This window comes from Caloenas nicobarica, chromosome 13 (genome assembly GCF_036013445.1).
Source record: "Caloenas nicobarica isolate bCalNic1 chromosome 13, bCalNic1.hap1, whole genome shotgun sequence".
Taxonomy (NCBI): domain Eukaryota; kingdom Metazoa; phylum Chordata; class Aves; order Columbiformes; family Columbidae; genus Caloenas; species Caloenas nicobarica.
Genome location: NC_088257.1, coordinates 467,684 through 527,976, shown reverse-complemented (window position 1 = coordinate 527,976; position 60,293 = coordinate 467,684). Strand labels below are relative to the sequence as shown.

General features: G+C 45.0%; 2 protein-coding genes across 4 annotated transcripts; one reads left to right on the top strand and one right to left on the bottom strand.

Annotated features, from left to right (window-relative positions):
• Nucleotides 1–5,589: 5,589 nt before the first annotated feature.
• LARS1 (leucyl-tRNA synthetase 1) lies at nucleotides 5,590–34,419 on the bottom strand. The gene is made up of 32 exons (XM_065644086.1): nucleotides 34,353–34,419; nucleotides 33,100–33,218; nucleotides 32,245–32,332; nucleotides 31,514–31,594; nucleotides 30,968–31,108; nucleotides 29,721–29,882; nucleotides 28,922–29,034; nucleotides 28,465–28,528; nucleotides 27,859–27,926; nucleotides 27,294–27,519; nucleotides 26,100–26,187; nucleotides 25,918–25,994; nucleotides 25,196–25,249; nucleotides 24,091–24,231; nucleotides 23,324–23,401; nucleotides 22,647–22,732; nucleotides 22,489–22,554; nucleotides 22,318–22,400; nucleotides 21,535–21,673; nucleotides 19,680–19,892; nucleotides 18,892–18,949; nucleotides 18,055–18,118; nucleotides 17,286–17,469; nucleotides 16,936–17,026; nucleotides 15,973–16,113; nucleotides 15,363–15,503; nucleotides 15,158–15,268; nucleotides 13,930–14,040; nucleotides 9,639–9,743; nucleotides 8,544–8,639; nucleotides 7,360–7,492; nucleotides 5,590–5,978 (listed from the first exon to the last, which is right to left on the bottom strand). Exons 1-32 carry the CDS (start codon nucleotides 34,356–34,358, stop codon nucleotides 5,773–5,775), a joined length of 3,534 nt encoding a protein of 1,177 aa, XP_065500158.1. The 5' UTR covers nucleotides 34,359–34,419; the 3' UTR covers nucleotides 5,590–5,772.
• Nucleotides 34,420–34,866: 447 nt separating this feature from the next.
• On the top strand, nucleotides 34,867–59,879 carry RBM27 (RNA binding motif protein 27). Of its 3 annotated transcripts, none has more exons than XM_065644187.1 (21): nucleotides 34,867–35,042; nucleotides 37,671–37,789; nucleotides 38,580–38,704; nucleotides 40,995–41,086; nucleotides 41,670–41,863; nucleotides 42,636–42,893; nucleotides 43,446–43,679; nucleotides 44,874–45,008; nucleotides 46,873–47,022; nucleotides 48,885–49,032; nucleotides 49,316–49,469; nucleotides 50,636–50,881; nucleotides 50,979–51,107; nucleotides 51,966–52,088; nucleotides 52,632–52,706; nucleotides 52,818–52,982; nucleotides 53,397–53,501; nucleotides 53,800–53,991; nucleotides 55,834–55,920; nucleotides 56,378–56,488; nucleotides 57,089–59,879. In XM_065644187.1, the coding sequence occupies exons 1-21, from the start codon at nucleotides 34,984–34,986 to the stop codon at nucleotides 57,173–57,175; spliced, it is 2,988 nt and encodes a 995-aa protein (XP_065500259.1). In that variant the 5' UTR covers nucleotides 34,867–34,983; the 3' UTR covers nucleotides 57,176–59,879. The 3 variants fall into 3 exon arrangements, with proteins under 3 accessions (XP_065500259.1, XP_065500258.1, XP_065500260.1); XM_065644186.1 differs by having other exon boundaries at nucleotides 40,980–41,086; XM_065644188.1 differs by lacking the exon at nucleotides 46,873–47,022 and having other exon boundaries at nucleotides 40,980–41,086.
• The last annotated feature ends 414 nt before the right edge of the window (nucleotides 59,880–60,293 follow it).

Below are 60,293 nucleotides of genomic sequence, written 5' to 3'. Positions count from 1 at the left end.
GCTGATTCACTTCACATCCTTCATGCAGAGGATGCCACCCTGCCCCAGCCAGAGCGACTCCTCTCAGGCACAGAGGAGGATGCAGAGGAGCCTCCCATCCCATCCCCATCCACATCCCCATCCCAACCCATCCTGTCCCATCCCCATCCCATCCCGGAGTTGGAGCCCTGGGCCCAAAGGGACCCTCCCAGCTCAGCCCCTGCAGAGCCCCCTGGCTGGGGGTCCCATGGCCCCGGTCCCACCCCAGGGCAGAGGATGCAAACACTGGCCCCAAAACACCTGAGTTGCACGGCCCAGGGCTCTGCAGGTCCACATGTACATTTATCAATATTTTAGGAAGTTTACTCATTGCCCAATAGATATCGCAGCTCATTTGTGCAACTACAAGTTTTAAGTGTATTATTACACTATTAGCTATAGACTAAGTTTTTCAGGTTTTTTGCCTTAACTCTCAGTATCTCCCCCATTTAAAAAGTAACATTTCAAAATACTCATAAAATCCGCGTGTAGAACCCACAGGTGTCCAGGTGAAGCGACGGGACTTACCGGGTCACTGGTGCCTGTTCCCGCACAGCCGCGGGGGGGCTGGTACCGCACACACCCGGGGGTCACACCTGGAACAACAGCACATCCATTGCTGCCAAATTCCAACGGATACACATTTAAAGAGCAGAGGGACCAAGGGGTGGCAGTTTACCTTGATCCCTTGCATAACAGACAAGGCAATTTTTTTTGTCTTCTTTCTGCACTGAGCCCAGGGAAATTATAATGAAATGTTACAGCCATGTTACTATACATGAGAAAACAGAAATGAATATTTTTACAGCTATATGTTTAGAAACAGTAGGATATATAATCTCTTATTTGGTGATGGGTAGGAGGAATAAATAAAACACATACATTTAGTTTATTGTTCAGAGATACTTGTACAAATTCATTGATGCTTAATATTTTTTCCATGATGTGAAGTTCATTTTTTAAAAAGAGTTTTTCAACTTAACATACTATTAGGGAGAAGAAAGAAGTCAATAAACAAAAAGATACGCATTTTCTGTTTCGTATTTGTCTTCCAGATATTTATTTTGTATTTCTGTAACTGAAAAAAAATCGTTTAAGAATATTTTAAGTTTTCAGGAGTTTATTATCTAAGTTTGTAGCACTAATGTTTATATCTGTAGATTAATTAAATTAATCGGAACCAAATGGTTGACAGCACCCGTACAGCGGGAGCGGCAGGACACGCACTGCAGAGCGGGGCTGGAGCTGGGGACACGGGGACATGGGGACACGGGGCTCAGCGCCACGGTGGCCACCAGGGAGCTGCTGTGGTACCATTAAAGCGTTCTGCACGAAAAAAAACAGGACTGTTCATTTGCACTTTCTTATTTGTGGTTCCGCCTCCCAGCGGGGACCCAGCGGAGGAGCAGGAGGGTCCCCGGCACTGGGACAGCGGCTTCGCCCCGGCGCGGCAGCCGCGTTCTGGCCTGAGCATGGCTTCAGCTGGGCTGAGCTCGAGCTCCTGCTTTCTATTCCTGACACTCTTTGCCCGCAGCAGGAACCTACAAGCAAATATAACGGTTATATTTAGCACTAAGCATTGCTTGAGTTTCGTTCTGAAGTGCTTTGGGACCTCTGGCGCAGAGGAGCGCGCGGGGCCCGACTGCACGGCCGCCAGCGCGGGGACAGCCGGGCAGGGACGGGCGCTGGTCCTGCTGCCAGCGCCAGCCCACCCAGCGGCCACCGCCGCCCTCCCAGGAACAGCCACAAACCTGCTCCGAGGTTTCAGATCACAAGTCCTGGCTCGGGTTCACACCCAAAGCCAGTGCTGGACCAGGAAACTGCTGGAACACGATGCTCTGGCAGAAGGAGTGGGTTATTGGGCATTATAAACAGGTTTAACATACCAAAGGGAGCGAAAGGCAGCAGAGAGAGACTGCTGTAAAATACTCATGCATTCTATTTTTAAAAACAAGGCGTTTTGCATGGTGGGTGGTAAGGGAGAAGAACCAGATGGACAGAAAGAATCACGACTCGGGCTCCCTGGCCGGGAGGTTCTGCGTTGTCAGAAACCTGCAGACTCCGGCTCCCCATCACACCAGGAGCACCACAGACACGCTATAAACCCCCATCAAACGCCAGCCCAGCGCTCAGCGTGGTGTCACAACAAACCCCAGAGAACTGTTTTCAGCAAGCAGTGCTCCGTGCCTTTGAATTTAACTCACGTCCTTAATGCAAATTAGTAGTGATGATTTTCTCCTCCTCACACATTATGAAAGATATAAAAGAAACCTGGAGGAAAGTAACGTGACCCCCACCCAAATGAAGAGGAAAAAGGACGCAAAAACCCAATCTGCTACTAAAGAAATAAAACACCAAAAGAAATTAAAATTCTTCCTATTAGACACATATCTCTGCTTAATGGATCAGAAATTACTCTGACAGTCACTGCTTAAAGATCAGAGGAGCAACAACCGACCCGCAGCCAGCCCAGCCAACGCGCAGGCTCACTGCGGGCAGCTCCAGCGCGGCCGGGGCCGCGACAGCCGGGCCGGGCTGCGGGGAGCGGCGCCGGTCCCGACACGCTCCTGCTGACAGGGCACGCGGCCGGACGGGCAACGGCAGCAGCGCTGGCAGCCGCAGGGGCAACTCAAGGGCTCCGCTGTGCACGGGAGAAAGGCAGAGGAACACGCAAAATTAAAGGATCCTGCATCTGCAGCTCTTGCGTGGCCGTTTCTGCTGCTCCCCACTTGACTGGAAGATAATTCACCAGAGGTCACCCAATCCTTCTGACACAATAAGGCGTTGCTGCTGCTTTAAACAAAATATAGATTCTGGATACTTTGCTGGTGCCACAGAGTCAATAATTTTCTCTTCTGTCAGCAAGGCCTGGTGGGATTAATAAACCACTTGGAACGGAATCCCCGAGTCCGAGGAGCCCCAGCCCAGGCTCCCTGCAGGGGATGCTGCACAGTGCAACACACACCAGCGCGCGTGCCTTTCTCATCGGCTATATGGCTCCCATGTAGGTTTATTTTTTATATATACCGATTACTTATACTGTTAACCAAGGATGGAGCTTGTAACTTTACTCCTTACTTGAGAACAAAAAGAAAAGGAACCGGTTTTCAACACCTTGGTCACCCGTTGCTGCTGCCTCCACCATGCGCAGGAGATAACGCGGGTCACCGGCCGCCGCTCCGGGCTGTGCCGGGCTGTGCCGTGCCAGGCCGGCCGCTGCTCCGGGCTGTGCCGGGCCGGGCCAGCCGCTGCTCCAGGCTGTGCCGGGCTGTGCCGCTGCTCCGGGCTGTGCCGCCGCTCCGGGCTGTGCCGGGCTGTGCCAGGCCGGCTGCTGCTCCGGGCTGGGCAGGGCTGTGCCAGGCTGGCCACTGCTCCGGGCTGTGCCAGGCTGTGCCAGGCCGGCCGCTGCTCCGGGCTGGGCAGGGCTGTGCCAGGCCGGCCGCTGCTCCGGGCTGTGCCGGGCTGTGCCAGGCCGGCCGCTGCTCCGGGCTGTGCCAGGCTGTGCCAGGCTGTGCTGCCGCTCCGGGCTGTGCCGCTGCTCCGGGCTGTGCCGCTGCTCCGGGCTGGGCAGGGCTGTGCTGCCGCTCCGGGCTGTGCCGGGCTGTGCCAGGCCGGCCGCTGCTCCGGGCTGTGCCGGGCCAGCGAAGGAGCGGCTCGGGAGACGCTCCTGTCCCACTGCAAAGCCCCGCGCAGGACGAACCTGCGTTCTGTCCCGAGCTGGTGACACCGCAGCGCCCGGCTTGGCGACGCAGCCGCGCTACACGCTGCTCCTCTTACCTCCAAATTATTGCAACTTCCTCCTTTGAGAAACATGAACTGTGCCTCACGACATTTCAGAAAAAAGCGTCCGCACGTTCTGCTGAAGACAGGCAGCCAAGGGACCATCCTGTGGTGCTACAGCGGGAACCGAAGAGCCAGGACACAACCACACTAACCCTGTTCTCTGGGGCTGTGAATTCACGGACTTCAAATCTCGCTCAGTTAAAATGAAGAAAAAAGGTTCCATTTCCGGATTTCTCTAACCAAAATCCTAAGAGGAAGACCACTAAGAAAGGCTAGAATTTTGTTAATAATGTGGGAAATCTAACATCAAGAAAGTCTCGTTATCCTGTTACTAGCTTCTATTGGGGAAAAAACACCCATAAGCCAGCGTAGCAGTGACATCTCCTGGAAGCCAAAAAACCACCAGACAAAAATTCCAGCTTTTTAGCTTTACCTGGCTCATTAACACTCAGTTTGGCTGATTCACTTGAACACCGAGCCTGTAAGGGATAACAGCACCGTTAACATGCCCCTCCTGGCAGAAAACCCGACCGGCTCACAACCCCGCTGCTCACGAAGCAGCTCCCCAAATCCACGGCAAAGGCTTTGCTCTCCGGACAGCTGCCCAAGCCGAGAACTCCACCCGTTACGAAAGAGTAAGGGAAGCAATATTGACTGTTCTAAAACTCTGAATTAAGTTTTACCTGCTCAGATCATCTGGCTGCTGCTTTGCCAATATATGAGCCGTAATCCCTGCTGCTTGGAACTAAAAAAGGTGCTTTTTTACAAGGAAATTACAGAAACATTTCCGATGGGCTCGCTTCACCCGATCCCGAGCTGCTCTTTGTGGAGCAGAGGTGATCGAAACGCACACGTGTGGGGAGCAAATCCACCGACAGGTTACACGGGGCAGCACAAGGGTTCCAGTTCCACCACGTGTTGACTCTGTCGTGTCTCCAGAGTCTGCCTCTGCGGCTGGAAACAACCCAGCAAATCCTGCATCTGCTTCGCCCTGCTTGGAAACCCCACATCCTTGTTCCTGTCTTCTGCAGGAGACTTCTGCTCCAGCCTCGCAGCCCACGTGCTCCAAGGGAGCAGCCGAACGAGCCTCATGTGTCCGCTCGCACGCAGCCCCACGCTGTCGCGCCGCCGTCCCCTCCCTGACGGGACGAGAGCAAGTTCCAGCGAGAGGCCGCACAGAGCGCTGAGCATCGTGAAACCACCGAGGAGCAACGGCGCAGAACGCAGCGCGCTGCTCGTCACCAGCCGCCTTCAGGAACTTGCAGAGGGAAGTCCTGAAGCTGCACGTGCAGGTTCATGACTCGAAAAAGGGAAAAAGCAGCCTGCGATAGGGCCGAAATTACCAAAAACCATCCGTTTAAAATCTATGGGAAGAACACTAAACTTTCCACTGAAAATAGATTTATGAATAGTTTTATGAAAGAATAAGAAAGGAAAAGCGTTTGTTACAGGCACCCCTGGTTTGGGAGCTGAGAACCTGGCAACGTTCACATTTCACTCTGCTGGAGAGTTCTTCTGTATCAAACGACTTCTGAACTGCTGGTCCATGTACGAGCGCCCTGACCCTGTTCCGTCACCCGGGTCGCCAACAAGTGAAACACAGACGCGCACAAGCAGCTTTTCCCTCTGCTCCAGCGGATCCACAGCGCAGCTCCCTGCCCAGCTCCCAGCCTGCTCAGGAGGGAGCGGGACTCAGAGCCTGGTGCTCTGGGTTGCTTCGGAAAGCACTGACCAGGGCTGGAAAGGAACATTCACCATGTTAGCATTGTTCAAGACGAGCCAAAGGGCCAGAGGAAAATAAGTTTATTATATCCACTTTTAAAAGAGATGGGGTGAACTTGCATGCAAAATTAGGTTGCTTTAGGTCAACTTCTTTATAGAACTAGTTCTTATCTTTGTTTACTACAGATGATTTCAAAGTCACTCTAGGAGGTTTCTCACTACTAGGGATCCAGCCACGTAGGCGCCAGTTTAATGAACAAGATAAACAAGTGTGTCACCGATGTCCTTTGTCAGGCCGTTCTCAGTAACGCGAACACGTTTCTCATCCAGATCGATGTGGAAGATGGCTTGCTCCAGAATTGGGGTCTTCTCCGCTTCTTCTTTGCCGAGCACTGGAACACGGCGGGGCCCAAGCACAGGATCATCAAACCTCATCAGCTTCACTTTAGAGAGATCTGCAGCAGAGAGACTGGCTGGTTACGCTCCAGGATCTACACACAACCTATAGCAGCCACTGAATTCATCAAAACAACGCTTAATACTTGGTACTTCAAAATATATGCTCCAAGAAAATACATTCTCTTGGGAATAACATCCACGTCCAGCTTTACACTCACTGCAAAGCAAGTTATCAACAGAACCAGGGATAAACCACACAGTAACATCAGCTCCTAATGGGCAAGTAAGCCCCAAATTTGCCTTGTCTGGTTTTGGGACAGCCAGGCGTAACTGAGCGGTTATGGGATCATTTGCTGAGCAATGAATTCCAGAGACTGGGAGAAAAGGCAGATGAGAGCTGTTTTATCACAATTCCCTGTTAAAACGCACACTAAGCAAAGAGCGCAGAGCAGAACAAGAACAAGCCCTGGGAAGCCGCGGATCCCTCAGCCCAGGCTTCCTGCAGTACAGCCTTGAACAGGGACACCAGAGCAGTGGCACCTTCTGGAACAGGCAAAGAGTGAGAACCAGGCACCGCTTCATCCACTTGTTCTCAATTATTTCAGAATATTCACCTAGCAGAAGGCTGGCAGACACAAATACACATCTACTATCTGTACAGTGCATTTCCCAGCCTGTATTTTGCTACACACTATCATATATTCCCCCCTGTGTGCACCAGCATCTGTAGGTAGTTGTCTTTGTTCCACGGACAAACTTTAATATAAACACAAGCTGTTGAAAGATACAGAGAGAAAAAAATGACTTTGCTGTCACAGCTTTTGAATGAGGTCCAGTTTTCCTTCTATACCCAGCTCACAGTGCCTCAGGTTTGTTTCATTCTTAATTCCCACATTCTTCAACAAAAACACACCTGCCGTTTCTTCAAGAACACTACTTTCTTTCATTACACTGGCCAGAAACTTAATGGTTGTTTCAACAATGTCTAACATGAAATTTTATCATGCTAGTCTGCGTTGTCTGAAAACATCTTTCCAAGCAGGTGTAGAAGTGAGGAATACTAAAATTACCAACAAGCAGGCTAGAAAAAAAGTTTGCTTCTTTCTAAGAAAAACTGAAGTGACAGAAGCTCCCTATAACCACTGATGGAGCTAACTCTTTTTCTTAGAAATTCAAAGCACAAATGGAAATATCACCCGTATTAACCTCTGGCTGAATCTAGGTTTCAGTGTACCAGCTGCGGAACAAAAGACTAGTGAGGGAAACCCACAGAAAAGCCTATTTGCAGATTCTCTTTTCTTGTTCACTCAAACACAAAATTCTTGCTCCTCTCCCAGCACCTATGACAGCAGCACAAACTTCGGCAGCTTTGTTTCCACTTCTCCCCTACAACAGCAACCCAACCGTGTGACGCTGTACACCTGTGCAGCATTTTACCTTTGATTCCTCTGTCCATCTTCATTAGGCGTCTGATCACTGTCTCTCTGTTGTCTCCTTGCCTGATTTCAATTTTTGTAGAGAAGTGGCCATTCGATGGCTGAGGGTTCACCAAAAACACAGACACACTGGGCTGTAAGAAAGGTAATACAAACATTAAAGGAGAACTTGTATTTGCGATCCAAGCCTCGGAGGAAACACGAAACTAAAACAAACCAACATCATCTGTCAACAAATAATGCGGATGGATAAACTTCATTTAGAAACACTGCTGGTGGTAGAACCCAAACACTCCCATAACTCTTCAAACACGAGCCACGGCACACACAGCCTTTTAGGACAGATGTAGGGCAGTCAATCAAATTTTTGCTGTTGAAAAGTATTAGAGCTAGAAATATTCACACATGGTACCGCTGCTGCAGCGTTTCTTACACGTCGATTAATTCTTCCAAGACTCCACAACACAGCTGTAGGAATATTATACTTTTGAAAGGTTTTATTTTTTACGCAACTGAATGCCATTTACTGGCCCGTTAAAAACCAACGGACAAACACAAAGTATTAAATAACACTAAGATTCAGCAAACAGGGAATATGAATTTCCATGTGAAACTCTGTAATACCTTCAAACAAGTATGATAAGCAACACAACAATTCCTAAATAATGGTGCAGTGAGATTCAGCTACACTTGCATAAGACCTTCTCAATTCTTTATATTTAGCCCATGTTTTAACTGAAATACAATCTACCTTATCTAGAACATGGTAGGTGAGGCATATGGTTGAAAGAAACAAATATAAGAACATGCTAATGCTGCGGTGACCTCTTTTTAAGAGTCTTCAGGTCAAATCACTACATTGTGCTGACTGGAGAGCCTTAAAGCTCAGGTACAATCACAGTCACATTTAGGGCGCTATACAGAGCAAGAAAATAAATCATAATTGCTTCAGGAGATGTTTCTTCTTTTGAAGGGGATCAAAGGCAAAAATCTCCAACGTTCGCGTCTGATTAAAGATTTTAAATGGCGCTTTTTTTGTTTGTTCCTTTGGGTTTTTCTGTTTGCTTGTTTGTTTGTTTGGGGGGGTTCTTGGTTTGGTTTGGTTTTGGTTTTTTTTGGTTGGTTGTTTGGTTGGTTTTTTTACTTAAGTTTTCAGACTTCCAATATCAGAATTTCTGCTTTTACCTCAGTTCTGAATACGGAAAATGGTTTCCCAGGACAGCAGTCTTCTTTTATTTTGTCTTCTGCTTCAGACGCAAACTTCACTTCAATGTGATCCAGCTGTTAAAAAAAAAAAAAAGAGGCAGGGTGGGAAGGGAAATAAACAGGAGCTTAATTGTTGTGGAGGGAGCAGGAGTTGCCAGGCACACCAGCCCACCGCTCGCAGCGGCCGCGGACCCGCGATTACTTCCCCCGGGTCCCGCGCGGCCGCGCAGCAACGCGGGCTCGATTCCCGGTAAACTGCGCGAGTCTCCACAGCCCAGTTCTCTTTCTCTAGATTCTCCCACAAAGACCTGCTGGTTTACAGATCCAATCTTTAACTGCTCCCTCCCCCAGTTCAGTGAGTTCTGCACATTTACAGATACTGTAAATAAAAGTTGTTGCACACTCTTGACTTTGCTCCGATATAGGACAAGTGCAATAAAATCACATTTTTCATAGTGTATAGGCTACAAAATGAAGTTTTTCAATATATATGTATTTTCTACTTCTTGCCTCAGCTGTCTCCTCATTAACATCTTGCCTAATGAACTAAATTCTGGTTATCATACAGAACAACATAACTGCTACTAGACTGACATCCCTTTTACCATATACCAGAGTTTTAAAAGCCCTGCCCAGAACCGGCTCCTTGAAGAGGGCAGGGGAACCTGCCACAGTTAACACGCCGTCCTAGGAGTCCAAGGATACAAGGCTAAGGACTCCTCCTCATTTCTTCAGCTGAAAAACAACATGAGATACTGGCTGGCTCCAAGAAAAATGCGTCAGAAGCGTCACTGGACTTCACTGTCACAGATACAAGCAGCACTGTGGCAAAAGCCACCCGTTTTGTGGGAACGTGTCTGTGTACCACGCACCTACCGCTCCCTCGTGCCTGTTATACACCTACATTGGACAAATTCAAGCAGCAAGACAGAAATCCAGGAAGTTGAGAGAACCTCTTATTCAAGCAATGTGTACCCAGAAGCGAATGTAAACAGGCTTAGAGCCTTAGGGCAGCCTGGGCCTCCAGCTGCCCTGGTAAAAACCAAATAATGAATATGCCAAGGGTATACCAACCTCCAGGGAGTTTGTCAAATAGACAATATTCTCCATGAGCACTGCACGTTCATCAAATTCCAGCTCCAGATCAAGAACACGTGAACCATTCTTCTCCAGATTTTCCTGTCAGAAAAAAAAAAAACCAAAGTATTAAAACCTTCTGAAGGCTACAAGTAAAATGATGCTTCAGAACAGCAAACTATCTACATTAGTCATGAAAAGAATAGGTTTTTAAATACGAGAGCTCTCTGCTGGCACAACATGCTAATGCAGCAGCAATAATTTTCTTGGAACAGAGTTTCTTCTACAGGGAGTTAGTGACACTGACGGGAGGAGTAAGAGCAATTAGAACACATCTTTAATATAGAACTGAATAGGTGCTTGACATTGACAGTTATTTATAATCCCTGTTTAATGCGCAGGTTGAGAATTCACAAAATAAGTCAGCATTTCAGTGGTATTTCACAGGAGGAAATTCAGTCTTCTGACCTAGTTTAAAAGGAGAGACGAGCACACAACAACCGGACACGTTCACAGCAGCTGTGAAACAAGTTTTCTGCAGGGAAATAACAACTGCTTTATATGGTAACATAAAAGTAACTTAATTAGTCCAGAGAGCCAACAGCAGCAGTCACAAGAGACAGAGTATTAAAGGCAATATAAAAACTGACTTTTTTTTTTCCTAAACCAGAGCTTTGTCCTCAGGGTTTCCCCGTCCCTGTCCTGCTCCCGCACGCTGAGCCCGCGGTCCCCGGGAGCTCCGCTCGTGCTTGTGCTTCCCTGCTCTGTCAGTTTAGCGTAAAACATCACAGAATCACAGAATCACAGAATCACAGAATGTTAGGGATTGGAAGGGACCTTGAAAGATCATCTAGTCCAATCCCCCTGCCAGAGCAGGAACCCCTAGGTGAGGTTACACAGGAAGGCGTCCAGGCGGGTTTTGAATGTCTCCAGAGAAGGAGAATCCACAACCTCCCTGGGCAGCCTGTTCCAGTGTTCTGTCACCCTCACTGAGAAGAAGTTTCTTCTCACATTTAAGTGGAACCTCTTGTGTTCCAGCTTGAACCCATTACCCCTTGTCTTACTGTTGGTTGTCACCGAGAAGAGCCTGGCTCCATCCTCGTGACACTCACCCTTTATATATTTATAAACATTGATGAGGTCACCCCTCAGTCTCCTCTTCTCCAAGCTAAAGAGACCCAGCTCCCTCAGCCTTTCCTCATAAGGGAGATGCTCCACTCCCTTCATCATCTTTGTGGCCCTGCGCTGGACTCTCTCCAGCAGTTCCCTGTCCTTCTTGAACTGAGGGGCCCAGAACTGGACACAATATTCCAGATGAGGTCTCACCAGGGCAGAGTAGAGGGGAAGGAGAACCTCTCTCGACCTACTAACCACCCCTCTTCTAATACAGCCCAGGATGCCATTGGCCTTCCTGGCCACAAGGGCACAGTGCTGGCTCATGGTCATCCTGCTGTCCACCAGGACCCCCAGGTCCCTTTCCCCTACACTGCTCTCTAATAGGTCATTCCCCAACCTGTACTGGAACCTGGGGTTGTTCCTGCCCAGATGCAAGACTCTACATTTCCCCTTGTTATATTTCATTAAATTTTTCCCCGCCCAGCTCTCCAGCCTGTCCAGATCTCGCTGGATGGCAGCACAGCCTCTGGCGTGTCAGCCACTCCTCCCAGCTTGGTGTCATCAGCAAACTTACTGATAGTACACTCAATTCCCTCATCCAAGTCATTGATGAATATATTGAACAGTATTGGTCCCAGAACTGACCCTTGAGGCACTCCACTAGATACAGGCCTCCAACCAGACTCCGCCCCATTGATCACAACTCTCTGGCTTCTCTCCTTCAGCCAGTTTGCAGTCCACCTCACTACCCGATCATCCAGTCCACACTTCCTCAGTTTTGCCGTGAGGATGCTGTGGGAGACGGTGTCAAATGCTTTGCTGAAGTCAAGGTAGACCACATCCACTGCTCCGCCATCGTCAATCCACCTTGTTACGTCTTCATAAAAGGCTATGAGGTTGGTCAAACACGACTTCCCCTTGGTGAAGCCATGTTGACTGTCCCTGATGACCCTCTTATCCTTGATATGTCTTAAGATGGCACCAAGGATAAGGTGTTCCATCACTTTCCCAGGGATGGAGGTGAGGCTGACCGGTCTATAGTTGCCCGGGTCCTCCTTCTTGCCCTTTTTGAAGACCGGAGTGACATTTGCTTTCCTCCAGTCCTCAGGCACCTCTCCCGTTTCCCAAGACTTGGCAAAGATGATGGAGAGCGGTCCAGCAATGACTTCAGCCAGCTCCCTCAGCACCCGTGGGTGCATCCCATCTGGACCCATGGATTTATGGATGTCCAGATTGCTTAATTGCTCCCTAACCCAGTCCTCATCAACTGAGGCAGACTCCTCCATTGCCCTGCCTTCCTCTGGGGCCTCAGGGGTACGGGGCTCCTCAGGACAGCCTCCGCCAGAGTAGACAGACACAAAGAAGGCATTCAGTAATTCTGCCTTCTCTGTATCTTCTGTCACCAGGGCACCCACCCCGTTCATCAGTGGGCCTACATTGCCTCTGGTGTTAGTTTTATCTGCCATGTATTTGAAGAACCTCTTCCTGTTGTCCTTGACCCCTCTCGCCAGGTTTAACTCTAAGGAGGCCTTCGCTTTCCTAGTTGCCTCCCTACATCCTCTGACAACAGCCTTATATTCTTCCCAAGTGGCCAGCCCCTCCTTCCATGATTTGTAAACCCTCCTCTTCCACTTGAGTTTACCCAGCAGTTCCCTGTTTAACCACGCAGGTCTCCTGGCTCCCTTCCTTGACTTCCTGCGCGTCGGGATGCACTGATCTTGAGCTTGGTAGAAGCAGTCCCTGAAAGTTAACCAACTATCTTGGGCGCCTTTACCTTCAAGCAGCCTTGCCCACGGGATTCCCTCCAGCAACTGTTTGAAAAGGCCAAAGTCGGCCCTGCTGAAGTCCAGGGTTGCAATTCTGCTCGGTATTCTGCTCCCACCACAGGAGATTCTGAACTCCACCATCTCATGGTCACTGCAACCAAGGCAGCCCCCCACCTTTACTGCTTCGACCAGACCCTCCTTGTTAGCGAGGACGAGATCCAGCAGCGCACCTCTTCTAGTCGGCTCCTCCACCATTTGCATGAGAAAGTTATCGTCAATGCACTGGAGGAACCTCCTAGACTGAGGCTGGCTGGCTGAGTAGTCCTTCCAGCAAACATCAGGGTAGTTAAAATCCCCCATAACAACCAGAGCCTGTGACTGTGAGGCCACGCTCAGCTGCCCGTAGAAGGCCTCATCAACTTCCTCACCCTGATCTGGTGGCCTGTAATAGACTCCCACAACAGTGTCACCCCTGCCAGCCTGCCCCTTAATTCTCACCCACAGACTCTCAACTCGCTCCTCAACCGCACCTGGACAGTACTCTATACATTGTAGTTGCTCTCTCACGTAAAGAGCAACTCCACCACCTCGCCTGGCTGGCCTGTCTTTCCTGAAAAGGGCATAGCCATCCATGACCACATTCCAGTCATGTGAGCTGTCCCACCATGTCTCTGTGATCGCCACCAGATCATAATCTCCTGACCGAACGCAGGTTTCTAACTCCTCCTGCTTATTCCCCATGCTGCGCGCATTGGTGTACAGGCACTTCAGGGAGCGAGCCGAGTAGACCGATTTCACCCTAGGGGCCTGGGGGGCCTCCCGGTCTTTATTGATTCCAGTGTGCTGCCCCACTGATGCAAGCCCAAACATTCCCCACATTAACACGGAATAAATCACAAACTTTCTTCTACGTTTAACCTCTCCTTTGACAAAGAGGAAGCACAGGTAGAAAAGCTCTTTGTACACTGAAATTGCTGAATAATTGGTTTCAGAGAAAAACCCACTGACCTGCAGAGTCTGAGCTCAGATGTTGCTACGTCTTTATGTGAAATTGGTTCCTGCTCTTTACAAGTCAAGGGCTGAATTATTGGGTAAGCCTCAGGATTTCAAATGTAGGAGAATCCACTTGTATGTGAAGCACAGATTGTACATTTTGCAGTTAGTACAAACTACCAGACCTCAACTAGACCATTAAATCACCTGGGCCAATTCACATAGAGACATTTTCATTGAAGATGCCACATAAGCAAGGGGCAGGACAGAGACTGAAGTCCAAAGTTAGCAGGAGACTCAGGAATGAAATGAAGGAAACACCACTCGTGCACGATGTTATTGTTATCGCTGCCTTTGACATGTTCCATTCCCAAAAGCTGTTTCTAGGCAAGAACTGTCCTTCTGACACGTACCTTGATCATGGCAACAAATGGCATAACCTTCTTCATGTACTTCTTCAGCTCTGGCAAGGTGTTGAGCTCACTGGCAATGACTTTATTATCTGGCAGTTGACCTCCACTGACCTGACAAATGATAATTAAAAAGTACGGGTATCATTAAAAAACACTTGCCCTTTAATATCATAAACCTTTTGTGTTTTCCCACAATACCAGCAAGGTTTGGCATTATCATGGATTCCACATATAATAATTTTCTCTTCCCTTTGAGGTATTTTAAAACTAAAATTTTAAAACTTTGACCAAAAAAACCCCAGCTAACTACTGCCATTCAGGCAAGCCAGTACTATTCTGCAATTTCTTTATTCTTTCTGGCGACTATGTGTTAATATATTTTCTACCAGAATGCATTTTAAATCCACATCTGAGTCTTATCACAAGCACATCTTTAAGCACTAACTTCCTGAATTGTTTGGGTTTTACATCCAAAATTTAGACATTTGCGACAATTCTATTTAGTGCATCAGACCAAACAGCAGATTTTGACACTGATGCAGAAAAAAGCCCATGGAATGCCCACAGTTTAATACCACAAAACCGAACTTCCCATGGGGAATATTGGTTTCTCTCAATCCCACAAGTTACATTAGAGTCCTGACTTCTCCACCAGCTCCAACGCTGATGTGTTCATGCTGAGAAGGACAGTTAATCAAGATGCCAAAAGCCATTCTCAGCAGTTTCCCCATGGCAGAGATTCTTCTGCTTTCACAAAAGCTCCTTTCTTCTACTTATGACTAATATGTTCCATTTCAACATAGTTCTTGTAACACCACTGAATAGAACACACCTATTCAGGGACCAAAACAGCACTTGTAAGCCCACTTGCATAGTACGGCAGCATTAATGTGTCAGTCAATGTTTCCCCAGCAATACAGTTGTGAAGAATATTTTTAAATGCTATCCACTTACAAATGAAAAAAAATAACAGAATATGGGCTGCTTTTTACTCAGATTGCCAAAAACCAATGAAATCATACTGTCAAATCGATGACATTCCTTGGGAGACTTCATTAAGCACCAAAATTTATTGCACAGCTGTAGAAGCATAAAGAAAATTAAAACTACCTTGCTTTATATTTAAATAAATTGGTAACAAATTACAGCTTATAAGCTTTTTACAGATAGAAAAAGAGCCCCCAGAAAAGCAGGTAAGCAGCCCAAGGAAAGGTGGAAGGACGAGCACCTGGTAGTGCCTGCGCAGGGCCGACAAGGCGGTGTGCTGCCAGGGCGGGTAGCTGCGCGCCACGTACACCGTGCAGTGGGACGGCTTCTCGGAGGGTTCCTTAGTGCCTTTCTAAAGGAAAAAAGCAAAAAATTCAGCAGGAGCCCCGGGGCAATGCATAACAACCAAGCACACGCACCTGGGCAGGTAACCCCATACACCTCACCTTTCCTTTCACAGGCACCAGGTAGTTCTTGAGCCGGAGTCGCAGGTCGTGAGCTGCTTCCATCAGGTACTGAGAGGAGCGAATGAGAACCTCGTCCACAGGACCTGCCGCCGGCCACGAGGCTCTCATGATGGAATCACCCTGCGAAGAAAGGAAGAAGTGACACGCGCCGAGATGAAAACACATCAGTATCTGGTGGTTTTTCAACCCGTTACAGCTCGACTGGCAACTGGAGTTCAGACGGTCTGGACCTCCATGAGCTACAGTACAGCTACAAAACTTCATCTACAGGCACAAGGCAATTAAAAAACAACACCTCCTTCACGTGTAGGTGTAGGAATATTGCATTACTTGGGTTCATTTTAGATCACCTCTTTGTGAGAAGACAACCGAAGTGACTTGCATTGAGGTTGTACATATCATGACGGTAACAGGATAACTCTATACGTTCACTGCCCTATGGACTATAAACTATTATGGCTCTTTGTATTATAAGACATATGTTTCTTCTACTTGCATATAAAAGGCATCCACAAGCCTGATACGAGCATTACTAAAAATCAACAGAAGTTTAGATCCTAATCAAATGCCAGACCAGGAACATTAGTACCTTTCCCAGCAGTGACCAGACGTGCTCACATAAGTGGGGACAGATCGGAGCCAAGAGCAGAGTCTGAACTTCAATGAACTGGAACACCAGCTCTCTGTGCATTCCTTCGATCGCCAGCTCACGGTATTTGTCTTTTGCTGCCTGAAACACAGCCAAGGCCACCGTCATTAACACACTGCAGCTGCCATGGAGAAACACGTAGAAAAACCCACACACAGTCCTTTGCTCTAACATCCTTTAGAATGTAAGCAGCTTAGAACTCAAAAATAGATTATTGCAAGAATGGTACTTTCCTGACGCACCTGAGCATGAACCTGTCAGTTGGCCATTTGACTTCTGCCTTAACATGGCGCTTTTAAAAAAGTGTTTATCAGCACAGACGTAAGACAAAAATATCCACAACTGTGCATCAGGTACCATCACCCTCAACAGCTGGCGTAAAGATACTGAGAAAAAGGCAATGAATATGACCTGTCATACATGTAATTCAGCCCACTTAATCGTACTGCTGATTATCATAAAGGACTCTGTAATTCACCAAGTGAAGCGGCATGTTCAGCAGACAGTCCAGAGACGTGGTTTATGGAATACATCAAAAAGTACTCTGCTTCCAAACAATTTTGTTGGTGCATTATCTGGATTTCTTATGAAGAGTTCTTTATTACAAGTAGCTAAAGAAAGGAAACACTTTTTAATAGTGTGGTTTTTTTAGCAGCTTTTTGGTCATACTAGATATCAGGACTATTTGCAGCACAGTTCTCTTCCTCTAGACTTCTGCAAAAATGACAAAAGCAGACCTTTATAATTTCAGATTTATTCCATTAAAGCACTCATGTTTCTTGGCGCAATTCTGATTCTGATTCAGCTGTATAATTTAGCATCTGAGACATCAGGATCAAAAGAAATCTACGAAGTACCACACACCAAGTGTTAGTTTCTTATACCTAAAAAGATACCTCTTACCTGAAATTCAAAGAAGCCAGTTTTCAGAGCTTCCTTAAACATCATCTTCTCATAATTTTGGTCTGTCTTCATTATGCCTGCGCTCATTTCACTAGGGAGGGAAGAAAAGTGAAAACATCAATATCGCATAGTCTACCCACATAATGGCAATACCATATAAAACAACACTACCAATGTCACCACTGCAGCACGATCATATCACCTGCTCTGTAATGTGTTTTGTTTTACAGAATTCACTAATTTGTAGGGAGAGGGAAAAAAAAAAAAAACCACACCACACAACAAACTACAGAGGTGCTGCTTGCAAGAAAGAAAAGGATCAAACTCTATTATTAGCCTTGGTACAGTACCTGGCAAAGACTCTGTCATTGAAGGTGTTGGCAGGACCACTTCTCAGACTGTCTCTGTTTGCAATCATCTCCTTCACCCACTCCACCCATGTGTAGAGACGAAGAATACCAGCATCTGCCATGGCTTCCACAAAGTTGGCATCTTCAACAGTGTCTCCAGCATCAGCCAAGGCCAAACGCATGCCTGAAAGAAATCAGATCAGCTAACATGACCGGCACACAATTAGCTGGTGGACAGAGATGCAAGGGACTCTAGTTCATTGCAACTAACTTTGCATTATGAGTCAATAAAATGCAAAGTGAATTTAGAAACTGCCTGGGCAGCTAGAGAGAGGTGTCTGGCAAGGATGCATTTCACCCTGGAGAGGCACCGGCCTCCTCTGGAAGGGAAGCAGACAGACACCGAGAGCCAGGCGACGAGTGCAACCACTGCTGGGAAACCCGAGCGTGCGGGGAGGAACACGGGCGCACCCCGCGGATCAGCCGCCTGCGTCTTGTGTTTCCATCTCCGGCGTGAACGTGGAGGAACCAAACAGGCCCCTCTAGCAGGTCTGAGCACCAGGAGCAGCTCCTGGTTCAAACAGCTGTTGCGCTAACACACATCCCAAATTTCTAAACAGAGTTCAGCTTTTCAAACAAGAACAGGTGGCAAGCGGCAGATTTATTGCAATTCATTACTCCAACAACCCCCTGCTTCTTTGGGAGCAAAACGCTGATGTTAGCCATTCTGGCCTAACTGAAACACAGCGGCAGGTCAGGACATACTCACCATCTGCAGAAAACTTGTCAACGGCTTGAGTTAGAGTAAGGAAGTTGCCTGTAGATTTAGACATCTGGAAGAAACAGAAGAGTCTTGGTTTTCCATTTGGTGTTGGATGAGCAAGACAGACACAACAAGCGTTTGGGGAAACCATTGGGAAAGTATGTTCTCATGAGTCACAGCAAAAGCAATTTGGTAGATCTGAACTAAGTCTCGCAGCACAAGCAGACGGAACTTTGCAAGCGCTCAAATTCCTGAATGTCGCACTTGAGACTTGCCCCAGCTGTGACACTGAGGTGCACAAATTTAATTCCAGAAATTACATAAATTAAACTTAAATACTACTTCAAAATTTGTGTTTTCAGCTCATCCTGCCTTAACTTCTCAAGAAGAACTCTGGTGGGTTTTCTTGTTTCATATTGGACAGTCTGCAAGGCCTAATTACTAGGTTTAGGCACTTTTAAATTCAATTAAATTCAATTTTGGGGCTTGCATACATTAGCAAGTTATTGGCACAAACGCTTTCCTCTCACTGCACCTACCGCAATGCTTAATAAAGCTAAAATTTAGTGAAAAAAAATCGTTCTATATTACCCTAAAACTTAGCAGAAATGTACTAAAGTGGTGAAGCTATACAAGAGCTAACTTAAGAAAAGTGTTCGACAGAATGGGAGGAAAGGCAGGTCTTTACCTCTGATGAATGAAAAACTGGAGGGCACCAATAAGGAAACGAGAATTTTCACTATTTTCTCTTCTCAAATTCCGAGAAGGAATTTTCCAGCCTGGCTGGCAAGGGCCTATTTTGACAACCACAAAAGCCATGTCAGACATGAAACCTCACTGTACCTTTTCAGAATTAAGGAGGAGATGTCCATTTGCTCTCACAGCCACTGGCCATTTTTCTCTGTTTGAAGACAAGATAAAAAGCATTTGGTAAAGTAAATATCTTTTCTCTTTAAAAAAAAAGAACAAACATTTTATGCTCCAGTTTGGAATGAACACCTGAAGTGGAATCTTCAAAAAAATATCTAGGGAGTGTCTTAAAAAAAAAATTAAGGAATGTCTTCGAAGATGAAAAGAACTGCAACCTAAGGGCTAGAGATTATCATCACAGGGAGCATTGCACCCACAATTACACCTCACTCGCTGCACCTCCTCCTACCCAGCTGCATTTATCCCAATTTATCCCATTGATCCCAGTGCCTGGCACTGCCCACAGCACCAGACACAGTGCAGCCCCACGTACCCCAACCAGCAGAGGAGGCAGATATCGCATTCCCCACCACCATCTCTGCCATACAGGAGAAAACAGCTTTTCCCATATACAGTTTTATACAGCTCTTAAGAAGAGAATGCAAACGTAGCACCTTAATGCACAGAACTACATATTTCTAAAAACATGACGTGACCAAAGATTCTCAATCTGCACTGCACAGTCCATGGGAATATGTATACATTGTTCGGATGATCCTTGAGAAGTAATTAAGAAAACCTAATGATGATAAAGTTACTCAAAAATCCAGTGCAGGAATACAATTTCAACCTAATTCTGAGTGTTGTACGGTCACAAAGAGCCATTAGGTTACCAGACCTACAAACTGTCCAGCACAGTTCTACGTGACCCCCACACTCACCTCTGGTCTGCCCACATGGCCACATGGTTATACAGGTAGTACGACAGATGATTGGGAATCAGATCTTTGCCAGAAACTCTGAGATCCACAGGATACCAAAATTCAAACTCCTCCTTCAGCTTGTCCAACTTTTCTTTGGGAATGTCTGTTTTAGGAAATGGAGCTGCCTTGAAGAAGATGTAGTCCCAAACTTGCTTGCTCATTTGATGTGCCCTGCACAGAATTAGTCCCATAATGAGATGGCAGTAAACATCCACGGCACTTTGAATAAGACAGCTTAAGGCCGCCTGGTACATGGAAAAGAACCAGCGGTCTTTGAAGAGAACAAACCCATTCAAAATTAACACTTACTGTACGACATTTTACCAACTACTAGAGGCAGGGTCCACAATTTTGAATGAAAACACTGATGAGATGCAACTTAGACCCAGAGTTCTGCAGCCACTGGCCTGCATTAAACAAATATCATCCTTGTTTCTACAGAGGTTCTTTTTTTCCTGGCTCCTTAGAATTTCACTGGAGTCCACCAGATCCTACCTGCACACATTTCATGCTAAATAATTTCAAATCAGAGATTACTATTTGTTAACATTTGCTAAGGTGCTCAGGCCTGTACTCTGCAGAGAGGAGCACTGTGGATCCAGAGCACCCCAGGACACACGAAACAACGAGTTCAAGTGACAGGTGACAGCACCAGTGCAGAATAAAGCCCGACATGCACAGTTTGCTGGTTTATCTCTGGTAGTTACGGTTCTATGGTTCAGTCACTGTTGCACGGTGACTGAGCTGCTGTGTTAGTGCCAAAGATCGCTGTGACCCAATGGTACCCAACACGACGGGCCATAAATCCCCTTCCACTTTACCCCGCAGAGTCAGCCTTAGGAAAGCATTTGCTAACTCTATAAGATGTTATCTACTCATGTAAGAGTACATTTTAATTGTATATACTCAATTACATCAAATCTATAATTCAGTGCTCAAGATGCTCACTTCAAAGTCTGTTTCCAGACATGATTAGTGTGTAGGTAGCCTCTCTATAATTAGAGAGCTTTGAGCCCAAATTAAAGCCTTGCCAAGTCTTTCAGAACTATTTCTGTTTGTAAGAATCTTCACTTTGGAAATAGTTTTCAGATTAGTTATAGCATTGAAGAAGGTAAGTTCCAGTGTGTAAACTACTCCAGAAAATAGTTTATAAAACATGCAGAATTAGAGCACCGGACTCAAGGCAAGACTGGCAGTGGGTTTTTCAACCCCAGGTGAGTTGTTACTATCTCAGCTCTCTGATCTCTACCACCGAAGTTCACAACCACCGCAACCAAGAGGTTGCAGAGCAGTCTTCGGAGGAATTTTGGTACAAATGCCTTCTCCCTCTTCCTTTCAAGGTTTCCACATATCAGCTGCGGACAAAAGATGGTTCCAAGCTTCTAGGAGAGTTACCAACTTTTAATACAGTAACAAAATCTTGCCTACTTTGTACAGCGAATCGCACAGCTTTTTGCAGTTACAAAGCAGCCCCAGAAAGCAGAGACACTTCAGCAGCCCCTGAAAACAGCCTCTCAAAAACACCTGGCAAGGGCCATTTCCAGGCAAGTCAAAGCAGCATTAAAAACAGCGACTGACCCTGCACAGTTCTGCTTTCAGGGACATCCCTCATCTCTCTCTGGCCACCATACTCCTTTCTCTTTCCTTATTCCCCTTCTGCAGATTTGCTGTAACTTCAGCTAACAGCAGGTTAACTGTTAACAATGATGCTTTATAAACACAGAAGCAACGAATCAGCCACTCAGCAAGTGTTTGTCACGAGCAGCTCGGGAGATAAGCACAGCCAAGGAAACAAGCAGACCTGCTGACTCACCTGATGCCCAGCGGAGAGTCCCCCTGGCCCCGCAGGTCGCCCCCCTGCAGCAGATGAGCCACGGTGTAATAGGCCATGTAGATGGTGGAGTCGGAGAGAGACTCGATCAGCCACTGCTCGTCCCACGGCAGCCGCGTCCCTGCCAGGGGCAACCAGGAGCACATACGCTCAGGAGCAGATACGCTCAGGAGCAGCCCTAACGCGCCTGACACTCGAGCACACACACACAGTTTGACTTTCAGTGGAACATTTTATATATATACACACACACGTATATATGCAAGTACTCGTGTTTATGCTTTTAAAAATCCTTTTTTAAAATTCAATGTATGCATTTGAAAATTTTATTAAAGAGAAAATACTTGCTATTTTTGTAGCCAGCTTCTTAACACAACCAAACTACAGTTCATGATCATTCGCTGTGTATTACAACAGTTATAACAGTTGTCCCATGTCACAGGCTACACAAGATGGAGGCTCGTCAGAATTTGAGAACACCCAAGAAATGGTATTAGTTCCTTCTTCTGAGGTCCTTTCCCAATCAATGGCCCAGGCAAAGAGCTACAGAGATGCTGTGCAGAATCACTATAGCAGCGCAAAGATAAAACCACCCCGGCCGCGTGTGTTTGAGAAAGTGTGGCTTCCCTGGGACGCCGGGTGAGATGTATGTTGGCTAAACCTGTTCTACGTTACCTATACCAGTCTGGATTCTGGATATCACTCAAGCCTCCCAAAAGCAGCGGTACCATCCTCACTGAGTGAGAAAAGGAGTGTTTTGCCTACCTAAGCCATACGTCCTGGAGCACGCGTGCTCTTGCAGCCAACCTAAAGTAGCTTCAAAATTTCTCCTTGTCTCCTCACAAAACCTGTAAGAAACAGGCTACTACTAATTACCCCTCTCAGGCCATCACCTCGAAACGACCACTCCCCTTCACACCCACTGTTGTAACTTACGTCTCTAGATGTTTCAAGCACTCTGATGCCTGTTTCTTCCAGTTCCCTTCACCATAATCTAAATACCTACAGTCAGGAAAAGTTTAATGTAATAAAGCGATCCACAAGTAGGACATAAATCAGCAGTAACTTTATAACTCCAGCTTTACTTCACTTACCACTGGTCACAAAGGGCCACAACACATTCATCAGCAGACCTCGATATAACTTGTTTTTCAGGTTCCATATAAATCATGGCTTCACCCTAAGAGTTGGAAGGGTAATAAAAGCCAAGAGTTACGTACTAAGCAAAGTCTTGAAAATATTGCTAAAAAGCATCCTCTCCATTCCGATCTGTTTTACAGCATTTATTGCATGGCTTTCATCACTGCACAGGCTCCCTGCCTCAGTATCCACTTTAGCAGAACGAGGGCAACACTTGACTGTGTGCTTTTCTGAGGTATCCGTTCACATAATTTTGTAAAGAATGTGATATTGTGGCCAAAAGCAATATTAATCAAGGAACTCTGTGCTCAGCTTGAAAAAGACTGACAATTGGGATCTCACAGCTCCAGTATCTTCCCAACCATATCAAAGACTGAATCAGAGCACTGAACACTTCCCAGACGAGGCGATGGGATGAGGCAGGAATCAGAGGTCTCTAATTAGCTACTCATCCCACTTAGTCCCAGAACACAAGGATCCTCTTCCAGCAGCATTTCACCCTCTGGAGCAACCCAAAGCAGCACAGAGAGGACTCCAGATCCAGAACAGAGAGGGTTCTTCAGCAACCCAGCTACTGTGAGAAGGACAAAACGGGTAAGGGAAAAGACTCTCTGTGCACGCTACCACATACATTATCCACCATCATCTTCTGAATAACCTTCTTGACATCTTGAACTTTTTGTCCCTTGAATCCATCCACCAACATTACCTGTAAAAGACGGGTCACAGGAGTTGATTTTTTTAAATTAACAAGAAATAGGTGCAATGGCTCTTTAGAGCAACATAAAGAAGCAGCAGTTACTGCAGTCTTTGACACGCAAAAAATAGCAATACAGAGGTTTTACTTTTTTTTCATTAAATAGACAGTCATCTTTACCCAAAATGAGTTTTGTATACATGTCAGCACACACAGAGGCAAATCGAACACAGCTAATCAGAAATAAAAATTGTTACCAGCTTTCAGGTAAACAGCTGATGAATATACCATCGCAAGCCATTACACAAGTAAAGACGGGATAAAAAAAAAAAAAAAAAAAAAAAGACAACCACCCACACCACACCCCAACACATCGCTCTCTTCACCCCAGTTTCCAAATCAATACTTGTAACAAAACAGATCGGCTCCCCAGAACGGGATCACTTGATAGGAAACCAGACCACAAGTCTCAGTTTGCAGCCCTACATTCCTCCCTTCTCTCTCTTCAGTTCTACCGAGCTCCTCCAACCACAGCACCTGGCCGCAGGAGAAGGATAAATGAGAAGCGGTCTGGGAAAAAAAGAAAAAAACTCCCTCTTTCTTGCAGTCTTTTTTTTTTTTTTTTAAACTTGTCATCTTTACCAACTTTTTTTCTGCTAATCAAACTCAGCAAGAAAACACAAAAATCTTGTATTACTTACTCCCTCATAAAAGCCTTTCAGGTATACCCTCTCCTTGGCCTCAGCAAGTTTCTCTCTGTCATTCTGGCTTTGGATTTTGAGCTCATCGCAGACCGATGGAGCACAAAGGTTGCCATAGCCTGGAATTTCAATGATGGGCACCTGAGAATTAACAAAACAGTGTTAGATATTCAGTTCAAACTATCTCCGTGTAATAAAATCTACACAAAGACTTGTTTCTCAGATTTCACAAGCTTCACTAGAAGTGATGCATTGAACAAAACAGAGATAACTATATTTTGCTTGGCTGGCAGTCCTGAGGCTGACACGGAAGTCTGAACCAGAGACCATGAAGGGGAAAAAGGCAGTTGGTACAGTTACCTGGAAGGGTCTGTGCTGCACGACAGTGTGGCCAAAAGCAATATTGATCAAGGACTCTGGCAGCAGAAGCAGGTGCTGGGGCTACATCAAACTTCTGCTGTACTGTGCTACTCTGTGCGTCAACTTGCAGCATCTACTACTGGTCAGGTTACACAGGACTTAAAGTATTAGTGCAATTCCGCTCATCAGATCAGCAATCCTGGCAGTCCCCAGCGTGAATCCCGAGCTGCTCTCCTACGAGCAATAACCCGGTTCTGCCTCCTGACACGACACCAGCACTGAAACAAGAATAATGCGGAATATTGGGATGGCTTTACCTGTCGCCTGCATTTTCTATGGAGGACGGATCGCCATGACCCTGAACTAGCAGTAAGGGACTTTAGCTCTCTGCACAGAGCAGATACAATAATAATCTGGCCACTAAGGCTGTTAAGCTTTAACCAGCCAGCAGGTTATCAGTAGAATGATGCAATACATTCTCCAAAATAGTAATTCCAACAAAAATTAATACTTTTCTTCATCTCTGAAGTGTACCATAGAATAACAAATCTTGGTTGCAAACCCTAACAGATAACAAATATTACAACCATAGCAAAACATGAAAACTTTACTCTAAACTTTTCAGCTCTGTCAGCTGAGGAGGACTTTAAATGGCAATTCTGGGAAAAGCAGGCACAGCTCCTGGCACATTTCTCATCAGTGAATATAACGTGTAATGCAGATGGACACACTGGAGTGTTCGTACCGGTTCAAATGGCAGGACCATTTCGTCTTTGATGCCATACTTCATCCTCAAAGCCTTTGAAAGAAGAAAAAAAAAAAAAGGGCAATACAGTGAGAAGAAAAATCTGATAGACTTAAAGGTTTTAATCCATTCATAGTGTCTTTCCTGTACACTATATTTTATTATAAAGCAGATAAAGTCACTTCCATGCCTTCTCACCATTTGTCACACCTGAGTTTAATGCCCGTCTAATTCCCAGGTGATTCTTTGTCGTAATTGTCTACATTTTTAACAGTGGAAAAACCACTATCACTCTACCCTGAAAACGAGTGGGACAAGCATTCAATAGCCAGGGACAGCTGTTTAGACACTGAGGTACTCTTGAAGCTGTAATAGCAACAGCTACTTTAAGTCTCATTTGAAATTCATACAGAGCTCTTAACCTCGTCTCTGGAAGGCACTTCCCCAACAGGAAGTTATTTTGATTTCACTAGTACTGTTCTGTACCTTAACACGCAACAGAAGTTACACAACTCTTATCCAAAACTCTTTTTGAAGTCTGAGAACAAACACCTGTCCCAGCCCAGCTGGTTTTATCTTTGCTTATTTTTAACTACTGTGATTGCAACTTGAATAGCAGAATTCTCACTAAAGGGACTTCCATTTTAACCAATGGAGATCCACTTTTGACCTCCCACACCAGGGAAAGGAAACAGAAACAGAAGCAACTCAGTCAGACTGACCTGTTTTTTTTTCAAATCCCTCAGGGCTGCAATATCATCTGGAGCATCAGAGGGAACACTCGTTACCACTCCAGTTCCTTGACAAAGAAACAGACACAAGAGACAAAAGAGCAGTCACCACACACTGAGTGCACAGGGCACATCAAGCAGGCGTTGGCAAGACGCTGCTGTACAGTTCTCACCTTTATCCTCCTTGATCGTGAGCATGGGAAGCGCGTATATAACTCTGTAGGTGGTGAGGGGTGCAGAAAGTGCAGCGCCCAGGATCTCCTGTGCAGGACAAAGGAATATTGTTACAAACGGCACTTCTGCAGCCTCGCTGAGTAAGCTCTCCTGGCTGATACTCTTTAAATCTGCTGGCATTCCTTACATAGTACAAACAAATACATTAAATATACAGAGAGAATTAGATAAGGAGGAAGTACATTTGAAAAGCATTTGTGTACCATTTCAGACAGTATATGGACTATTTACTGGTATAAAAGTCAAATACCAGATAATATAGACAAAGAAATCCAGAGAAAGCAAAACTACTGGGAGTGTAGAGCTGGAAAAAGACAGTAAGCAGGAGAACAGTTTGCCTCCAAATATCTGAAGCACATCAGCGTCAAGACAGGAATGAACTGGGAAGCCAGTGTCAAAAGCTAGATCAAACCAAGGCAGAAAAAGTGTATTGTCAAGATCATTTATGCACTGACAGGAGGTAGTCTAGATGTTGCAGTTGCCTTCTACCTCTAATTTCCTTGAATTCATGTGATGCCTACTAGCAAAGAAACGAAAACTGTATTTTCTACTTCATCCTTCAAAGCAGGATCAAGGAAGATGGTGATGAGTTTTAGTGAATGGAGATCAAGTGATGTAAAGAGCACGAAGGCGCTTTGTATAAGGGTGAACAAATGCTACTAACTCCACTTGGTGAAAGCACAGAAGTTAAGGATAGAAACAGCAAAAACATTCAACTCCCCAGCTAAGAAAGCTTCGTTCACAAAAACGTACTGAAAGTTTCAGCATCAACAAAAAGCCCTTTTCCCAGAACCTTTTCTAGCTATTACTTTTTTCCCTTCCCCTTCCATCCCTGCACAGAAGTCACCACTCTTCCCAGCGTGCAGACAAGTGTCACTCAAACCCAGTGACTCGTCAAGTGACGCCAGGACAATAGTCACGCAGGTGTCCACGGGTGAGCACGTCAGGTCAACCTGCAGCAGCTGGAGCTCAGCGCCCAAGGAAGCGTCTTCCGCTTGCTTTGCAGTCACTAAACACTCCAACACCTACATAAAAGTTCCTGCATTGTCTTTACAAGTAGAATTCTGCCATCACCTTTGGGACTATAGGCTTCAGAGGAACAGCCAAGCCTGGCCAAGCTGCAGGACACTTACTTCTCCCATCAGCTCCTTGACAACGGGTACGACACCGTTATCCTTGGTAAAGCCCTGGTAGGACATGTTCCGGGCCGCCCTCTGGGTACAGATGAAAATATCCCCGTTCCCAGTTTCAAAGCCGATGTACTTCATATCCGGGCGAACCCAGCAGTTGGTCTGGCCAAACATGGTCTCTGGTCTGAGCGTCGCAGCCACCAGGAAGATATTTTTTCCTCTAAGGCCACTGGAGGGGAAGAAAGTATTTTACAAGTCACCAAAATAAAAACATTCATGGCAATACAAAACATGCTTTTCAGCTAATACAAACTTAAGTAACATTTCCTAACAGAGGAAAGTGGGTCATTAAGTTCTTCGTGGGTTTTTCATTTTCTTTCTGGTTTTTTACACTCCAGTTTGAGTTCCACACAGACTAGTGAATATCAGCTCAAAACAGAGACCAAGTTTTTGAAGTGACAGAATTAACAGGATGAAGTTAAATTATGCATTAGGCAAAACAGACTAATTTAACGGTCACTTCTGGCCATAAGATAAATCTTTTTGCCATTACAAATTCAAGACCTACCTTAATTTTGCAGGATAAGGATCTAACACCTTCATTTTTATTAGCGTGTATTCTTGAGGCCCAACACCCTGCAATTCACACAAACAGCACAGCAATCAACATTGACATTGACTCAAGCAGCAACGAAAATCAACCCTGTCTGGGTAGTAACCCAACCCAAACGCTATTTAAGGTACTGATACTTTCTTCAAAGTAAATCATATTTCCGTTGATACAAATGGCTGTTTCCTAAAATGCAGCCTGGCGAGAAATGTTATACTTTACTCCTAAGTCCAACAAGTTACTCATGACAGCCGCTATCTCAGCAACATACAAGTCAATAACAGCTTATTTGCTTTGTTTCAATAGACAACAATATGATGTAGCGATGCTGCTGGCACAAAATGCTAAATAATCACAGAAAACAGCTACAATGGAAAAATACTATCCATAGTTCAGGACAAATATTCTCAGTAGAGAAGTTCATTCAATTTTCACATGCACTGACAACTGAGAACCGGTAACTCTGTATGGACAAAATACATTTTACTTTAAGATAGAATTTATTTTTCCATTCAGTATTTAAAATCATAAGCAATGCAAGAAAACGCCAACTAAAAATATTACCTCTCCTGTTTGCCTGTCATGATCCATGCAAGGCTGTCCATCTTTCGGAGAATAAATTGTATATCTAGACAAAGGTATGTTTTCATTTAGTAATAAATAAAATAATGCATAGACAAAGTGGAAAAAAATTAAAGATCTTTACGGAAAAGACTGCTTAATGGTATTTTCAAATTCTGCGCCAATCTGTTTCCACCCATGTCAACATTCAGTCTCCGCAAGAGCTGCAGTATTGGCCCCATTTTGTTTTGAGTTGGTACCCACGGAAAAAAGAAAACAGGAGCACAATCTCACACACTTTGCTAGCACAGTAAATATGCTGTTTTACTGTGTCTAGCAGGGCATTTGAAATTAGAGAATTGCAGGTCAATGTGAGTTATGAGCACGTTCTAGAAACGTGTCACAGGGTTCCATCTTCGGTTATCCCTACAGTAAACTCAGAGCTGAGCGGCGGGCTTACCGTTTCCCAAACTTAATCTTATTTCTTTCCTTTAACGTAAGAAATTGCCATCGCACAAAGGAATCATAATAAGGGTTAACATCTGTTGTAACGAAAGAACGCCTCCAATCCACCTGGAAATGTGTCAGATTCGCTGGTAAGTAAATACAATAAAGAAATTCAAGGAACCTCACAATAGTAAAACTACTATTTTTAAAAATAAAAATAAGTCTCTCTCCAAAAAGATAATGCAAGTACACAAAGGGTGAATGCTTAAAAACTCAGCTATGCAGTCTGTACGTGCATGGGCTTTGAGAGCTGAGATGTCAAAGACTCGAGGCCCTGTCTGCTGGCTGTGACTTTCAGAGATTTTTGTAGTAGTTTTAACCAACCATTCAAGCTAAATTTCAGCACTACTTTGTTTCATAATCTCTACACGTCTTTATTTTGAAAAATCCAGTGTCAGCAGGACAAGTATCTTTATTTAATATCACATCATTACTCTTCCTAAAGCTACTGTCAACACTGACCACAGAACAGTTATTTAATACAGAAACAAGAAGTGAAAGTCATTATTCCTTTATTGAATTCTTGTTTCCAGTTGCGATCACTGCATAGGGTATAAGTTCTGTACAAGAAAGCACTTCATTATCGCCCAAGACTATTAAAAGGTTAAATGAATAATTCAAAAAATATCAGAAATATTTCTAGAATAACACTAGTATCAAGAAAATCTTCTCGAAGGAGAAGCAGCAGATTCTCAAGCACAGTAACAAAAGTACAGCTGCTCATGTAACTGCATTTCAGATTTCAGGGTTACCTTCAGCCCCATGCTCTTCAGATCCTGGACAGCGAGGGGAGGGAAATAATCCAGCCAGTGCTCAGCCTCAGAAAACCGGACCACTTCTTCATCAGACAGACCCAGAGACTTCATGATCGCCCACTGGTACCTGGCAGAGCCTGCCTTGGCCGCAGCCTTGCTCTGAAAGGACGGGGGGAGCAGAAGCGCACGTTCTCCTACCCACAACAGCTTTACATGCTCAGAAGTATTTTTCTCTATTCATGTTATGGTTTCTATTTCCAGTTATACAAGTTAAAACAAATACTCCAGTGTCTCTTCTCTAGAAGTGAGGATTAACAATCAGTTTCTGACTGCACTGTTTTCTAGCTTGTATCCAACTGCACATCGACGAGCCCCCTCTTGCTTCCACCTGCCCAGCACACCCGCAGAAAGGGGGTGCCTGACAAACCAGTGACCAGTTCACCCAGGTCCTGCTCAGACAAACAGCTGTCACGAAGAGGCAGAGCAGTCCTGCGCTATATCCTGGTATCAAAAGCCTTTTCTGCTGCTACTTTGCTCATATTGCTTTTCCCACCTATCGTCCTTCAAATACCTCGTGTCTGTGCCCAAGAGCAGCTCCCACCACAGCGCAGGCAGGTCCCACCTGCTGATACAGAGCCGACAGGACCCAGCCGGTCCTTCCGCTGAGACAGTCCCGTTAGCACATCAAACCACACATAGAACAGCGCTACATTTCTCCTGGACTTGATTCTTTGCCTTGCTTTGAGATACTCCCAAAATCATAGATCTCATTTAAATACAAACTATTTTGGCTTATGAAGTATTACTTTGTTTAGCATAACTAGCTAGAATAGATAACAAGTTCCAAGAGAATAATCAGAATCGTAGGTGCATATATATATATATATATCCCCACCACTGAGAAAGCTAGGTTATTTCCCACAACTTGGATGTGAATGTTTTGTCCAGCCAAAAAACAAGTCAGAGAGTATTATTCTGGATGATCTCATTTTTCTCAGGAAACTATCAAACAGTGCCCCAGCTCACCATTGAAATTTTATGCATTAAGATGGTATCTCTGGAACCATGCCATTGATGCTTTTTTTTCTTCAAGTCTACCTTAAAAGTATCCAGCTATCTGGGAAAACAATCTAAATATTTTTTCCCAGGTTTCTCCAAGTGCAAAGGAGGAAAATCCCCAAATGCACAGTTTGAGGCTTTGAGACCACAGCTACCAGTCCAGAAAGCCTTGGTTTGATGTTTACCTTCTTGCCTTTTGCTTTGTCTTTGATGATAATTTCTTCTTCTTTTTTAGCAGAACTTTCTTCCTCTTCTTCCTCCTCGTCAGGAAATTCCGGCGGGCAGCCATACAATTCCATCTCTCGTTTCAGTTTATCTGCACAAGCCTGGGCAGAGTGCGGGGAGCAATCAGCACCGCTCAGAGAGCGTCTCACTGACAACACTGCACTGCACTACAACACTACACGTGTTCTGGACACTGCAGGAACTTCTGGGAGACCTGCAGCTCCAAGAGAGCCTGTCATGGTAGGAAGACGTTTACGGGGAGGACTTTCTTGCAAATGAAAATATACAATAGGTAAACTTAATTTTAAAGCTTTTTTTTCCAAGAAAGTCATTATGCATAGTTCAAACAGAACACACCTTTACTACAAATGCAGGTTCCAAATCACACTATCTTCATGAATTTTTGCATAAATCAACATGGTGTTCTGGATGGACAGTGAGCAATGCTCTAAGTAGTCTTAAGTATAGAACTCAGAAAAAGTCCCCAGTAATTTAAACCATCTTACCTTTATAGGCATCCCAGTGCAGTGTAGCCCAAACGGAAACAAGCAGTTCTTTCCCTTTAGCCGCTGATACCCAACTGCAAACTAGATGAAGTGGAAAAATGAATCAAATGACACAAGAATGGCATACAGTGAAGTCAGCACCTCACTCCAAGAATCAGTGTAATTCCTTCTTTAGCATGAAACCACTGGAAGCCAGACGAATGCGGTCAGCAGCATCCAGGAGGCTAACGAAATGAAAAGAAGGTGAAGCGAGACGTTGTGATCAGGTCTGCCCCTGCCTGGCTGTGCAAGCACAAGCTTTCCTAATCTTCGGGGAGGTGTTTCTGACTTGAGAGGGGGTGCAAAGAAGAGATCGCATTTGTGGAATCCTATCCATTAGTATCTAAAACCTGTTAACACGCAGGTACCAGAGCGCAGGATTCATGAACAGAAGAGACAATACAAGTTCTTGTGAAGGTTGAGCCATTGAGCAGCACCTCCCAGGAGCCCCAGCAAATCTGAAGGAATGAACAAGGGAAGCACCTGCAGTCTAGTCTCCTAGAATTTACAAAAGCAATCAGTGGCATTTCTCTTCAATCAGCAATATTTCCACTGAAATACAGGGAAAAAAGGAAAATTTGAATAAGCCATTATTGAGTCTATGAAGCAAGTAGTAAGGCATTCTGTTAGCTCCCACAAAAATCAGCATTTTTCTACAGTATCTAAATGTATTAGCAAAGAAAAATTTTTACCTCACATTTAGATAAAGAAAATGTGTGTCCCAGGTGAAGGCGGCCGTTCATGTATGGATAAGGAAAAGTAACGAAGAACTTTCCTTTGCTGAGAAGAAATTCAAAGAATTAAAACATGCAATTAGCTCACAAAATGACCATCAGAAGATGCATAAGTGAAAAAGTTAACTGATATGTTCAGCTATTATCAGCCCACGGTGACATAAAATAGTATTTTCCCTGCCAGTAACATGAGTCTTTGATTTTAAAGAACTGATATACTACCAGGTTTCATCATCTATTTAAAAAAACTGCAAAAGAAAACACCCACATAGGACTGACACCGCAGAGAAACTCTGACATAGATCTGACATGTTCCCAAAGGTACCGGCTGCAGGCAGCGCAACCCTCTGCAGACAGTGCGGTGCCACAGGAACACGGCGGCTCAGCCCCGCTCGCCTGCTCGGCCGCTCTGCGCCAGGTGAACCAGCCTGTGCCAGGACCAGGGGCTCGTTAACAGCAGACACCCGCCCCGGGACACGCTCCTTCCACGCACACAGGGGCCGCAGCACAGACAGAAACCTCCTCCACGCCAAAAAGCACAAGTCGCCAAAGAGAATCTGTTTTTAAAACCCCCGAGGGTACTGACACTACCCGGGAATGAGGAGAAGGCTTTTTCCATCCTGCTGGAACTCGGCCAACACACGTACCACACTGCTCTCTGTCATCAGCCACAGAAATGCACCTCCACATGATCCAAGAACACTGTTCATTCAAAAGAGGCTGCTTTTCCCCCCAGGTTTTGAAGGACTAAAGTTGCCTCAAAAAGACATTTCAAGCAGTTAAATATAAAACCTGTAAAAACCGTAATTTTACCTCTTCTGGTCCTGCCTATCCAAAGCATCAATCTCAAAGACTCGCTCATCATCCCACTTTTGCTGGATCTCTTTTTCAATTTTCTTCAGAAAATCGACTTTTGCTGTCCCTTTACGTTCCTGTTAAACAGAAAGAGGAAGAAAAATCTGTCTGAACTGCTTAACAAGTACAGAATTGTAACATATTACCAGCCACTCCAAAACACCTTTCCTTATGGGCTCCCATAACACCGCAGCATAACCTCCAACAGAGCATCATCAACATCACCAGCAATCCGCATCCTTGAGATCCGCATCCTGGAGATCCACCTTCTGAAACGGGATCTCAAATCTGTAGGGAAAGGTTCATAACCCTCCCCAAGGCAAAGGAGCCAACGTGACACACACACACAAACTGACCATCCTCCCATAACTAACAGATCAAATGTGTCAAAATTGAGGAGAAAGGAGTGGATATAAATCCTAAGTGAAGAAAACCTATGGAATTCTGGTTTTGTTCCAGACTCTTCATAAACCCCATGTACATTTTTTCATTTTGCTATACGTTAGATGGGAACAGTACTTCCTACACCAGGAGGAGTCTGGCACACAAGTCTACTCTAATTGTAGCTCACAAACAGAGTTCTTCAGTGAAGTATTTTAAATTACTTGAAATTCTACCAGCGTTTAAACACCACCATTAAGTGTTAAAGATGCCTTCCCCTTATTCTTTTACTGTACAACATATTGCAAGTGTTAAAGGACAAGCGCACCACGGATACCGCAGCTGTAAATCTCCACACACGCGAAGCCTGAGGGTTCGGTGCTCCTTCCCCAGACCGAGGCATTCCGAGATGCCCGGGGCTGACACTGCGCCGCCCGCGCTCACGTAACCGCACACCTGGCCAACAACACGAGCCGCACAGCGAACCCCAAAATACTTTGAAAAGCAAAGACACCACAACAACTGGTTCTCGCTCATGCCGAAAAGTTTAATCGCCGAGTCTTGCGCCCCCCTGCGCTACTGACTCACGTACCTCCGCCTGCACCAGCCGGGCAGCGGCTGCTCACAGCCCGCCCGGGGCCGCAGGGACCCGCGGAGAGCGGCCCGGCCACCCCCCCGCGGCCGGCCCGGGCCCGCCCCGCTGCCCCCGCGCACCGGGCCGGGGAGCGCGGCCGCCGCGCCGCACCGAGCGGAGCGCGGGGAACCCGGGCAGCGGCCCCGGGAGCCGGCCGGCCCCGCGCGGAGAGCCCCGGAGCAGGGCCCGCACTCACCGCCATGCTGCTGCCGCCGGAAGCTGGGCGGGGCCGCAGCTCCCGCCGCCGGCCGGGCCGTACCAAGGCGGCGGGGCCGGGCCGGGCCGTACCAAGGCGGCGGCCGGGGGGAGGCGGCGGCCTGGCCGTGCCCTGGCAGTGGCGGTGCCGGGCGGGGGCGCGGCGCTGCGGCCGGGTCTGCCCAGGCGCGAGTCCCCAGAGCGGGGCCCGGGCGGGCCCCCCCCGCCGAAACCGCGACAAAGGGGAAAATAAAACACATCCCCCTGCCCTGCGCCGCGGAGCTCCCGCCGGACCGCTGTGGGGCGCTACCGCGGCGGGCTGCCCGTGCGCCGAGGCGCGCGGCCCCTTTAAGAGCACCCCCGAAGATGTCGCAGCGGGGTTCATGTGCTCGCTCGACCTAGCCTGCTGGTTCCGCGCTGACCTTCGGGACGGGCTTTTCGCGGCTTGCTATTGGCTCGCAGCGCACCAGAGTTGCCGTCTGATTGGCGAGCGGCGGCCTGGTCCCGCCCCGGCGGTGCCCAGCAGTACGTTGCGGCCTGGCGGCTGGTTCCTGCACTAGGCCTCGGCGGGGGCAGCGGCCGGGCGGGCCATGGCGGCGGTGTAGAGCGGAGCGGGCGGAGCAGCGGTCACCATGATCATAGAGAACGTGGACGCTCTCAAGTCTTGGCTGGCCAAGTTGCTGGAGCCGATGTGAGTGCGGCGGGGCCGGGGCAGGGCCGGGCCGGGCGGGAGGCGGCTCCGCGCTGCGGGGTGGGCGCGGGGCCGGGCCGGGCAGCGCTGCGTGCGGGGCCGGGCCGCGGAGGCTGGGCCGGCGGGGCCGGGGCTGCCCCTCGCTGCGGGGTGACACGGCCCGAGCCGCGCGGGGACTCCCCGGGGCCAGCGCTGGGCACGGGATCGGCTCACGGAACTCCGGCTTAACGGGGTTGGGCCGAGCGTTGGCCCTTTTGTCCCAAAATCTGCGTATCGGCCTTGCCCTCCCTGTGGAAGCTCCGCACAGCCCGGCTGAGCACCCCGCTCTGCAGCCGTGACCCTGACCCTGAGCCCTGACTCCAACCCTTAACCATAGACCTTGACCCCAGCCCTAAACATGACCCCTGATCCGAAACCCGGACCCCAACCCTAACCATAAACCCTGACCCAAAACCCTGATCCCAACCTTAACCATAACTCCTGACCCTGACCCCCACCTTGAACCCTGGCCGCAACCCCTCACCTTACCTGGCCGCGGTGTCCAGGCTCAATCTCCCTCTGCGTAAGGTCAGTTTGTAGCGCAGCCCGTACAGCAGAAGGATGAGCCGGTTGACCAGAGTGGCTGGAACGACTGAGCACGCAGTCGGGAACGTCGGCTGGAGACGACCGGGAGCTGCCCTTAACTTCTGGTGGAGGGTCTGGGACAGTTTTGTGTTGGTAGCGAAAACTGCTGTGGTTCTGAGAAGCACCTTCCCTGCTGGCCGGGCGCTTGGACGGAGGCGTAGCCAGGTGTTCTGCAGTGCTTCATCTGTAGCAAGTGGCTTCTAAAGGATGCTGGCTTGTGGGTAACTAGCCAGCCCTATAATGTCCACCCAGTAAGACTTAAGACCATTTTGAAGCTGCAAAATGTACATTTACAGGGTGTAGTTAACTGATTTTTCTACTTTCATATTTTAAACAGGTCTTAGAACTGCTCAGTTCTAGTCATTCAGTAGCAGACCCCTGAAAATTCTTCATGACTTCCCTTGTATCTTTTTTTAAGATAACTTGTCTTTCTGATACTCGGTCAGATCCTGCTGAAAGTCTGTCTAGACTGGAGCGTAACTCTTGCTCCTGCGCCATCACTGCCAGTTCCAGTCGGGCTGTCCGCCTTCCCCCGGTGCCCGGGCTGCACGTGGGGCCAGAACGTGGGACGAGGGTTCGTGCAGAGTCACAGAACTCGCTGGTGGGTCCTGGTGGCCGAGGGCTCAGGAGTGGAATTACCAACGGGGAACCTGGAGAAGGGGACACAGCTGCCACGTGTTCCTGCCATGCGTGAGGCGACATCACACCTGAAGGGAGCCAGCATGTGGAGGAAGGATAGGGACAGTTATAGAGTGATGGGTCATCTCCTTTATTCTAAATTGAAGGTTTATAGTCAGTTGCATGTGAGCACTAGCAGTGAATACATTACATGCACGTTATTTCTTTTTGTGAGTATGTATGTGTAAGAAATGTAAAATCTGTAAATTGGTGGTTTGTTTGTTGTTAATTGCTACATTTTACATGGCTTTCATCAGATGTTGGAAACAACAAGCAAACTAATTTGGAGTAGAACTGCTTGACTGGCTGCTCATTGAGGATTTTTAGTTTCTCTAACCAGTTGTTTTGCATTTTGTTTGTTTCGTTTCTGGATTTTTTTTTTTTTTTGCTTCAGATTATTTTGAGGTCTATATACTTTATACTATTTCCTTCTACTTCCGTTGTTAATGTTCTTAGAAAATACAGAGTCTCCTCTCTAAACATTAATCTTTTAAAAAAATCTTTAAATCTTCAATATATCTTAGGTTCCTATCTATCACCTGGTAGCTTGCAGCTGCTTCTTTTGAGAGAGGCAAATCGAGGACCTATTGCTTAATCTTTTAACACTGTTGATCTAGTTCATACTTTGAGTGTTTTTTCTAGTAGCTGACCAATGGAATCTAAAGCAATATCCAGTTTAAAGCCTAATGGCAGAGTAATCCTGCTGCTGTTGGCTTTGTCCTTCATGAAGCTAAGTAAGGCCTTAGGTGGTGAATCCAGATTAATAATTGCACCCCTTTAAAGGCCAATTGTGAAACTTGTAGGCATGGAAGGAGTCCTTGGGGAAGGCAAACCCCAGGGTGTTGGGCACAGAAACTTCAGCTGTACTGAGCTTACCTATGTGCACATTTAAATGTGCTTTTGTGACAGGTCTTTCTGAACTACTTCTCACGGTAATAACATTTTAATACTTTAAAACCACTTTAATACTTTACGGTAATTGTGCGGTGACTTTCCTGGTGCTTGCTCTGCTGTTCTTGTGGAGTCATACTTGGTGGTGCTTGTGCTTGGAGAAAGTGAGGAACCAGTGGCAGCTGCTCGGTTGCCCCAGAATCAGGCAGAATTGGAAGAAAGAAGAAAGGTGGTTGTTCCTTAGCCAAGTGAGGAAGGAGCAGGGCAGTGGGCGCGTTGTCGGGTGTGGGGGGTGGTCACAAGGCACCTGAATCTTGTGCTATAGTTGAGGAAACGGTGGTGCCCGTGCCGCCGTGGTGGTCCCAGTGCCACCAGCGCCCGCTGAGCGTGCCCGGCTTCCCCAGCAGCATCCAGAGCGGTTCTTTCTCTCCTTAGATGTGACGCAGACCCCTCAGCCTTGGCCAACTATGTTGTGGCATTAGTCAAGAAAGACAAACCAGAGAAAGAGCTGAAAGCTTTCTGTGCCGATCAGCTGGATGTCTTTCTGCAGAAAGGTACCGTGCTCTCCACTGCCTTATCTATTCTGGGGGGTTCATTTCACTGGGTGGAGGAAGGAGGAGGAAGGATGACACACCACTATTGCCTTCAAAATACTACTTCTTATCTGTGAATTGAATATTTTTTACAGTTGTGAAGGAAGAAAGATCTCGTGATTAGAAAATAAAATGTTAAGTTGGATAGCTTGGCCTTGGTCATGGTGGGTGGGAAAGTGTCAGTGGTGCTGCCAGAAGTCTCTCTGACGGATGTTTGATAGCTTTGGAACACCTGGGCCATATTAATCTCTCAGGCTTCTGGTGAGCATCTCATAGCAATTTGGTTCAAATTCAAGGTTTGAAATGCTTGAAATTCTGACACTCACTGGGGAAGTTATTGTGCATTTTTTTGTGATCTGATGTTACACTGATAATTAGTCGTCCATGAATGATTTACTCTCACAAAAATTGCCGTGAAGAGGCTGCCAGCTGTAGCTGATGGAATAGCTGTGGGCTTATTCCTTGATCACAAGTTTCAGTCATACTTGCCCCTTAGAACATTGCAAAGTTGTAAATGTGGTTGATGGAAAGATCTACTGTTGATATACCTGATGGATTTCCTTGTCTAAATAAACAACCTCAAGTTCCACAAATGTAGTTCCAGCTCCTTGAATGGAACTATTGTCTGTTAATCGAAGATGCTGCTGTGAGCAGTGCACCTGGATAGCTTTTTTCAGGGAGTTCTCTGGTAAATCCAATAGTGCCCTTAAATCAATATGTAACAATATTTTCTCATGTTCTGTATCCTCAGAAACTTCAGGTTTTGTAGATAAACTTTTTGAAAGTCTGTACACGAAGAGTTATCTTCCTTCTCTTGAACCCACGAAAGCAGAAACAAAGCCTGCAGGTCAGGAAAAAGAAGTCGTCAAGGAGGAGGTAACATCATTTCTCCATCTCCCTCCCTCTGATTTTCAAATTAGCCATCCGTACATTTGTGAGGCAAAATGTGAGAGAAAAAGCCACTTTACTGTTACTAATATTTACAATCTCTGTGCATCTGAAGGAAAATGTAAGATGACCATTCAGACAAAAACATTTAAAAATCCCTTTTTAGAGCCTACCTTTGATCTGGATGCTCAGCATTCAGAAATCCTGTGCAGATGTCACTGGCAGTACGAGCTGATAATGATTTGGGAGAGTTTAAGAGAGCGGGAAGAAGCAAAAATATTCCAAAACATTTCCTGTTACAATTTCATATATCCTGTGAAGATTAGAAATTATTTAAAATGTTTTCTGAAATACTTAAAATCAGTGAAATATGGTGGGCTCTATATTGAGGGAGAATTGCTTTTAAAGGTGAGGTAGAGGTCATTTGCCAAAAGTTCTTTCAAGTTTTATTGGCAAAATTGAAAGCAGTCAAGTTTTTGAGAATTCAAAGTAGTCTTTGCATAGTTGTCTAAATCTCTGTGTATATTGTATCATCCTCTGCTCTCACTTGTCTAAGGTAGATGGGTTTTGCTTCTAAGCTGGTGGTTTTCCAAGGGAGGAGACTCTTCTCTGTTTGTAGCATCCTATTGTACCAGCTTTGAGAGAGAGTTGGGGGAAAATTGCTGTAGAAGGAAACATTTGTTATTTCTGTATATTGTGAGCACAGTTTGCAAAGATATTTTAGGCTGAATGTGTTTTTTACTTTCTGTAGAAAAGATGCAAATAAAGTCAGAGAGTGTGTATGAAATTCTAGTCCTTTTCCCTCACTCCAGGGCTGTTCCTGTCATACGGTGTTAAGAGCAAAAACTATTGGTCTCTTTATAAATGAACCACGGGGAGCATTTTTTTCTGACAAGTACACTAAATAGGCATTCAGATTTGTGCTTTTGTCTGTGAGCCTAAAATAACATGAAGGAAAGACCTCACTGGATTTATTTGTTCTGTCTTCAAAGTTAAAACTGGCTGATGGTCGTGAAGGTGACAAATAATTGCAGATCAAAATCTGACAGTCAACCAAAACGAAGCTGTATTATGTTATATTGCAAATGTAGGTCCTTTTTTTTAACAGAATGTGATTCATCAGTTGATTTAAATTAAAGTTGCTCTGTAGTTTTTTTTCTCTCTTTTCTGATGTCCTTTTTTTATCTGGGCATGAGACCCAGAATTACGATATTTATGAGAATAGCTTTGGTGATGGAAGTTCATCATTTGCAACCAAACAAGACTTTCACTTTAATAGTTTCCTGATCAGTTCTCAAAGCACTGTCACGGTCTATAGAAGTGGTTTAGAACCACCTTCAGTTGACAAGCAGCGCTGTGGTGCAGGGTCAGGGGAGACTTTGGGGAGGAAGGGGCAGGGATGGGCAGAGGAAGGATCCAGGGCAGCTTTATGGGACACCCTGCCAGGGTCAGGACATTAATTAGTTTTTTCAATATCAGTGAGGCCTTGCTGGTGTGTCGTGGAGCTCAGTGTGTTAGTGATTCCTGCAAACAGAGCACACTAACCCAGGTGTGGAACCGCAGCGTGAGGGCTGTGCTGCTGCTAGTTCCCCCAGAGAACTCTCAACACAGCTGCAGGAAGCCTTCCTTTTCCTTTTGTTTTAGTGGGAAAAAACCTCTTTAAGATTATTGCATGTAAACTTTTGCCACCAGAATTTACAGTAGTTTCTATGCAACGTAAAACAGCAGCAGAGGCAGCAAAAACACAAAATGAGATCAAAGTGATTTACAGTAGTGGTAGAGGTGACAGACTTCTGAAACTGCTTTTGTTGAGGCCAGCAAGAAATGCGACTAGTTCAACCATGTAGAGAGGGTTTTTGCTTTAAAGTATTTATTGCAAAGGGTAAACTAGTGACGTATGTACTTGGAGAAGTAACTCCCCTTAGTTGTGTTCCATTTATGAAATTCAGAAAATACCTCATTTGTAGAACTGCTTACTCTAACAAGGCAGAGTGGACAGAGAACTGTCTTCCGTGAATCCTGTTTAAAAACAAAATATCTAAGTAGTTTTATTTTGGGGCATCCGCTCTTCAGAAAAACCTGAAAGATTTGAAACAAAAAGCCCAACAACCTCTAGCGCTCAATAATTTGTAGTGCTTAAGTGTTCTGTGCAAGTAATTCTTAAATATTGTTTTATACGGGATGCTAACTAACTTGAACTAAATCTTAGTCTTATTTTCTTCAATTAAAAAAAACCAAACTGATACTCATCCCTGTTTGGTAGTTGTCTCTGAAACAGAATTTTCAAGAGCCAGTTGAAGAAGAGCGGGATGGCAGGAAGAAGAAGTATTCCAGTCCGACGAAAAGCCGCACAGATTCCAGTGAACAAAGGTTACTTTTGAACCAAAATATTAATATATTATTCTGTATTTGCTGACAATCTTTAATTGTGGATTTTTACATTGTAGATAGTGATTTTTTTTTTTTACAAAAATAGTGATTTCCTCCCTACTGTTCTGTATCTGCAATGTGTTATCTGTATGCTCATCGCGTGCATGGGAACCCTTCACTGGAAGCTGGTCTCTTCCAAAAACATGATAGTACTTTTCAAATGTTAATACCTGGCAATGTCATCAATTCCATTCTTTCCCTGTTCTAGAAATGAAGAGCATTGTTGGGGGGTCTGTAGGGTGGGGGGTTGTTCACACAGTGCCAACATCACTTTTAGAACATGTTCTGTTTTGGTCATCTTTCACCTTTCCAGTTCTTCTTAGTCCTCCCCTTGCTGGTGTCTGTGAATTAGTGATTCAGCTTTGAGATTGTATATTTTTCCATGTGATTTGGGAAATTCTGACTCAAATGTTTTGCTGTCCAGATTGGATGGGAAGGATGAACAGTATCTTAGCTTGTTACAAGCTGGTTTTTACATTTGTGTTCTCTTTTCATAAACATGGTCTGCATCTGTCTGTTCTAGAACCAGAGAGAAAAAGCGAGACGATGGAAAATGGAGGGACTACGACAGATACTACGACAGGAGCGACCTGTACAGGGAGAAGTCTGGCTGGCGACGCGGCAGGAGCAAAAGTCGCAGTAAGAGCAGAGGGTTAAGTCGGAGTCGCAGCCGCAGTCGGGGCAGAAGCAAAGACCGGGATGGCAGCAGGAGCGCTGGTGAGTGCCCAAGGCCGCGCTGGAATGTCGGCTGCTCCTGCGGGCTGGGGCGTCCGTGAGCAGCTGCAGCACATCTGGAGAGCTTGTGTTCCTGAAATTATTAATTAAGATGCTGTTCTTCAGAGTGGAACAATTAAGGGGATTGCTTTCTTCTTTGCTAACCCCTGAATTTCTCCACAGGTGTACACCAGTGGATATCAGTAGCTGATATTTTTGTGTTGCATGTTGACAAAGCTGTTGTGTTTTGGTTTTTTTCCAAAGATCTGTCTTTTTGTAAAATAGTGTTACCCTCTTTTTCACTTTGTTACTGCGTATCTTTTAGAGAAGGTTTCTTTGTAATTGAAGGCGGTTACCATGTGATTTATTGTTCTTTTGGGGCTAATTCAGGTCTCTTGGAAAAATAAGAGGCACAGATGTCAAGGCATATTGAGACCACGTTAGTTAAGGGTTGGGGGTAGATTTGTCATCTCAGGCTTTTCCCCCCACTCTTTCTACTTTAAAAGAGAAAGCTGTAATCCAGAGTGGAATAAAGAATAGAGGAATTAATGTGCATTTGGAAAAACTAGAGTTTAGATTTCTGAAGTTAAAACCCTGTTTGCATTATATTTAGTTCTTATTCCATTGGCAGAACTAAGGGCCTTCAGGGACAGTTTAATATGCAGAATACTGAATACTTACGGAAATGTTTATACTGTTGTGTATTTTCTTTTTCTCAAGGCTCTGATATACAGAACAAAGCATGAAGACTTTACCTAACTTTTTTTTTAAACAGAGCACCGAGAGAGATCAAAATTCAAAAGTGAAAGGAATGATGTGGAAGGCTCGTATAATCCAGTTTCCGTGTCTCCCAGTAAATCTACTGAACAGTATTCCTCTGCACAATCTGTGCCCAGTGCTGTTACTGTCATTGCACCTGCGCACCACCTTGAAAACACAACAGAGAGCTGGTCAAATTTCTATAACAATCACAGCAATCCCAGTTCGTTTGGCAGAAATCCTCCTCCTAAGAGAAGATGTCGAGATTATGATGGTAAACTGTTTCTTATTTTTCAGTTTCATACCTTGTTTCAATTATTCTGTGACTTTTTTTGGGTGTTCACTCAATGAGGCAGCAAGTGAAACTGCAGCGGCGCGTGGAATGCCCCTTGTCTGTAAAAGATGCGTGTATGACCTTATTTTACTGGGGAAATAACTAGCCTGACTGGAAGCGGTTTACTTATAATCTAACAGTTGCAGGATAAGAACATATGGAGTTTGTTCCCAATTCTCTGTGCTTGGGAAATATTTCAACCACTGGCAGTTCCGATAAAGGTTACGGTATATGTGTTTTATATAAAATAGGTGGTACTACTTTGGTTTTTTTCCCACTGCTTTTATGATGGACGCATGTATGTTTGTATGCTTTTATGGAAGACTATTCTAATTTGAATTATTTTGAAACCTCATCTGGTAGCATAATGTTGGATCAGTGATTGCATGTTTTGTTTAGTAAGAAATCCCAGTAAAAACTGAGATGCTACGAATCGCTGACACCTAACATTTTTTTTTTTCTAAAAAGATGATTAAATATCCTGTTTTGCAGAACGAGGATTTTGTGTACTTGGTGATCTTTGCCAGTTTGATCATGGAAATGATCCCTTAGTGGTGGACGAAGTTTCCTTGCCCAGTATGATTCCCTTTCCTCCGCCGCCGCCGGGTCTGCCGCCGCCGCCGGGGATGCTGCTGCCGCCGCTGCCAGGGCCGGCGCGGGCCCTGAGGCTGCCGGTGCCGCAGCCCCATCCACAGCCCCCGCCGCCCGTCGTGCTTCCCGTACCCAGTAAGGCAAAAAGCATTCTCTCTGTTTCTTTGCAGCCAAGTTAAAGTGCTGGCTCTGCCTGCAAGATCTGTGTTGTCAAAGTACTGAGTTCAAGTTTCTTTGCTAGCCATGTGCTATTCAAGATATTGTCAAAAGAATTCTGAAAAATCAGCTTGTAAAACGTGGTGTTCCTAGCACTCCACATTGAGTTAGATAAATTGGGTAGGAAGTGGAGGGGGCTCTCTTTCAGGGTGTCACATAGCCCTGGTGGTCTTTGAAGTGATCGCCATTGGATTACTAGCTTTTTCTCTTTCCCAATGCAAAAATGTTGAGATTGAATCTCCTAAAAGTTCTAATGCATTTCTGTGTTTGTGTTATCTGCTGCCAAACAGCAATACATAATCGATACATCTAAGTTCTATTTTAGCTAATATCTCTGAGGTATTTAGCCTTTTTAATTATCTTACTGCACCTTATAATGTAAATTATATGAAGAAATGGAATATTATAATAGATACATGGTTACTGTGTTCCAGTACTACCTGTGGCAATAACACATACATGCTGGGATAGTTGTATCAGATACAGCAGCTATGGGATGAGAAATAGTTTTATACAGGATTAATCCTACATGTTGTATAAGCCATGTAGTGGGTGGAATCAGCTTGTTCTTGAGGGGACTGACAGCTGTGCACAGTCAGGTCTCGTAGTGGTGCAGTGAAGCTCTTTGTCCTGTCTGGGGCGTCTGCTCCAGCCAGTAGGAATGTATACGCTACAAACACAGCCAGAACAGCTAGAGAAATTCCTTGTCTGTGAACGCCTTTTGCCTTAGTTCTTGTTTCAGAACAGTAATGTGAATGTTGCTGATACAATCTCTTGCTTGGAGCAAGCCTTGATTCTCCGTGGCAGAGCTGTAGGAGGAGCTGCTGTAGTTAATGCAGGCTCTAACAATGACAAACCCCTGGGGAAGAAAAGAACTTTTTCTTTTTTTTCTTGGAGCTTTGTCTTTTCTGGGAAAGAGGAAAACTGCTGGAATCAGAGTAACTTACCTGAACAGGGCTTCTCAATTCGCTTCTACTGGAGTGGCAGTGGGATTGTCAATATTTACAGCCTTGACCTTGCTCAAGGCAAGGCGTAAATGAATTGCATTGAGTTGTTTGCACATTTTCTCTGGAGTTCCAAGTCTCAGTGGTGTGTTCTGTGGTGTCGTTGCAGGACCACCGCTCACACAGCCCAGTTTGCTGAGCAGCCGTGATCAGGCCGGGCCCAGCGCCGTGCCCAGCCTGGCCGCCGTGGGAGCCAGACTGCCGCCCCCGCTGCCCCAGAACCTGCTCTACACTGTGTCGGAACGTGAGCGCACACCTTGTTTAAAATCTGCTTGAGATGCAAATTTAACATTCCTTTGTCAATGTGTGATTAGAAATTATTGCGTCTGTCCTCCCTCAATGCACACGAATCTGGAGGAGCCTGATGGCTTCGCTGTGCTCAGTGTGTCACCCGTGGGGGCGTGAGGCCACAGCATGTCCTGGGGATCCTTGTGGGACCTTCCTTGGGGGCTCACGTGCTCAGAGCAGTAAGATTGTTGCATAAGGAAGGGATCTGTTTACCTTCAGGCTGTTTGGTAGAACATTAGCAGGCAACAGATGGATCTGCAAACCCGTAATTACTATTTAACTTGGTCTTTATTCCTGTCTGGTTTTGGCTACTACAGATGAGAGAGATTTTTTTTTTTTTTCAGCTGTATATCACAATAGTTTCTACAGTCTTCATAGACATTAGTACTTAACAGAGCTCAAATCTTTTAAAAGTGGGCTTTTGTGAGGAAAGATAACAAAATACCGAAGAGTCCTAGAGTGCTGAATTTAAATCCAGCAATGCTTATATTTCTTGGAAACGCATGGAGTAATGGCATTTCTATGTTTTATGTTAGCAAAATAAGGTAATTAACTCTCAATGTTTTATAATATTCCTGACTGGGATTTTTTTACATAATTATTCTGAATTTTTATTCAAAGGAGGGCTGTAGTTCATGATCCATGTCATTCTTTTGTGACTTCCATGCTTTTCAGAACTTCAGTCACTCAAATATCTTGTTAGATTATCTGTTCAACTATCTCCAAATGCTGTCAGGCATGTAGATGTTACCATCTGACTCTCAACTTCAGAACTTCTTCCAGGGGGTGATTCTGTCTGTCTTGGCTCGCAGGGCACCCCCAGCTTCACTGCACCGGGTGGTTCTGTTCCCAGGACTCCTGTGGGGACCCAGGTCCTGCTGTTGGGGTGACAGCGGCTGGTTGCCCTCTTGCAATCAGTCATCTGCCCAATCGTGGAGAGGAACTTGTGGTTCAGCTTGTGCAAGGTTAATGGAGGTTCTTGGCAGAGTCTGAAACTGAACTGTAAAACATCAGTATTGAAATTCAGAGGCATCTGTTTTAAATTGTAGAGTCTTCATTGTTGCTGTGGAACAGGGAAACTGCGAGTGCCCCAAGCCCATCCAGTCCCTCATACAGCCGTTCGTCTCTGTTCTGGGGTGCACAGTGTGTCCGTGGAGGCTTTTCGTAGACTTTATTCATTCTAGTTCTTGTATAGCTTTCCCTTTTTATGGTTGGAAAAAGGCATCATCCTTGATTTGGACCTTGGCCTGGAGGAATAACATGAGTCAGTTCTGTCATCGTGTGTTCTCATGGTTACCCCTTTTAATTAAAATCATCATTAGCCCCTTACTAGAGCTAGGCAGTCAGTCTCACTCTTGCATAAATTAAGATAATTTAATAGGTAAGTATTGGTCAATTACCTGATTTCTCAGCTTTCTTTGATTGGAATCATTTGAGTATGTTCTTCCCAAAAAACCCTTTTCTGAAGTAAACTAGACTTTTAGGCAGCAAAGACTCTGCATCTTAGGCCCTATGGAATAAATGCTCAAACTAAATCTTTTGTTGCTCCCCTTGAAACACTGTCACCTCATCAGCAATACTCGATTATTGTGACCTGTATGCTTTTGACGGACAGTAACAGATTAAAAAACAAATGAGACTTGGGCATAAAGTTCAGTTGAGAATTTTAAATGGCTTCGCACATGGGCTGTACGACCTCTTTTCTCTCTTCATCCAAGACAACTTCTGATTCTTGGACATCTATGCATTTCCTTAAAGGAAAATTAACCGAGTCTTAAGCTCATTTGAAAAATTCTTTCATTTCTCTCCTTTTTTTATAGATACATATGAGCCAGATGGCTATAACCCCGAAGCTCCTAGTATTACCAGTGCTGGTAGATCTCAGTATCGACAGTTCTTTACAAGAGCACAAACGCAGCGTCCAAATCTAATTGGCCTAACATCTGGGGAGATGGATACAAATCCAAGAGGTAGGAAGGGTTTCTAGTCATTGCTATTGCTATTTTTGTCCAAGATGGTCAACACTTACTTTACTCTTTGTCAGCCTGGAAGCAGTAGTTTTTCTCACCGATCTAGTATTTCAGAGTAACTTTCAGACATCTCTACCTTTTTTAAAATGCTAACATGACCATATGAAAGTCAAAGGAGCCTTTTCGATTAAAAATAACCACTTGCTTGGGAATGTTACAAGGGGTTTTTTTGTTCGGTTGGGTTTTTATTCCTCTTTAGCCCTCTTTGGGTGCTGGGTATTCTGGAGAGGAGGATGGTGCAGAAGGCTGGCTCTGAGCGGCACAGGCTGGCGGCTGCTCTAGGTTTGCCCAGGGCACGTGTGGGCCCCAGCACAGAGGGGACGCTCCGAGCGCTCGCTGAGAGGGGACTGGCCTGGCCAGGGTTGGACCCGCGGGCCGGCTCCGTCAGCCAGGTGTTCTCTGAACACACACGGACCTTTCTGACTCTCCTGGCCCACAGAGATCCCCGTCTGCATGTCAGTAGTTCCGAATCCCTGCCCGCCTGGGTGCGGATGTAGTGTCTGAGCGGTGACCTGTACTAAATACCTTTCAGGGGAGAGAACAAATCAAGGCTCTTTAAAGAAATTTTTGTTCTGTGAGCATAACTTCCTTTTTCCCTTCTGCTTTCCCCACCCTGATTCCTAAAATAAAAGATGTTAAATTTGAGTGTTTCTTATTCAGTAGATAAGAAAGATGATTTTTTTTTCAGTATCTCCTTCCAGTGGCTCATCCTATAAAGAATATGGTTAGATATTATTGCAGAAATTGCTGTTGCTGTTTTCATCTTAATGGACATCACAGAGGCAGGCTCGGGGCTCTGTCGCTGGCCCTCAGGTTCTCTCTGAAGCCCCACTCCAGCTGGAAGGTTTGGGGACTGTTCCGTGGTGCTGCTTCAAACCACTCGTTTTACTCTTTCAGGAGTGTGAAAGGTTTACTCTAAAATCATCCTCCAAAGTAAGATGGAAACTGTAGGCCTGAAAATACCCAGTCTTTGTTCTCACCAGTGCAATCGGCAGAGCTCTGGTGTGTATAAAAGCCATGGAGAATTGGCTTGTAACTCGGATTTCTTCATAGGAGTTGAATATTTGGCATACACAGGAGACCAACAGCATAATCTTAAAAAGGTTGTAAATAAATACTTGGCAAATTGTTATCTAGTGCTTCAGCTTTACGTTTGTAGAAGTTGATTCAAACTTTAAATCTAATGTCTCCGAGAGTATAATTTCGTGCCATAGTTGTGCTTAATTAACAGCTTGTTGCTGAAAATCGTCTGGAGGGATGGCAAGGGGATAGCAGTGGGACGAATGGGTTCTCATTGCTTTTTCACTATCAGGGGTTATCACAGGGAAAGTTATTTGTTCATTCAGCCCCTTCCACATCGTGGAGCTCGAACCTCAAATCTGGGAACCCAGCCTCGGTTCTTTTCCTCTTGTGGGGTTTGGTTTGGTTTGCTTGGGGTTTATTGTTTTGGTTTGTTGTTTGGATTTGTTTGGTTGTTTTGTGTTTGCTTTTTTTTCCTGCAGAATCTGAATTTTCAGTACCTGAAAGATGGAGTTCTCCTTTGTTTCTTCAAGCTAATACTAATGTTAAAGGCCAAAATCTCATCTCTGCTGGCTGGACTAAATGTTTATTTTCCTCAAGTTGTTTAGTTGGGCTAGCAAGTGATCTCTGAAGTTACTTCCTAAACCAAACTGTCCAACTTGATAAAGTCTTCCTAATTTTCATGTTTTTAAACTCAGTCCTGTTTTGCTGTTTAAGTGAAAGCTTTTCAGGTGTCTCTGTTGGCGTATGGTAAATAACACAGGCTTTTTTCCTTTATCCAGCTGCCAACATTATCATCCAGACGGAACCTCCCATTCCCATCACAAATAACAGCAGCAATGTAACCAGAGTTGTCCTTGAACCAGACAGCAGGAAGAGATCTCCGAGCAGCATGGAATGTCCCTCGCTAAAGAAACCCTGGCTGGGAAAGTAAGAGTCAACAACTGCACTTGACTGACTGGGATGCGCTTTATCGCTGTCAGCGCTCGGAATGTCGCTGTTCACCTGTCCCTGTAACGGGAGCTGCTTGGGGCAGAAAAGCTGCATCCACATCATATGGACACTAAATATTTGGTGGTGGGAAGAGGTCTTTTTGTTCACATCCAGATTCTATACCTTTTAGGAGAAAAATAATGCACATTTAATTTTTTGTTGCCTTACTTGAGTATATATATGCCCATCTAAATTACTACCTTGTTCTCATTTTCTCTAGGCAAGCAAATAACAACCAGAATAAACCAGGATTTTTGAAAAAGAATCAGTATACTAATACAAAATTAGAAGTTCGGAAAATTCCACCAGAATTGAACAATATTACACAGCTCAATGAACATTTCAGCAAATTTGGAACTATTGTAAACATTCAGGTAAAAAACAAAATTCGGTTTTATGCCTGTGTGGGTATTTTATTTTCCCTGAAGCCTTCTTGAATATTGCAACTGAACCGCTAAGGTTCCTCAAGGAATGCAGAAGCTAACTGGGCAAATAGGTGATTGGTTAAATTCAAAAAAACCTTCTCGTGGTCCACTCTGTATTGTTATGTTAATTTTGTAAAAGTATGTTGGCTCTGCCTTCGCAAGGTCTTACTAAATTTGAGAGGCTTGCAGGTTTAACAGTATCTAAACCAACTCAGGATTTTGAGCAACTTGTGTATAATTTTTGCAATGGATCTTCTAACAATTTCTGTCTTGTATGATAGTCACACGGTATTTTGTAGTCAGGATTTTGACAATGTGCTAGAGGAGAGTCTTTACATGCATCATTTTATTCCCACTTTGCATCCTAGAACTGGCTCCAGTTCAGTGGTGTTCCTTGCACCGTAAGAAGGGAAAAAGCACTAGACAAGCAAAACACAGGTGGTTACATGGTTAAAATAGCATTTAATTACCATTTCTTTTTCTAGACAGAAGAGTTGCCTCTCAAGTCCTCAGTTAGAGGTCTCAGTAAAAGACAGAGACCTGGGAAGCCTCCGTATTTGTTGAGTTGATACTTTTATGTCTTAGCCCAAAAGATAGTGGTGCTTTCTGCACCCTGACAATCACATAATGCATTTAAAACATGCCATCTCAGCCATTATACGAGAAAGTCCAAGATATGTTTTTATTCCTGTGATTCATATTCAGAGAAGACTAGTCTTGCTGCACTGTCAGCTAACGCGTCTCTGAGCGCCGGTGGCGCGTTGGTTGCGCGTGCTCAGCAGCAGCCGCTGTCGGGGGTTACACAGCGACAGCACCAGCACCTCTTCACTCACACCCCAAGGGCGGTTTGCAGTGCTCTCCATATATGATGCTATGTGGTGCACGAGGCTTTTTTAAATTTTATTTTACTGTATATGGGCTTTGCTGCAATTACATGTAGTATTTGCCAAAAGGTACTTGGTTTTAATTACATGGAATGTTTTACCTGTATTTTGAGCTGTAAACATCATTGGATATCCCACGCATTATTGCAGATTATTTGTAGATTGGTTTGCTGCCGGTTGAAGTGTTTTCTTCCTTGAGAAATAATGCATTCTAATGAACTTTTGGTTTAGGTTGCTTTCCAGAACGATCCTGAAGCTGCTCTAATTCAGTATGTAACGAACGACGAGGCCAGGAAGGCGATTTCCAGCACAGAGGCCGTTCTGAACAACCGGTTCATCCGAGTGCTGTGGCACAGGGAGAGCGAGCAGCAGCCCCCGCTGCAGCCGCCCGCGCAGCCGCCGCATCCCCCGCTGCACCTGCAGCCGCCGGCGCTGGGCGCAGCCCCGGCCGGGACGCCGCACGGCAGCATGGCCAAGGTACCGGCTGCCCCGCTGCCGCCCGCGTCCCGAGGGACTGCTGCTGCAGCAACACAGAGGGTGTCATCTGCCATTTTTCGTGTCTGTTGATGCGCAGGTGATGAATAAACCGCTGGCGTCTGGTGCCTATGTGCTTAACAAAGTCCCGGTGAAGCGGCGGCTGGGAGCGGCAGGCGGGACCCAGGCGGAGCTCGGCCAGGCTGGGGCTCTGGTGGAGGACTCGCAGGTACGTTTGTGAAGGCTGAGACCATCTCCGGATTGCAGCGAAGGCTTTGGCCTCTTAGCTGAGAAGGAACCAGCAAATAGAACTTGGGAATTGTTCCCAGCTGGTTCTGTTTCTTTTCACTAGTGTTCGGTGCAGCCATGGTCAGTCACTTCTTCCTAGTTTCATTAGCTGCTTATGTGAAATAGAGACAATTACTTCGGAAACAAGGTATCAGTATTTCAAGTAGCATAAAATATTTTTGGCAATGCTTCATAGTAAATAAATTTGGCAGCCTATATGTGATGTTAGCTTTTTGTTGGTGCACCTAATTGTATTTCCCAGTGATTTTTGAGCTTATGCTGTGCTTTAGCAGCAGTGGTAGAAGCCTGTAGAACACTTCTGCTTAGAGTTCAAGCTGATACAGTGTAGTTGGCACTGATACCATAGTGCAGCATGTGTTCTTGGCCACAGAGAAGTCCTTTCTTTTAGAAAGGAAGTATGCAGGTGACTTTTGCTGCCTTATCTGATCAGAATAGGCTGATGACTGTGAAGCTGAATATAATGCACGTGCACACGATCAGCTTCAGGGGTCTCCCTGGGGGATGTCAGGATACAGAGGGAGTTTCGGGAGGAAGGAAAAAAAGTATCTTCTGCAGAAATCCTTTTACCAAGTGTTTAAGCTGATTGCTTTCAAGCGAGTTGATGATTGGGTTGGTGCCTTTATGCACGTTTTAATTGCCTCGGTCTTCTTGTCTGATTGCACAAATCTGGCAGTTTCTGTTCACGTTTCATAGAATACATTCCTCTAAAACTCTTTGATGGAATATCACAGCCATTTTGAGCTATTACATATTTGTGTGTGTGTTTTTACTATTTCAGACTTTTCCTACTTCTACAAGCCACTCAAAAGTGGTTTACAGTTCTTCAAACTTGAAGACATCTATGAAGCCTGGCGCAGGGTCTAAACCTCATGATGTGCAAGAAGCCCTTAAAAAAAAACAGGTACTTTACTGTTCTTTGGCTGGGTTGCAGTCAAAGTACTTTATAAAGAAAGGTTTGATAGGCAATTAACCCTCAAATATTGCTGTATAGCTTTGTACATTAGTGTAGGTTTTGTCATTGTTACCAGACAGTCTTACAAGTGCACATTGAGGTTAGTCATGGGTAAGGGAGTATCCGAGTATCCCTTTCAACTGTCTTACTTGACACATTAAGTGGTATGTGGATTTTCTGGGTTTTCTTGAGGCATTTATGTGATTTTAATCTCTGCAGGTATGAGACACTTAAATCACAACAAAGGATATGTTTCTTAAGAGATGTCTGAAGGCAAAAATTTAGTCGAGTACTTCACAGCAGGAAGTTAGCAACTTTTTGTTTTGTTTTGTTTTTTCCAGAGCAGATAACACTTTATACTTGTGTTTTTCAGACTAGCAGTTTTCATTATGGCCTTCACTTCTATAGCTTGAAGAAGAAAATGTTATATATATGACTGCATATAATGCTAGCCTACTTTTTACTGACTGAAAGCATTTTCTTCTCATATAGGAGGCAATGAAACTCCAACAAGACATGAGGAAAAAGAAGCAGGAGATGTTAGAAAAACAAATAGAATGCCAGAAGGTAAGTCTGGAATGTCTTCTAGTAAATACAGTCTGATTTTGTAGATACCTGTCTTTCAGTCTTGGTTTTGTTTCTGGAATTTTATGTTCCTGCTCTTTTATTAATATGCAGATGTTGATATCCAAGCTGGAGAAAAATAAGGCCATGAAACCAGAAGAGAGAGGAGAAATAATGAAGACCTTGAAAGAACTAGCAGGAAAAATATCTCAGTTAAAGGATGAATTAAAAACTTCATCTACAACCTCTACACCATCAAAATTAAAGTCCAAGACAGAGGTATTTATTGCATAAGACACATGCCTGCCTGTCTCGTGTAGCTGTTTCTAGTATTATGTCCTAAAAATGCAGCAACATTAGATAAAAGCACTTCCAAGCAGTGTTTTGAATTTGAGAGTGATAACCATGGACAAGGAAGCCGTAGTTCAAAGGAACTCGGATGACCCAGTTTTGCATGTAGCTCATTCAGGCTTGTTGCAATTCTGAAGCAGAATTTTGGGTCCTTCAAAAAACCAGTTGGAGGAGGGGCATGGAGGCAACTAAACCAAATTTAGAGGAAAGTATGGATATTGTGTACTGGTCAGTCTGTATCATTTACATAAACACATTGCTCAAGAATTGGAATAAAACATGAAAAGCACACATTACAGTTCTGCTGTTCCCTTCCCCCCTTTCTGCACCTTTCTCTCTAAGGCACAAAAGGAACTTCTAGATGCAGAGCTGGACTTTCATAAGAGACTCTCTTCTGGAGAAGACACAACTGAATTGCGAAAAAAGCTGAACCAGTTACAAGTAGAGGTGAGCGTGTCTGGATTGATGCTGTTAATGTATTTATGATATTGTCTTCATCGATGGGAAGTAGTAAATGAACTCCTTGTTTTGCTCTGCTTGCATGTGCAGCTTTTGCTTTGCTTGTGAAGCTGTGTTTATCTCAACCCACAAGTTTTCTGACTTGTACTCTTCCGATTCTTGCCCCCTCCCAGCGAGGGGGACGGAGCGAGCGGCTGTGTGCTGCTTAGTTGCTGGCTGGGGTTAAACCATGGCAGATATATAATTGTTTAAATCCTTTCAGACGTTATTTGCCTTCTTTAAACAGGCTGCCCGTTTAGGCATTTTGCCGGTTGGGCGAGGAAAGACGGTGCCGGCCCAAGGACGAGGCCGTGGCCGTGGCCGTGGTGGGAGAGGAAGGGGCATGTTGAACCACATGGTGGTGGATCATCGTCCCAAAGCACTGACAGTTGGAGGCTTCGTGGAAGAGGAAAAAGATGAATTGTTACAGCACTTCTCTGTGAGTATGCGGTCACATTAAAAAAAAAAAAAAAAAACTAAAGAGGAGAATTGTGGCTGAACTATAAATCTGAGATTAAGTAGGTAACCAATACCCTGGGGGTGTGCTTGCTTGCAAAGAAAAGCATGCTAAGAACCTTGTAAATAGCTATTTCTCTTCCAAATTCTTGAAGAAGCAAGTCTTTTTGTTTCTGCTGGTGCAAACAAATCAAAGACTTCATCCTGAATTCATGAACAGGCTATGGATAAGCAAACAGCTTCAAGAGTTATCAGGGTGTAAATGTAATGTCTCGTGTAGCTGCATTACAATAGCTGCCCGATGCATTCTTTTAATGGGAAAGGCTAAATAGCTTATTCTTGATTTATTCTGCATTAATATAGTTTGAAATGGATGTTAGAAGGCTGAAAAATACCTAACAGGACATCAGTCTCAAAGAAGTAGAACTCGTTTACAAACTCATAGTAGAGGAAGTAGCTTGCTAGGTTGCAAGCTGAGTTACTGGATGTGTTAGCATCATAGCTAAGTTAACATAATAAAGGAAAAACCGATTTTACATTTCTCTCAGTTACTTTTCCCAGAATGAAATGTTTTCATGTGCAAAGCTAGTAAACTTCTCAGAGCGATCACGTAACACTTCGTAAATAGCAGCATGAAATCTAAGCTGAATCAAGTCAGTTTGGTATTTCTGGATGCTCCTTGCACAGCAAGTGACTGATATGGAAAGCTAACAGTGCAGAATCCGCCCTTCAGAGCTGGGCACAGAAGCAGCAGAGTTCTCAGGGGAGATGGGGTCTGGTTTGGGTGGGAACAGAAGTTCCAGCTGGTTGGGCCGTGGGCGAGGGGGCTCCGGGGGAATTGCCGCTCTCTGCTGGGGCCTCAGTGCTGAGGAAGCTCAGGGGCCACCACTGCTGCTCGGAGTAGGGAAATCCAGGGAAAATCCTGGGGTTTGATCAAAACAACTCTCTTTATGGAATGCTGACAGTGCCAGGAGCCCTGGGAAAAACCTGAGGAGAGGACCAGAGTGCCTTTTCAAAAAGGTCTTTGCTTTAATCCTGTTTCTGAGAGACTTCATGTTGCTGAAAGTTTTGGCCGTCCTTAGCTGCTAAAACCAGTGAAGTTTTTACAAACAGCTAGTCCTGTTACTCAAGCTATTATTTTACTGGCTTTTAAAGTACTTTTCTTCTGCTATTCATATTAAATCTGAAGTTGACTACAATTTTCTTTCGTGTTGCTTGTACTCCATACCTGAATCTTTTTTTAGTTTGTCTTAGGGATTTTTTTTGCTATTTAACTGTCATCGCCGTGGTCATTCCAGTTTTCACCATTATGCAGTATATAAATACTAAAAATGCAAACTTGTTAATCTAGCCATACGATATTATATTTTTTCTCCTCCCAGTAGCATACTTACAGAACATATTCAGGAGCTGTACAGCAAAGTTCAATTCCTGTTACTAAAATCTCTTTTGCAAATTAATGAGCTCTAAAGGACTTGCTTAGCGGGTCTGAAGAAGTACAACAACGAAGGGCAGAGGAGAATAAGGGAAATAGTGAATTCAAAGAATTCATTTCTGAGCTATAGATTAATACAGTTCTTTCCTTTCCTTCTGCAAAATTAAACTCCACTTATTAGCATAACAATAGATGAGCTTTTGCCCAAAAGTACAGGTCCAGGTGCTGCCGTGTGGCTGGATGATGCAGCTGAGATTTCTCTGGCTCTCACTTTTCTGTCCAAAAAATACCATTTCAGTGGCACCTCAGTACTCTGCAATTGTAGCACATGATGGTCATGTTTTTGGAGGAGAATATTACTCCTGTTCCTAATCAATTTTTCTCTCGTAGAAATTTGGAGATATTGAAGACCTTCAAGAAGAGGATTCCCCATTGAGTGTTGTTCTAACTTTTAAATCTCGCTCAGAAGCTGAAAATGTAAGTAAAATAATGGACATTTTTTTTCATGGTTCCAAAATAAGAATTTTTAGCTTCTTGTATGTGCCTTCCTATTTTAAAGTTTAGCAGGCTTTGATCCCCCTAGTTGGAGCTGCATAGTGTGGGTGTTTGTCGCTACTGCATTAGTGTCACCAAGGGGGGAAGTTCCTCGTGGTGACCTCCCCAGTCACGCCAGGCTCTGCTGGGGAAGGTTCAGCCTCAGCTGAGAGCTCTGGGAATCTGCTCACATTGCTGGGACTTCAACATTATTTAGCAGATCCAGGTTTGAGTGGAGTTGTTCTTGGAAGACTAAAGCAGATGATTGTGGCTCATGTGTTTGAGATCTTCAAATGTGCATCTGTCTGATGCTCACTGGGGCTACCTCGTTGTTGACGATCTTAAAAGTTATTCACTTGACCATCTTTTTGAAAATGTGTTCATTTAAAATACAATCTAGGCTGCTAACCAAGGATCCCGGTTCAAAGACCGAAGGCTACAGATATCCTGGTACAAACCGAAGGTACCCTCTGTGTCCACAGAAATCGAGGAAGAGGAGTCTAAAGAAGAGGTAGGAACATGCGTCAAAAAACCTAATCACTCTGCTGGAGTCTTATAGCTGAGAGCTCTTCTAGGAAACAGTTTTCTGTTTACTGCAGAAATTTCATAAAAGACGTTTTGGCAAACTAGAAACTTAACTGTTTTTAAATGGTAGGTATGTTTTCCACACTTTACAAAAGGGAAAGGGAAAAAAAAGTACACGTTCTGGATGGGAAGTTGATTTGTCAGCTCTGACAATAAACCTCCTGTTCTCTATGTGCAGGCTGCTAATCTTCAGTGCTGATGCTCCACTGTAGGATAAGTTACGTGTATTCTTTCCTGTAATTATGAACACATTAAGCTTTTGAAGGCAGCCAAGGCAGTTTCAAACCATTATTTCCGAGGGGGCGGATGTGTTCATTCCTGCTGCCTTGGGCAGTTGCCTTTCGTTTCCTTTCTCGGCGGGTGAGGCTGCTGTTCTCTCCGTAAAACGTGTGGAGTGTAACTGTGTGTGTTTTGGTGGAACGCGGTGAACAGGAACCTGCCCGAGCACACGCGATGCTGTCGCCTGGCGCGGTTCTGGGTACAGCAGGAACTTCTGTGTTTCAAAGTACGTTTTTTCTTCATCTAGGAGACTGAAACCTCAGATTTATTTTTGCACGAAGATGATGATGATGACGACGAAGATGAGGATGAATCCCGTTCTTGGAGAAGATGAAACTTGATATTGGAAATGTATAATTTTAGGAATATAGTTCAAGCTACATCTTTTAAACATTTATTTAAGGAAGTTGATGAGCCAAAAAAAAAGCTTTATTTTCTTTTCAAACCACAAGATTTAAAGTGAGCAAAGTTTGTTATAAAAAACATTTCGGATGTAGAGCTGTGATATTAAGCTAGCCAAAGGCCCAGTAACGTATTACATAATTAGCAAGCTCACCAGGGTGGTGATTTTTTTCTATTTAAGAAGGATTTAAAAAAGGGGGGGAGGGAAATAGTATTTTTTTTGTCCTCTTTTTGTGTCACCTCTATTACCTTGTTTTGGGGTTTTTTTTATAATGTGATTGATTTGTTAGTTTATAATTGAAAAGATATTACAGGTTTTATTTAGCAATATTATGGGGTTGGGGGAAAGATGCAAACTTTCATTAAATGTTATGAAAGAAAAAATTGCCTCATTTGCGAATTGAAAAAGGGTAGCATTTAGTTTCATATGGAATCACTTATTGTAGGAATTATTTGTGGCTAGATTCGTAAATCATTTATTTCAGTATGTTTGAAGGCCACACAGTTTCTTTGCTCTACTGCTTTTCGTGAGAGGGGATGGAAGGAGCAATTTAACAGGGTATTATTAGAATGTTGTCCAGTTCACTCTGTTTCTTCAAATTCTGCTTCACAGAAAACATCAGCAATGACATATATTCGAGTGAATTTTCACTCACTGTTAATTTTTCTTCTGTTGTTCAAGTTTAAGTCAGACTGTTTGTTTACTGCATTTCAGTATTTGTGAGCACGAATGTCATGAGTTTCACATGGCCTCAGACGGCAAACCAACCAAACGGCACTGCCCGGTGCCGGGAGCTCGTCCTCCCGCTCCCCCCAGCCGGCGTTCGGTTCCAGCCGAAACGCCGTTTCCCGCACGCGTGTCCTGCTGGGAGCCGTGGCGGGGCGCGGCGGCGCTGGGAGCCGCGCTGGCACTGCTGGTGCCTCTCCTGCGGCACGCGGACGCTGACGTTCTCAGCTGCCGGGTTGTGGTACCGTTTTAAAAACGCTCCCCGAGTGGTGTGTTGTGGCAGGAAGGGTGACAAGCTCAGGTGCTCCAGCCGCATGTCGTACTTGGAAGCGGCTCTGGCAGCTCACAGACACGTTTCCCCGAGTGCCCCTTTGTACCCTACACTTGGCGGTACATTTTATGTACGTTTCTGCACAAAATAAACAGGATGTCAGTGCAAAAATGCTCTCCTTTTTCGAATAATGAGTTTACCAGTATATTTTCCAGCAAGTTCCTGACTGAAGGAAAATAGACATCAAAACCTTTAAATGGCAGTGGCTCGGAGCTTGGCTGGTGACACGAGCTGAGGTGGCTTTGGGGACAGGTCCCCAGTTCCATCAGCATCTGCCATGGGCGGATCCAAACCAGGACAGGATGATTTCATACTGCCCGGTCAGTCGAAGGGAATATCTGAATGTTCTGTCTTCACATGGAACCCTCGCTATAATCAGGACTTTCCTGCTAATTCTGAGGCTAAATTACAGACGTGAAGAAACGAGGGGAAACCAGTCCTACATACTCACAAAAGTGTCTTGCTTTTCTCCCGTCATCTCTAACAGGTTTTTTTGTCTATGGCTCAGTCAGTGTATATTTTGAAAAATCCATCGCAACAAACATGTGAGTGCTGACAGTTTAAAAATTATAGAGGGAACAAAAGGATTTATATATTTTTTTTGTACAGAGTTTTTTCTTAGACTGTATAATTTTGTAAATATTCTGCTTTTTTGTGTACTAAAACTACCAGCGTATAGATTTCAATAAGAATTGTTGTATTTTTGTATTTGGAAAACGAAAATTACAGTGAATGAATGAAGCTGTAAGAGAAACGGCAGTAGCCTTTGCCACACGTAGAATGGGATTCCTTTTCATATGGTTCAGCTCTGCTGGTGCTGCGCAGGGAGGCGAGTTCGGGAGCTTTATTTAAGGGATTTTTGAGGGTTCCGTGCGATTTCTGGTTTTTCCCTTCACAGTAGGCAGTGGCAGCCTTGCCCACCCCGGTGACGTCCCAGCAGCGGCTCTGGGCGCCTTGTTCAGCGTCCGCTGTTAACGACCGGGTCCCGCGGCGCCCAGCGCTTTGCCCGAGGAGCAGCAGAGCTCTTCCAAGTGCCCTTTGTGTTGCCAAAGCTGCGGGTCCCCTGCGCCTCAGGGCGCGCTGGGCTGGATTCAGCTGTCGGGGGGTTGCCTTGGGCTCGGGTTGTTTGGTTTGATAGGTAACATGACAGTGCAGCTTCCTTTATTTTCATGGCAGCGCTTCCTTGTGAGATCCGTGTGTACTTTCAGACAGTACCTTACACAAAGTGTATAATCGACAGTGTAAAACTCGCGTCCAGCAGCCGGTGAATGTACCGTGTGTGGTGGGAGGGCACCAGCCTGGATCTGGGGCATAAACACTGAAAGAGTGTGCGATAAGAAACAAAAGTAACTGTTGAGAAGAATTATCTCCCTTCCATTGTTGAATTAACCTGAGCAAGAAAAAAAAGAATGAAACAAACTAAAGAGTTGAAAAGATAAATCTAAAAACAGTTGCCTGCTTATTGCAAAAATGACACTTTTTTAACAAAATCATGTGAAAAGGAATAAAGTTCCTCTTGGTGTATAGTAAACTTGTACAATAGTTTTTACAAATTGTGAACTTGTGTAATAGTATAATAGGAGATATTGTTGAATTTCTAACTGTTTATACATTTAAATTCATATATGTAATGTTTGTTTTACTGATTACAATCTGAATTTCTAAAATGCATGTTGACTTTTTTGCAATAAAGATATACTATGGAATGGTTCAAGATTTAGAAAAGACAAAGAAAATCCTAACTTAAATAAATTGGACAGCAGAACCATTCAAAAAAAAATTACAGCTATCACAAAAAGAGCATTATCACTTTTGGGGGGGGGGGTATATGTGCAAAGGGGATATTTATTTCTGCGGAATGTTCATTCTGTTGAATAGTTGGGGTGTTGGAGCTCTGGAGAGGACTGGCCCGGGGGGTCCAGAGCAGCCGCTGCTCGGCCCGGGGAGCAGAGAAACAGCAGCGTCCTGCGGGCTCCCCGCGCTCTGACAGCT

What these genes read in the sequence shown, in the direction of transcription:
- RBM27 (XM_065644186.1), top strand. Translation starts at nt 34,984, where the DNA reads ATGATCATAGAGAACGTGGACGCTCTCAAGTCTTGGCTGGCCAAGTTG. An exon ending in GGATGTCTTTCTGCAGAAAG is followed by an intron (nt 37,790 to 38,579) that starts GTACCGTGCTCT and finishes CTGTATCCTCAG; the next exon opens with AAACTTCAGGTTTTGTAGAT. An exon ending in CTCGCTCAGAAGCTGAAAAT is followed by an intron (nt 55,921 to 56,377) that starts GTAAGTAAAATA and finishes AATACAATCTAG; the next exon opens with GCTGCTAACCAAGGATCCCG.
- LARS1 (XM_065644086.1), bottom strand. An exon ending in TGAAGAGCATGGGGCTGAAG is followed by an intron (nt 29,035 to 29,720) that starts GTAACCCTGAAA and finishes ACACATTTCCAG; the next exon opens with GTGGATTGGAGGCGTTCTTT. An exon ending in CCTTATCCTGCAAAATTAAG is followed by an intron (nt 27,520 to 27,858) that starts GTAGGTCTTGAA and finishes CTTCCCCTCCAG; the next exon opens with TGGCCTTAGAGGAAAAAATA.